Consider the following 72089-nt stretch of genomic DNA (forward strand, 5'->3'; position numbering starts at 1 on the left):
GTTGCAGCTGATGAAATCTGAGCAGCTGAGGTGAAGTTCTTTATATTATGAGAGAGAGAGAGAGAGGGAGAGAAAGGTTGCTTGGGCAAGGAGTGTGAGATTAGGGAGGACTTTAGGAAAAATGAGTTCTCTTCTATACATTTTTGCTTATTGTTTTTACAAATAGCTTTCATTCACGGTTCTGTATTTTGTACAAATTAAGAAAGTTTATTTTAAAATTATTTTAAAGCATTTGAAAAGAGTATCTGGAGACTTTCCGCCCTCAATACCAGATCAAAGAGGGGAGGCATGAGCATGGAACAGAAGAGTAAACAAGACAGGTTAGAGGCTGTTGAAGGACTGTGTAACAGAGAAATGCATTAGTCTGTGCCTGGGGCCAGGGTCCTGGGAGGGGCAGGCTGGTAGATAATACTGGATAGTAATGCCTGCAAATCACTTATAGTTGCAGTTGCTAAATAATTATTTTATGAACCACATATAGTTTGTTATAGAGTACACACCAGGGTTGATTGATTCCTTTATGTTTTATAATTTCTCACGAGAGGAGGAAACTTTAATTCGTTAGTGAAGGGAGGAAGATACACACCCTTGGTCCTTAAGTTACCAGTAGCCGCTGCCTATAAAAAGACCAGTAACCAATATGCCTTGCTGCAGGGCTTCCCCATGCTTTTCTTGTCACAGCATACAGAGAAAATGACAGGATTTGTATGGCTCACTGGAGGAAACTGGAAGGGATTTAAGAGTGTCTATAAATACCTTTGGGGGCAAAAAGTATTACATTTTCTTGACATTTTGTAATTACAAACACACAGAGCATTAGAGAAGATACTAAATGTTGAAAATTTTATCACACTGGCAAGTAAAATCTTTTCAAATATCCAGTGAAAAACTGAGTTAACTTTCGTGTATAAACTAATTACCTTTGAAGAACTCATCATGTCTTTCACTGACAAATGCAACCAATGTTGGCATTTCTGAGGAGAAAATAATTTTTAATCCAATAGAACTTTTTCATATATTTCAAACTAGAACTCAGAATGTATGCATTGCTAGAGCATCCAACGTGCAACAAGCTTAAATGTCACTGAGAACACAAATGTCAAAAACTTATATAAGTATCCCATAGATGTAAAGACAGAGATTGAGGCTGCCACTCACATCTAAACCTAAGAGTCCCTGCAAAATTTCTTTGTCCCTGCAGGCTGTGTGCCACTGTCTTTGGGGATCTGAGGCCTAAACTCAGCTACAATATGTTAGGGTGCCCCAACTAACACAATCTGAACCTGAGTCCTGAATAGATGTCCATGTACAGCAGGGGTCCCCAACCCCCGGGGCCATGGACCGATACTGGTCTGCAGCCTGTTAGGAACCAGGCCGCACAGTAGGAGGTGAGGGGCAGATGAGCAATCGAAGCTTCATCTGCTGCTTCCTGTCACTCGCATTACTGCCCGAATCGTCCCCCACATCTGTGGAAACACTGTCTTCCACGAAACTGGTCCCCTGGTGCCAAAAAGTTTGGGGACCGCTGATGTACAGACCACTCCTTAGCCATTGAGAGAGACTTCATTTTTTAACTTTTTTTAATTGAAGTATAGTTGATTTATAATGTTAATTTCTGCTGTACAGCAGAGTAATTCAATTATATATATATATATAAAATACATTGTTTTTTATTAAAAAAAACTTTTCCATTATGGTTTATTGTAGGATACTGAATATAGTTCCCTGGGCTTGGGTCCAACAGTAGGACCTTGTTGTTTATCCATTCTGTAAATGATAGCTTACATCTGCTAACCCTAGCCCCCCACTCTATCCCTCCCCCAACCTCCTCCTCCTTGGCAACCAGAAGTCTGTTCTCTATGTCCATGAATCTGTTTCTGTGTTTTAGATAGGTTCACTTGTGCCATATTTTAGATTCCATATATAAGTGATATCATATGGTATTTGTCTTTCTCTTCTGAGTTATTCAGGTAGGATGATCATCTCTAGTTGCATCTATGTTGCTGCAAATGGCCTTATTTTCTTTGTTATGGCTGAGTAGTATTCCATTGTATATATGTACCGCATCTTCTTTAGCCATTCCTCTGTCGATGGACATTTCAGTTGCTTCCATGTTTTGGCTATCGTGAATAGTGCTGCAATGAACGTTGGGGTGCATGCATCCTTTCCAAGTGTGGTTTTCTCCAGATATATGCCCAGGAGTGGGATTGCTGGGTCGTATGGTAGTTCTAGTTTTAGTTTCTTAAGGAGCCTCCATACTGTTCTCCATAGTGGCTGCACCAATTTACATCCCCACCAACAGTATAGGAGTTTTCCCTTTTCTCCACACCCTCTCCAGCATTTGTTATTCACAGAATTTTTAATGATGACCATTCTGACTGGTGTGAGGTGATACCTCATTGTAGTTTTGATTTGCATTTCTCTAATAATTAGTGATGTTGAGCATCTTTTCATGTGCCTACTGGCCATCTGTATGTCTTCCTTGGAGAAATGTCTATTAAGATCTTCTGTCCATTTTTCGATTGGGCTGTTTGTATTTTTGCTGCTGAGTTGAGAAAGACTATTCAGATTATCAGGTAGCTGAAGGTATCACTTGGCCTTTCTTGCAACCCAGTGTTTGGGGGTCCTTATCTATGAATCATTTCAATGTCGCTTATAGCAAGAGGCTACTGAACCAGGATGCCAGGCACCCCAGGCCCCATCTGGATCTTCCAGGACTGAGGGGATATCTTGCTGTAAATCTGCAACTCAGATTTACAGCAAGAGGCCACGTACAGGAAAATTCTATTTTACAGAACAGTCACTGAACCAGGAAGCTGCCTCTCTACATGCACACTAGACTTTAGACCATATAGGCCCAGTCATACCCCAACAGAAGTGTAAGCTCTTTGATACACTCATTCCCAGCAGGCCACAGGGAAATGGGAAAGAAGTGGAAGCAAGGAGAAAGAATAAACGACTGGCTTCCCATGAGGATTACTGAATTTTTCTCATTAGCATATATTTTTGGCTAATATTTACAATATGGCATGTTCTGGCCTCTTTCTGGGGAAAAAAAAAATACAGAAATGCTCCAAATCCTTTCCTTCCTACCCTGTGGAAATGAAAAAAAATAAATTCAGACAGCACAAGTTCACTGCCAGCCTTAGGTGATAAAATTAAATTTACAGTGACAGAGAAGCAGGCATATCAATTACAGTAATGAGGAAAGAAAGATTACTATTAATTTTGATTAAAACACCTTAATATTTCTTTCTGAAACACTGATAGCTAATGTTCCTCAGGAAACCAGTTTGAATATTTAAAAATACTATCGCAACCATGTTATCAGAGTGTAACTCGTCCAATGTTGAGTTGGAATTTGGGTCGCTCTGATTTTCCGTCTTTGCTTTGTCTGCAGTTTGTGCTCATTGCTAAACTCCTGTTTCATAGTTATGGAATATATTTATTTAAATATTTCTCTTCACATGGGCCCAAAGCATATCCAGAGGTGTCACAGAAAATTAATCTATCAAAATCAAAAGAGTATGTTTCTGTATATATATACATGCAGCACACTATTTTTGAATCACAATCTATATTTTTCCAGCGTTTTTCCACAATGTGTATTTTTCTCTGAAAAAGAGAATTTGAAAAGAATTGCCAAATCTGTCTTGGAACTTCCACTTTAAAATTCAAAACAGATTCCCAAATGTCTACTGGGATATATCTCTAGTATGACTAAGAATGTGCACCTGTGATTACCTAAACTAGCCAAAGAATGGCACCATTGCTTCACATAAATGTAGTCACAGATATTTTTTATTTGGTTATAGAATTTTATCATAAATCCCATGGCTCAGTGTAGAATTCTATCTGTCCTACAGGCCCACTTTTTGCCTTTAGATAACATTTTACAGCAAAAACCTGATGCATTGCTTCTGTCACACTTTGGCCACTAAAGGAACTTAAAACAGCACAATGGGTGAATAATAAGGAGACAAAGGGAATCCTCTGCCCTTTTGGCTCAGTCCATGCATATGGTCATAATTTTCCAACTTTATGACAATAAGGGGAATGCATTTATCACTCCTCTGCTCCTTCTTAAGTTGATCCTCCATTGTTAAGTTTAGCAGTTCGCCATATGTCTTACAGAATTATTAAATAATGTGAGATGGCCACTTGAGTTTTACAAGGAAATAATGAATGAATGGTGGAGAAAGAGTGGCAGGTTTGAAGGGCAGGTTCAGAGAAGCATTAACCCAATTGGATGATTATCTTAACAGTTTCTGAGAGTTAAATAGAAAGCTAAAGATAGCCTGACAAGTCTCAGGCTAATCTGTTCTGTCATGTTCTGTTGCAGACAGGATAGGCCCACAGCAGCCCTGGAGTAATTACAATAACAAATCTTATCTTTTTTCTTCCTTATAATTGTAGACCACACCTAATAGTCCTTTACCTGATTTATCTATAATTGCTCCATACAATTTGGATGGTTCCTAAGACTGAGTTTTCAGACAACTAATTAAATGACACGGTGATTTCACTTGTATTCAGTATTGCCCACTTTTCAAAATCAGGCAAGGAACACAACAGTCCAATTTTTAAAAATACGCAAAAATACTGGACAGTTTACAAAGGAAGATAATAGAGTGTTCCATGTCATGACTCATCAGCAAATTGCAAATTAAAATCACAATGAGATACCACTATATAATCACCAGAAAATCTAAACGTTAAAAGACAGAAAATGTCAAATGTTGGTGAGCTTGTAGAGCCACCAGAATATTCATACATTGTTGATGAGAATGTAATACCATGCAACTACCTTGGGAAAAGATCTGGCAGTTCCTATATAAAACTAAACAAAATGCCTACCTCGCAATCCAGCAATTCTACTCTTAGGTATTTACCTAAGAAAAATGAAAACGTGTACACCAGAAAGACTTGCACAAGAATATTCGCGAAAAGCCTAAACTGAAAAACTAGATCAAGTTTTCATCAAGAGAAGAATGGATAAATAAACTGTGATATTTTCATACACTGGGATATTACTCAGAAATAAGGAGGAACATATCACTACAACCCCATGGATAAATCTCAAAAACATAATGCTAAGTAAAAGAAATCTTATACAAATGAGTGGTTACTATGTGATTTGTTTGAATGACTATGAAGACTAAAATGGCTAAAAGTAATCCATGATGTAAAAACTGGAACAGTGATTGTCTCTGTGAGCAGGGGGGCTAGGAGATGAGGATTATGTTGGATTTGGCATAGTAATATTCTATACTTTGAAAGAGGTTTTAGTTACGTGGATGTAGATACACATCAAACATCATCAAATGACGCACAAGATTTGTGCATTTCACCTTACATAAAATTTACCTTAACAAAAAAGAGTCAATAAATATTGAACCCTGGTTGATGATATTCATACTGTTTTGAGGTGAAGGGCACTGATATCTGCAGTTAACTTTAAAATGTATCAGATAAATAAGATAGGTTAGTGGATAGAGAGATTAGTGGATAGAGAGGTGAAAAGTAAAGCATGCAAAATTATAGAAACTAGATGCTGACTGTATGGGTATTTACTGTTGTAAAAGTTTCAAACTTTATGTTTGGAAATTGCCATAAGAAAATATTAGGAAAAAGAAATCAGGCATCGCTGATTTTTCCTTCTTCTTTTGTACTGAAAACCTAAAGTTGAAATGAAAAAAAAGCAAGAGAAATACTGGATACAGCTCTCTAGTTTAAATAAGGCTTCGATGTTCTGCTTGCTATTCTGTTTAAACCCGCATCTCCATGATTATTTAACGTGGAAATGAATGACTTCCTTACCCAGAAGGACTCTGTTCTCATAGTAAAGAGCAAGCATGGAAAGCAATGAAGCAAGTGCATTGGCCAGGGGATGCACGATGAGCCAGGCATATGAGAGGCCTGCTCACAGACCTCGCCTGTGCCAGCAAGCAAACAGCAGAAGTTCTTCCTCTACATAAGAGGCAAGAAGACACAGTGATTAACTACAAGGCTTTGAAGTCAGGGGCATCTAAGTTTGAATTTGGGCTCTCCCTACCATTACCTTTCTTTCCCTATCAACATTAGGTTCAGAAAGGTTCACTTTCTGAGTTTTGGTTTCATCATTTACACAATGGACAAATTATTGGCATGTACTCTTGAGGGTCTTTCTGAGGAATAATGAAGTACTGTGGGTATTAAAAATTATCGTCACACACACAGACGCTCACACACAAATGGAGAAGAGAGAACAGAGATGAAGAAATTAAGTTTGACGGAATTTAGAGAAAAGTAAAGTTTCTGGAGCAAAGGGTGTAATGATAAAATAAGAAGCTAGAAACAAACTATCAAACTACCCAACTCCTGGTTTTCCTTTATTGCTTTTTTGTTTTCTTTTTTTGTACTACATGGGTTGCAGAAGTCTTTTTTTTTTTTTTCCCTTCGACATTAAAGCAGTGACAGCAATGATTATTCCTAAGCACCGGTCTGCATAAAAAGCCACACTATGGAATATTTTACTTTCCCTGTAAATCTCCTCACAACCTTCTCATAAATAAATGGGGCTAGAGTCAAGGAAGCTGGGCTAAATCCCTCCCTTACTGTTTGGACTATTCCCAAATCATTCATCATGGACACCGGAGGATGGGGGCTTCTCTGTGGCATATATCTTAGGGAGGTCTGGCAGGGTTAAAAGAAAGAGACAAAGGAGGCTATGCTCAAATATCCAGGGCATTTTTGCCAATCTAATGCTCAAAAAAAAATGCATGCACAGCATACTTTTGTCAGTAAATCCTCTAGGTGCTTACACTGAAGGTGGTGAAAATTGCTTAGGTGGTTCAAAATTGTCTCTGGAGCTTTTTGCAGTCCAGTGTTCTGACACGTGAAGATGATCTCTAGATCCTAAACTCAGTGACCTCCGAGAATTGCCAGTAGTTTTCTATTGGATTAGAACGGACTCTTTCAATCTGAGTGGTATCTATTTCGATTCTACCATTATTTCTGAACAAGGAGGATGATCTTGTGCAGGGGAACTGGGCCAGTTTTAGGGCAAAAATATCCTGGTCCCAGGGAAACTATGCATGTTGTGTAAGAGTCGCAAAATCCACAATAGATTGCTCTGTACAACTGCTCTTAAGTCTGCCTAGGATTCCATGTCCTATTTTAAATCTTTGAAATGAAACTTTATGCCATAGGGTTCTCAATGAGAGAAAAGGGTAAAGGAAAGATACAAAGTAAGGCTGAAGCAAGACAGCACATCTGTTATGGTGTGAATGGCTCTTACAAAATCTCTTCCTTTCACTCAGAAAGTCTTATTGTTAACTGTTTTATTTGGGGGTATAAAATTATTTATGGGGTTTAGAGCAGAAGGCCACCATGTTTTATCTTTTTCTGGCTTCTATGCTTGAGAACAATTGCCAAATTGTGGTTGTGTCAGGAAGACTTTAAGTGAAAAGCATTTCATAATTTCTTTACTTAAACATGATCAAAGGCGCCCTTCGAGCATTTGAATGAGCATTTTCCTAGTTATGTGGCACTGTCTGTATTTTAACATAGCCATTGGCTCAATGAACCTGTTGTTGGTTCCATAGTTCCTTCTGCTATGAACAACCAAAATTTTCCACTCTTTGAAACTTAGTGTTTTACTATATACAGATGAAACACACCTGTTTCTGATATACAACCACTTTCAATTCTTGTTAACTGTGAAAAATTCATGAAATGGATAAAAATCTGTATTCCCCTTTCTGGTGCAAAATATAATTTGGAGCTTCACACTGTCGATTGAAAGACAGCGAGCACCTACTATGTGCACGGAAGGCACTATGAAATTCAACAAATCTGAAAACGTTCATTGAGCACCTACTTTGGGGCAGGCTCTCATGCACCGTCTGAAAGGTGGGCTATGAAAACAAAAAAAGAAAACCGGAAACAACACCAATAACAAGCAGAGAAGGAAGGGGGTGGGTTGACGTTTAAACAGGATGACCAGAGAACTTAGTACTGGGGGAAATAAGCTTATAATGGGAAAATATGAAGAAAGATGGATAAAAAAATGAGGGTGCCAAAAAATATAGGTTGTTGGGGAAGATCTTTCCCAACAGAGGGAGCCACAAAGGCCTTGAGGTGGAGGAACACTGAACACTTGAAGAAAAGGCCAGTGATGCTGTAACTGAACACCTGGGGCGGGAAGAAGCACAGGATGAGTTCATAGAGGTAACAGGGAGCCAAACTATATAGGGCCTTGTAAGCCACTGCAAAGACTTTGGTTTTTACCATGAGCGAGATGGGAGCCTTTGGAGGGGTTGAATAAGAGAAGACATTATCTAAGTTTAAATAATACCTAAATCAGGATGGTTGCTCTCTTGAACAGACACACACACACACACACACACACACACACACACACACACACACACACACACACACACACACACACACACGGTAGGATGTGAGTGTAGAGACAAGAGAAACCAGTTAGCAAGCCACTGAGTATCCCGCATGAGAGATAATTATGGCTTGGATCAGGGTCATAGACATGAAATGATGAGAAGTAGTCAGATTCTGAATATATTTTGAAAATAGAACCAGCAGGATTTGTTGAAAGATTGTATGCATGAATTAAGAGAAAGAGATGAATCGATGGTTCTAAAATGCTGGTTGCCATTTACTAAGGAGGGGAAGGTAAAGCAAGTTTTGGTGGGGCGGGGGTTGGGGGGAATTACGATTTCTGTTTTGGACACATTTCATGTGAGATGCCAAGTGAGGAGGCAGGTGAAGATGATTCGGCACACAGGTGGAGATAAATCTGGAGTTGAGGGAGAGATCCAGGCTTGATAATATATTTGGGAGTCATCAGCATTTAGATGGTATTTAAAGCTGTAAAATTCTATAAGGTCATCTTGGGAGTGAGTGGATATTGATCGAGTTAAAAAACCAAGCTTTACTACATCGTGAAGAGTCCAGACTGAGGAACTAAAACCAAAAGAGGGAGAGAAGGAGGGAGGGAAAGAGTGAGAGGCCAAGAAGAAATGGCCAGTGAGGGAGGAGGAGAACTGAGAAAGCATGACGTCCCAGAAGCCCAGTGAACAAAAATAGAAAAGAGTGAGGATTATACTTTTTGATATACAGAAACAATTCTTTACCTTATAAGGAAGATAGATATAACGATATAAAAATATTCCAGATTTAGTACAGTGAGTGGTAAGTGCTACAAAAGATCTGTATTCCAACTGCTACAGTCACACACAGAAGGGACTTCCTGACCCTCAGCTCATGGGAGGCCGGCATGAAGGAGGTGGCATTTAAACCCAATGTTGAGAGATGTGTGGAAATGTGACGGGTAGAAGGGGAGGAAGAGAGGACAGTTATATCAGAGGGAACATCTTAAAAAGAAGCTCAGAGAAGGGAAAGAACAAGGTATATTTAAGGAACAGGGAGTAGTTCAAGCTGGCCTGGGTGCAGAGGATGTATGGCCTACTTTCTGCACACCTCTAAGGCAGGTGATGTTCAGATTTTGCTATGTGGTTTTTGTTTTTGTTTTTTATTACCTCTCCAAAAGCAATGGGTATAAGAGGTCTTAACACAACCTTGAAACGTTTTCAATCCTTTCCCCCAGTCTAACTAACTGTTAACCTACCAAATCTTACATTTTCATTTGTAAATATGGTAACAGTCATGGAAAACATCTGTATCTGTTTATCATCTGTGGAGTTCTTGTTCTGTGTAAACTCTGGTGGGAGGAAAAAAAGAGTAACAAATATGCAAAAATATTTATTGTACTACGAGTCCCTACTGTGTTTCAATTCTGAAGTTGGGAGGAAGAAGTTGTTAGAGAGAGAAATAGGAAAAAGATAAGGCTCACTCTTTGAACAGTTACATAAATTTATGAGGACAGTCCGCCTTAATGGTTGGAAAATAGAAAATCCGTTCTATAGATTTGGAGTTTGGCCCAGCATAATCTGACCTCTGCTCCAGTTCCATGGAGACGAGAAAGTTGTGTTGCCTGCAACCATATACAGAATTCCTTAAAAATAACAGTCGTTATCTCTGGGGTCTGATCAACTCATGGCACTGAAGAGAGAAAGAGATAGAAAGAAACATGAGGAGGAATCACATGAGATTTTATTGTCAGTAACAGACAGGAAATATATTAATAGATTCCACCCCTCAAGAAAATGAACATGGTAAATTTTCTTACAGATATTTTAATGTGAATTTTAATTTTAGGGCCAGTTGCACAAGTTTTTTCCCCATCTTTGTATTGCCAATGGCACAGTGGGATGAACAGAGAACCTATTATCCAGTTCAAACTCAGACACCAATTTAAGCCCCCAGTCTCTTTGCTCCTCATGGGTCTCATTTGCAAAATTGAGGGAGAGGACACTGGTATATAATCAAGTGGGAAAGACTTTGGAGTCATACAGATTTAGTAGCTATATGATGTTGGGCAAGCTCCTGACTGTCTGAATTGCAGTTGTTAAACTGCAAATTAGAGAGAATAACAGCTCTCACACAGTGCTGTGATGAGGATTAAAAGAAATCATGTAGGGAAAACTTCTGGCACATAGTAGACCCTCAATAAATATTCATTTCCTTCCTTCTTTTAACTTGAGCATTTCACTTCCAGTATAACGTCAAGCCCTAATTTGGGGGAAAATTTTTTGAGAGAAATTACAGAGTTTACCACTATTAGTTGTTTTAAATTTTTAAAAATTGGCATCCAGTCTGTCTCAGAAAATAAGACAGCCTCTATCTTTAGGGTAAAAATAAAGAATTTGTAGGGAGCACGTACTACATGGACAGTGAGGAGAAAACTGGTATTCCCCTCAGGAGAAAGTTTAAGATTATTGGGAAAAAAGAGAATGGAAGGAAGGGAGGAAGGAAGTTAGTTGATAAATAGTTTTAAAGCCTATAAATTAAAAATGAACCAAGTAAGAGAAAGAAAGGTATTTGCTCTGCTGCCCTTCCCATTAAGATGGGTTAGGTATTAGGGCTGGCATGACACAGACATCTCTCTTGTTCCTAAAACGGAAAAAAAATCTTTTATGAAAGTGAGTGAGTTTACAGCAGGAATGTCAGCTCAGTGAATGATTCAGTGCTCTAGGTAAGTGGATATATACTTTACTACTTTGACCTTTCTGTATTTTTCATATTTTGCCCGACAACATATTGCAACCATTCCTTTCAGTTAGCAATTAAAGTCTAATTTGCAGCTGCCTTTATAAAACCAGAGCTTCCTTGCAACAAATGAAAATTTTCAAGTCCTCTTGTTTGATCTCTAGTATCATACAGTTCGGTATTTCAGACATATAAAACGCCCAGAGCACGAAAAAAACACAGTAAATAGTCACCGTCCTTTAGCACCATCCGTTACTCAATGTTTCACTTTGTCATACAGTATGAAATATAAATGAAGAAAAAGAGGAAGGGAGACACAGCAGTAATTTATGCCTGTCTAGAAAGTCTGGCACTGCAGCTCCAAGTATAGGGAGCCATTTACAGGAGAAAAACCGTAACCAGAGAATATGGAAGTGTGGAAGGTGAGATCATCCGCCAGCAGCAATCTTTCAAATTCATAGACACTTTCGGATTCATGAGGTGAGAATGAGCAGTGCAGAGAACTGTGAAGTTCATTTGTAGTGTTTGACTTTGTTAACACGCACTCGCAAGCTGTCCTTGTTATGAGATGGTGGTCGAATAGTAAGTGAAAAAAAAAAAATCGGTATGGAAAATATCCCCATTAATTGGAAATAATAATAGTGTTACACATAAAAAAGTTAAAGGACTATATGTAACTTGAAAGTGTTATTTAAAAGGGAAAAAATATGTAAATTTAGCAGAACCTTGTACCAATCATTTAAAAAAAATCTTTACCTGAACTTTTAAATGATTAATTTGAATTAATTTCAATTTATCTGAATGCATTTGTCTTCTATTAAGCATGGTCAAAATTTGTCTCGAAACATTTTTTTTTCAACTAAACATTTTCTTCAAGGCAGAATTAAATCTATCAACAATTTAATACAGTCAAGAAAAGTAATTTATGGAATGAAGCAATGATCCAATGATCCATGCCTTTCTTAAATTTCTCTCACTAAGCCCCACATAGATGTTATTTCAATTTCAGAATCAGAAGAGGGAATGCCCAATATGTCTTAGTAGTTTCTCTAGAAACAGGCAAATCAAAATCTAGTAATCAAATGATGAGAGTCTTTAAGGTGTTTCGGGGTGAGAAAAGGGAGGGGACGTAGCATCAATATGGCTTTGGGGGTCTGAGTGTGTACCAGAAAAATTAAAATACCGTGCATCAATAAAGTGTCACTTATTCTGAAAGACTTGTCTAGCAATTCAGAAATTTTAAAAGTAAACATTTGGGTTAACAAAAATATACAGGTATAATAAACATGATTAAATTAGGCGTAAGATCAGGAAAATCTAAAAGGACACGTAAGGACCTTAGCTGTATAGACCAGAGCTTTTCAAATTTTAAAGTGCGCACAAATCGCTTGGGATCTCATTAAAATACAGATTATGAATCAGTTAGTTTGGGGTGGAACCCAGGATTCTTCATTTTTCACGAGCTCCCAGGCCATGCCAATGCTGCTGGTCTACGGACCACACTTTACGTAGCAAAGCCCCAGATCACAATAAAGGAAGAAGGTTTATCCTAGAAATTGCATCTAGAGAAGTGTGAATATCATATGCTCTTTCAGAGCAACCCCTGTTCCCACTCTGTTATTTTCAATGGAATTTACTCTAGAAAACATAATTGAAAGTAACATATTCAAATAAACACAATGTGATATCCTACTAAGGTAAATATATGAATTACTTAACTCAGTTCTCAAAAGAGCCTGTGAAGTAAAGACTTTTATTATCTTCACTTTATGGAAAAAGAAACGGCCTTGGGGAATTGAACTAATCAAGTCAAAACCACATATGCAGGATTTAGAAACAGTTCTGAATTTGGCAAATCTTACTCCAGAGCCTAAATATTTTTGTCAGTTTTACTACAATTGTCAAGATTGCCCTATTGCATTCTTAGTAATCTTGCAAACAAAGCACTAGACACAGAAGATACAGTAGGGATACAATGGTGTATGAACGTTGGGCTATACCATCTTCATTGACAGCATCTAGAACAGGAGTCACTCAAGAATAACTGCTTGTGACATTAGAGATCTCACATGTGTGGTGAATAGCAGCCTTGATGCAATAACTAATCTGTTTCAAGAACCAGAATGAATGAGAGATGAGGATAAAATACTGGATTAAGCTCCTTACGCTAAAGAGTGGACAAATAGATTCTAGACAAGGACATACTGGAGGTTCCACAGCCCTGAACATATGGGATGACCACTAAAGCTCCACGTCAGAAAAAACAGCCCTAGATTTTAGAATCCCTAAGGGACTTTTTTACTCTATGAAGGGTACACTACTAAATATTTTATGCATTGTGTTATTATTAAAGGGTAAAATCCTTCCCCTAAGGTGTGCTGGCCCCAGGGTCTTTGAACAAGTCTAGACCAGAATTAATTAGGAGCCATCGTTTTCATTACAAGTACGTTATAATTATGTCTGCTTATTTCACACTGTTCAGTATACTCCCTCCTGTTAAACTACAGCACAAGGCCTTTAGCACCTGTTGCTTATTTCTGCCAGACTGAAAATATTCCTTTCTCTTTATTGTTCGTGTGCAAGGCTAAGATGGACTTGCCAAGAGCGGTCATTCTTGAATGCACCTGCCAAGTGTCAGATACTTTAATAGGTGAAATGCTTATAGCATATGCTGTGTTTGCTGCAGCTTCCAACTTCCAGTGCCCAGTATTTCACAAGATATTGAATATATTCACAATATATTTCACAAGATATTGAATATATTCACAATATTGAATACATTCAGGATGACCGATCCATTCCTTGATACATGTGTATGTGACCATATGCCCATGCGTATACCACACACTTATATAACACACCCCCCAGGTTAGCTTTGGCTGAGAATATATCTTATAGTAATTTACTACCTTACATCTTCAACTTTAAAAAGATAAACAAGAAATCCCTTGCACTATACTCACTGATTTGTTGGCAGTTGTTTTCATGGCATCAGTCTGAAAAATAAAAACATAAAATTGAGTTTTGGGCTTCAAGGTAGCACCCTATGTCCTGTTTTGATAAGTTCTTTGCTTTCCTTTTCTGAGGATGCTAATCCTTTTCCCACTCTCCTATTAGGTCTTCAATCCATCCGGATAAGAGTACTGCAAAGCTCCTGTAATTGAGGGATGGGGCCTAGAATAAAGGCATCCATCCTCGATATACTGAGGTACCCAGCAGGGTGAAGACGGAAAGGAATGCATCCCTTTTCCGTGAGTTATTCAACTTTATCCTGCCAGTCTCATCAGATGTTATCAGAGGTGTGGAATGGAAGGAAGGGTAGAGAAGGTTTTCTAGAATGCTGACGTGGGACTAAATGCCAAGAAAGACGGAGTGATGATGGTTCTGCTTTCGTAGCTTTACCACATTCCCAAGGATGAGTGAGGGCTTCCACGTTTTGTTCAGTTTCCGAGGAGCCCATGTGTTTTATGTTTACCTTCCCTGCCCGGCAGAACATTAACTTCCCTTTCCTTGACAGATATCAAAAATCCATGTAAAACTTTCCTGCAATCCGCAGTAAAACTGACGTCTGCAGTAGGAAGCAGTCTTATTTTATGAGCACCCTTCTTCAGGTAACCTCAAGATAGAACAATTTCGACAATTTTCCCTTTTGAAACAGTAGAGCAAAATATTCCTAGACCCCTCTCTCTCCCTCTTTTTCTCCCTCACTTTCTCTCTCTCTTTTGCTTTCACTCTCCCACCCTCTCATATATGAAAACACCATTCAGAGCTCAAGCTGCTTGGTAATTAAAGAAGGAATTGTACATCCTAAGGCCTTTACTATTAGAATATACATGAGTTTAGTTCATGAACAGCAAGCTTTCACGAACCAAGTGGTCAAGAACCTTGTTGACATAGCACCACCAGAATGAAACCAAGGGACCTTTCTCAGAGGAAGAATTTCCCATATAAGTAAGTCTACAAACCTGTACACTGACAATTCATTACACCTTCTGGAAAGGGAGGTATTGCTGTATAGGGCTGTAGTCAAATTGGATTTTTCTCATCCCAAGTTAACTTATGCCTTGGTAACTATACTTCCTGGGATGCGATTCAGTCACAAGTGGGATTTTCTCAGAGGTTCTTGGCACACTTAATTTCTAATTGATGCCACTGATAACATAAAAACAGGATTGGGTTATACTTCAGGACAAAAAAAGATTCTTCAGATGCACTCCGAATGAGCTCATTTCATCCAGCAAAGGAACGGAAGAGCATCTGCAGGTAAGGTGACTACAACTCTACTACCTGTAAGCAATAGTATCACTGGATCGTTACCTAGGAAAACAACCCTAGAAAAAGGTCAAAGCTGGTAGCTTTCAGAGGACTCAGAAAAGCACGCAGGGGATAGAATTCTCTTTCTTTCAGAGCCTAGGCCACACTGATCAAAGAATTCCAAAGAGAATTCTGTGCACAGTCACTGATAAAATTTAAAAGGAGTTTAGAGGCCCCTTTCCAGCCAGAATGATCTGAAAGCCCTGACATGTACCATTATATTGTTTGATGAACATTTCCAGAAGAATGAGATGTCCATTTTGACCTTTGCAGGGTGAGTAACACATGTCGAAAGGAGGACAGAAGGCTTATTTTTATACAGATAGCAGAAAGTTGCTCCCCTTGTTAAGAAAGCGTGGCAGGCTGATTTTGTCTCTTTTTTCCTTTGTAATTTGAAAGTCCTCCCAGATAAACCTTTGCAGTATACAACTTGGTTTTGACATCCTGGCTTTATGCCTCTAACTGTTTATAAGTCATGCAAGGAAGTCATCTATCTTGACCAATATGGCTCAGACATATTTTCCATGTTAATTACACATGTTTGGACTGACATTGCAGTGATACAATTTCATTTGTTTAAAACAACAGAATGGATGGCTCTTTAACTCAACAAATGTAGGTAAAAATTCTTCCCAGAGTAAATGCAACAAGTCTGGAAATTATAAAGGCACAGGCACTAGTGACTGAAACCCCAGAGACTAAGAAGCTGATATTCTGCAAAGATCCCTTATTTAGATTAAAAGCATGTTGGAAAACTACGACATAATTATCAAAAAATTATAATTATAATATATGTGTTAGACACTCCAACAAGATGGGTGTCCTAAAAATAATCACCAGCTGAAAAGGAAGCAGAAGCATTTTTAACTCTAACCCAATGGAACTATTCGAATTTGGGCTGTGTTTTTGAGCAGGACCTCCACATTTTTTTACACTTACCAGAACACCAGCGGTTAACCCCGTAATGGCCAACTGCTAGTTATTACCCTACATTTGGTCCACAGCTGCATGGTTCTGCTCACTTTATTGTCATTTCAGCCCTCAGCCCGTTAGATGCCTGGTGACCGCTTGCATGCAGAGGGGCCTTTGGTTAACTAAATCCCCATCAGGATCACAGCTGTTGTAAAACATTCGGTGACAAAAATATCCATGTGCAACGCATAGTAGATAAATTTGCGAGCCAATTTGAGCAAAACTTGAAAAACAAATGAGGGGACTAGTCGAATTCTCTGGCTTCTGAACTACATTTCCTCTATTTTGGGGGAATATGCTTTGTAACATTCCAGCATTCCCCTCTCAGTGCGACAGATGATTGGGGCTAAATTTCAGAGTGATAGGCCCAGTTAAGCAAAAAATATACTTGTCCACCTTCCTTCACTCAGCCTCAGCAGTTAGAGAATGAATGTCATGTTCAGTTATTCAGACAGATTCCTGACTTTGGCATAATACTAAGGTCAGTATTGGGTATTTATTCACGATGTGCCTCAGCTTAAGACACCAAACCCTTGTTTCAGTTTCTTCCAGCCTGGAGGCCTAGCACAGTGGTTGCATATGTGCAAGTGTGTCTTACCCCAATCGTGCAACAGCCAGTGCTGCCAGGTCCAGTTCATCGCACAGAGGGCCCTGAAAGTGCCCTGTAGGTGATTATGGTTGGTGGTACAATGGTCAACCCCATGTCCGGTTATGACACTGAGAGACTGTGCCGATTCTGCTTCACCTCGCTACCTGCAAATGTTTCGAAACAGGAAGAAGACAAGGAGATAAATGACCTACGCCCCAAAAATAGAATGAAGAGATCCATTTCTCGATTGTATCATTGAATGCCACTCCTTTGTCACTTTTTGTCAAGATCCAAGATCAAGTAACAGATGTGATCTGAGACTCCAGATCACAGATCTAACCAAATTTAAACCCACAAAGGGAGAGTTCATTCTGGTTCTAACTAATCTGAAAGTTGGTTTGTACATGCCTGTGTTGATTGATTGAATTCCTACCCCACACATACTCTGTTCATTCACTAAATTGTTGAGATGTTGCTTAACAGTCAGGGACCTAGACTTTTCTCCTCCATTAACTCATTCAGACATGTCTTAAGCACTCACTATGTGCCAGGTACTGAGGATAAAATATTAATAAGTCACAGTCCTGGCATGCAAGGAATCTAGGGTTCAGAGGCATATAATCTCTCAAATGTAAGAGAGGGAAGCTTCTTTTTTTTTTTTTCTTACCCTTCCATTAATTCTCCAGTCCTCTGCTGCCATAAATTATACAAATTTTTGAGAGGAAAAAGTGCCATTAGTTAGTTTTAGGTGTTTCCCCAACTTGGTGAGGTAGGAGAGAACTCGTGTATATTACCTATGCACTGATGAGTTATTGACTTCTTAGTAATGTTCACTGAGGAAAAAAAGATTTTTTAAATTTTGAAACTAAAAATTATCAGGTAGATATCTGGAGCACAACCAATGTATTATGTGCATGGAGTTAAAAAATATAATTTATACATTCTAGCTTTAAAGAATTTAAGTCAGGGAAAACAAGATTATGACAAATAATTAAAAAACAATTGTGTGTGTATGTCTATATCTATGTAAGATGTGAAAAATTATGTATAGGAGAGCTCTTGGTATAGAATGGTCACAGCAAACTTAATTAGTTTAGATTCTCATAATCTAAATTATGTTGCCACACTTCATGATACTTTACAGAGGCTCCCCTCCATCCATAAGATAAAGCACTGGAAGGGCTGTGTGGAATCCGTAGGTGAGTGCAACTCTGCTACGTGAAGCCTGTAAGCTTATTAAAGATTTGATCAAGACCAGTGAATTCCAAGCCTACCTTTGGTCTGTCTCCCTTTTCTACATATTTTAGCTTTTTCTTCTTGTGTCTCCTCTCTATTGGTTAATTCTGTGCTGTTACTTGAAGGCAGGTCATGGTTCATAAAATAGAGGTTTTTCTTTAAAGTTAAAAAAATAAAAAGAACTTTCTGGATTTGAATGTGAGCTTCTTCCTGACCAAGAAGACCTATAAGATATATCCCTTTACACTAAATATATAAACCTGGGGCCAAGGATTAGCGATTTCTCCTCCTCTAATGTAATAAGAAAGTACAATAGTAAACATTTTCTGAACTTGTTCAAAGTTTTTTAAAAACTATAGAGCAGCTCACTTCTTATATTTCTCATAATAGAGGAGAAATGAAGACATGGCATTCAGTTTAGTCCAAAAATTACGTATTGAGAGTGTGTGTGTGTGTGTGTGTGTGTGTGTGTGTGTGTATCCATGCTAATACCATATATGTATATATGCTATTAGGTGAGATATTGTGAGCACAAAGGAAAATAAGACAGTCCCATACATAAAGTTACTTCTAATCATCAGAGAAGTAGAAGAGGAGCAAAGAGCTTAATCATGATACAGATAGATTAAAAGAAGGAGGAAACGTATCATAAAAATACGTATAAGGGGGCTTCCCTGGTGGCACAGTGGTTGAGAGTCTACCTGCCGATGCAGGGGACACGGGTTTGTGCCCTGGTCCAGGAAGATCCCACATGCCGCGGAGTGGCTGGGCCCGTGAGCCATGGCCGCTGGGCCTGCGCGTCCAGAACCTGTGCTCTGCAACGGGAGAGGCCACAACAGTGAGAGGCCCGCGTACCAAAAAAAAAAAAAGTATAAGGATGAGCACCTGGGCCATACCAGATAGTCTCTCAAGAGGCAGGTAAACTAACTCTTAAGAGAAAAGCAAAATTTAGGAAATCAAAGAAAAAGAAATGACACAGACTCTTACTTCCAAGGAAACAAACAGTTTTTGAAAAGAACGAACAGAGACATACAATATGTTGAATTTTCGGGAAGAGCAAATAACTCAATATAAAATGCAAGAGTTGGAGAGAGAGAAGAGATCGGAAGAGAGGGGGCTTTATATACCAGATTACAGAGTTTGGAATTTATTAGATGAGGAAGATGCATTAAAAAATTTTATGAAAAAGAATACCACGATGAGCTAATAAGGGCCTATGCTAAGCACCATTTGCCGTGAACAAGAAAAATAAACATATTGAATATATTCAGGAAATAAAATTGATACGATTTCACTTGGAAAATGTAGAGGAAAAGCTGGTGTCAAATGTGATTTGCAAGTTTTGCCTTGAGTGACTGAGTGATAGATGTTACTACTTGAAATAAGAAACAGAAAAGGGAAGGGGGAGCAGAGGTGGAGGCCTAAGGCTTAAATAGGAGGTAGGGGAGAAAATATCTGAAACTGCAAAGGAGACAAAACATAAAAATATAAATGAGTGTTTTACTCACCAATTTTCTCTGAAAGCTAGATATATGTTTTCTGACAGATTCTTAAAAGGAAGATTTTCTTTTAATCTTTATTGGAGTATAATTGCTTTACAATGGTTAGTTTCTGCTTTATAACAAAGTGAATCAGTTATACATATACATATATTCTCACATCTCCTCCCTCTTGCATCTCCCTCCCTCCCACCCTCCCTATCCCACCCCTCTAGGTGGTCAGAAAGCACCAAGCTGATCTCCCTGTGCTATGCGGCTGCTTCCCCCTAGCTATCTATTTCATGTTTGGTAGATATGTCCATGCCACTCTCTCGCTTTGTCACAGCTTACCCTTCCCCCTCCCCATATCCTCAAGTCCATTCTCTAGTAGGTCTGTGTCTTTATTCCTGTCTTACCCCTAGGTTCTTCATGACATTTTTTTTCTTAAATTCCATATATATGTGTTAGCACACGGTATTTGTCTTTCTCTTTCTGACTTACTTCACTCCGTATGACAGACTCTAGGTCCATCCACCTCATTACAAATAGCTCAAGATTACACTTAATAAGATTGAATCTGAAAGTCAACCCTTTTAACTGAGAGAAATAATCCATATTCTGAGAATGATAACTAAGAACAGTATTTCCTAAGAGCTCTAACTACAAAATTTTGTAGTTTTAGAAAACATTACATCTCACCGTTACCTGAAACTAGATTTCTTTATGTAACATATAAGTTTTGCATTTCATTTAAAGTGAAAATACTGTGCTATAAATCTTATAAAATAAATATTGGAAACTATATATTTCATGAGATATTATTCAATTTTTAATTAGAAAATTTATAGGCCAGCCATTTATATGAGAGAGAGAGAGAAGGAGAGAGAGAGAAAGGTAATAATATGAGAGAGAGACAGAGAAGTAATACGAGAAAATATCCACACACACAATTTAAGAAAAAAAAAAATGTCATGAAAAACCTAGGGGTAAGACAGGAATAAAGACACAGACCTACTGGAGAACGGACTTGAGCATACGGGGAGGGGGAAGGGTGAGCTGTGACAAAGCGAGAGAGAGGCATGGACATATATACACTACCAAACGTAAAGTAGATAGCTAGTGGGAAGCAGCCGCATAGCACAGGGATATCAGCTCGGTGCTTTGTGACCGCCTGGAGGGGTGGGATAGGGAGGGTGGGAGGGAGGGAGACGCAAGAGGGAAGAGATATGGGAACGTATGTATATGTATAACTGATTCACTTTGTTATAAAGCAGAACTAACACACCATTGTAAAGCAATTATACCCCAATAAAGATGATAAAAAAAATGAAATAATTTGACATCATTGTTTACCTATCAGTTGGCAAAGTTGAAGAAATGGTAAGAAAACAAGCACTTTTAAATACTGTCAGTGGATAAAAAGAATTTCTTATATAGCAGTTTGAAAACATAGATTAAAACCTTTAAATTTTGCACACCGTTTTTATCAAGCATGTTATTTATAAATTATGGGTGTATTCAAGAATTAAGCTGCAAATACACACACACACACACACACACACACACACATATGTAATCCCTGTTTATGTAGTACAAATGAAGTGGTAGTTTTTAATCAGTGTTTTTTAAAGAAAACATCATCCAATATTCAAAAATACTTAAAAAATGAAAATTTTCATATTCCTCAAAAGGACTTTTGAATGGGTATTTTGGTCATACTACACAGAAGTTCCAAAAATCTTCCCCAGTTTATCGTCCCTAAAATCCTCATTACAGTTTGGCAGCCGCTCCCAATGTCTCTGATTCTCTATTACTCTCCAAAACTTTTTTCTACAATTGAGCACTGGCCATTTATTCTCTCTCACCTCTTTTCTCCATCTTTTCAACTCAACATTTTTCTTTTCTTGCATGTGTCTTCCTCACATGGATTAACATAGCCTCTTAGACTTACACATTGCTCTAATTCATCCATTTCCTGGATCAACACAGCAAAACCCCACGCCTGAAATTGCCAAAACAAAGTATCCTTCCTCTTTGGAAGGTAGAAGAGAATGCTTTAGAAGAAGAAAGACAGCTGAAAATATGTATATATGTTAATTTTTGAAAGTATCTGTCATAGAGAATTTATCGTATTTGTCATATTTATAATTGAGAATATTTGAAATTCTAATTATCCAACAACAGATTGGTTACATTAATTATGCTAAATTGATGCAGTAGAATTTGATGACATAGCTTTCAAAAAGTGTGTGTGTGTGTATGTACATATGAAGTACATTTAATGACAATATTCATATACTAAATTTTAAATCTCTAGTTTAAATAAACGTGTGTAGAGTTAATTTCTCCACTTTTTATTACTGGCTTTGTTGATATATCAAAATATATCAGTAGGATAAGAAATTATGTTTTTCTTTTGTCCTATGTTTTCTAAATGTTTCATAATTAAGTTATTTGTAAAGGTGAAAATCTTTACTGCTCTAATATAAATAACATGTTAAACTCAGAGAAATGGAAATGTGTCTAATTTCATCCACACTGAATTTTTTTAAAGTCTCCAATTGACATTCACTTACAATCATGTATGCTAGTAGTTCTAAAAACAGATGTGAGTTATTTTTAGCACAACTTAAAAAATATAGAACAGTTTCCAACTATATTAATTTGCTGCCATAACAAAATGCCACATAAAGGTGACTTAAATAGCATAAATATATTCTCACAGTTCTGCAGGCTGCAAGTCCAAGATCAAGGGGGTGGCAGAGTTGATTTCTCCTGAGGCCTCTCTGCTTGGCTTATAGATGGCTGCCTTCTTGCTGTGTTCTCACATGGCCTTTCCTCTGTGCACGTGTATCCCGATAATCTCCTCCTCTTCTCATAAGGACACTAGTCCTACTGCCAGAAAGTGGATCTCAAAATAATAGAAAGATACAGTTTATACAGTAGCACTACTGTATGTTTTATTATATTTTAATTCTTTGAAAGTGTGTTATCTACAAAATAATAAGAAGTATAATTAATTGAAGATGCCTTTTTTCAGTAATGCTAAAAAACAGAAAGAGGCTGAATGTATTTCCTCCATTTTTAATCTAGCTGTGCCATTACAAGTGTCACATACACAACTGTGCTAACAGATACAGTCATCTACAATGCATAGCTAGAAAGGAAATACTACACTCCAGGGAATGCCTTAAAAAAATTAGGAGAGCTACTCATTAGTTGTTCTTTGTTTTCTACTTTGAATTACATCAAACTGACCCAAACTCCTATTTATTACTAGTCCATTAAAACCAAAGCAAAGTTTAGACAGAGAACATTAATCAATTCATATTTCAATAAGCACAAAGACTACATAGGCCAATAAATCATGCAACCAGCTGTGTCTTTTTTTTACAAGCATTGGTAAATAATCAGTTCGACTGAAATTAATTGCATCTTTTCTTCCCCCAATCCCTCATACACATAGCAGTGTGAAAGTATCTGGAGACAAAGAATAAACTGAGATTCAGTCATAAATAAGATAACCAATTTGTCATACAGACCAAGTAGTACATGGTGAGATCATTGAGTTCTTATGTATATAGCCAAAGCAAAACGGAGTGCTAAGAAATTAGATCACAAATTTTTCCAAGGGACATAGGTAGTTTTTCAGTGTGTAAAAATTCATCCATATATGAGGACTTTTTTCCTTTTGTGGTATCACCATCATAATGATTTTATTTACCCAATTACTTTTCTTAAACTTTCATCAGATAATTTACTCAAATGATTTCTGATTGTAACACTTTGTTGGAATTGTGGTTTTCTAGGATTAGCTATGTGAAATAAGTCATCTCATGACCTGAGGCTTCTACTTCATCTACTACCTACACCAACTTGGCAAAAATCCATGCCCAGAAACCTCCTAAAAAATGAAGTATCTTTCCTCTTTAGAAAGTAGCACATGAGAGTTGATTCAGGATGCTTTTATGTTAAGTATTCAAAACTATACCTTACAGTGTTAACTACAGTCACCATGTTTTACATTAGATCCTCAGACTTTATTTACCTTATAGCCGAAAGCTGTTACCCTTTTACCAACCTCTTCCCATTTCCCCTACACTTCAGCCCTTGGCTACCCCTTTTCAACTCTGTGTGTGTTTTTTTTTCTTTTTTAAACATCCCCATATATGTGATATCTTGCAGTATTTGTCTTTCTCTATGTGGCTATTTCACTTAGCATAAGACCAAAAGGTCCATCCATTTTGTCACAAATAGCATGGTTTCCTTCTTCCTCATGGCTGAATAATATTTCATTATATATTTATATATATATACCACATCTTCTTTATCCATTCATCCATTGACTGACATTTAGATTGTTTCCATATCTTGGCTGCTGTGAATAATGCTGCAGTAAGCATGGGGATGCAGATATCTCTTTGATATCCTGTTTTTATATCCTGTTTTATTTTCTTTGGATATATGAAGTATGAGGATCTAATGTAAAATATGGTGACTACAGTTGATAACACTACATTGTTTAATTGAAATTTGCTCAAGGAGTGGAACTTTAATGTTTTCACCAAAAGAAAAACAAACAAACAAAAGGTAAATACGTGAGGTGACGGATGTGTTAAGTAAATGGAGGGAATCCTTTCACAGTGTATATGTATATCGTATCGTCACGATGTACACTTTAAGTACATTTTACAATTTTATATGTCAACTGTACCTCAATAAAACTGAAATAAAAAAATAAAAAACTACCTTGCAGCTGATTTTTCTTCTTCTTCTGGGGACATAATGAGGACTAATTCTGTCACATCTCATACCGCTGTTTACTTTGGTCAGCCCTAAATCTGAGTCTTCCAAGTCATCTATTAACTCCAGGACTGCTGAGAAGCAACACAGCCTGGTAGTTAGGAATGCAGATCTAAAATCAGGCTCCATGCACTCTAGAGCTCGCGAGCCACAGCTGCTGAAGCCCGAGCGCCTAGAGCCCGTGCTCCGCAACAAGAGAAGCCACTACAGTGAGAAGCCCGCGCACCTCAACGAAGAGTAGCCCCCCCTCGCCGCAACTAGAGAAAGCCCGCGCAGATAGCAACGAAGACCCAGCGCAGCCAAAACTAAATAAAATAAATTTATTAAAAAAATTATACTAAGTGAAAGAAGCCAGACACAAAGGTTGCATATTGTATGATCCTGTTTATATTAATTGCCCAGAATACGCACATCCATAGAGTTCGAAAATAGATTAATGGTTGCCAAGGGATATGGGGAGTTACTGCTTCATGAGTATGGGGTTTCTTTTTGGAATGATGGAAATATTCTGGTACTAGATAGTGTTGATAGTTGCACGACTTTGTGAATATACTAAAAACCACTGAATTGTAAACTTTATGTATACATTTTATGGTATGTGAATTACATCTCAATTTTAACAGTAAAAAAACAAATCAAATCAAATAAAATCAGGTTGCAACTTACTGTGACTTTGGGCAAATCATTTAAATTTCCAGTGCGTTCGGTTCCTCATCTGCCGAAGAGGGAGATACCACCTACCTCACCTGTTAGAAGGGTTAAATGATAATATTGGTTAAGCATTTAAACAATGGTTAGCACATAGCAGCCTCAAACAAAGAAATATAGTATATCCCTTAATCTGACCAAATGCTGCCCTCCCTCCCCAATCTTTTTCCTAGGCCCAGAATAGGTAGGGCCAGCTTCATGGGCATGTTACCTGTGCAGTCACGCAGGACCCCACACTTAGAAGGGCGCACATTTGACATAATGTTTTGTTGCCATCTTGAAATACATAACGATTCTTTTTTTTGTAAATTTATTTATTTTTGGCTGCGTTGGCTCTTCGTTGCTATGCGCGGGCTTTCTCTAGTTGCGGCGAGCGGGGGCGGCTCTTTGTGGTGGTGCACGGGCTTCTCACTGCGGTGACTTCTCTTGTTGTGGAGCACGGTCTCTAGGCACGCGGGCTCAGTAGTTGTGGCTCGTGGGCTCTAGGGCGCAGGCTCAGTAGTTGTGGTGCATGGGCTTAGTTGCTCCGTGGCATGTGGGATCTTCCCGGACCAGGGCTCGAACCCACGTCCCCTGCATTGGCAGGCGGATTCTTAACCACTGCACCACCAGGGAAGTCCCGAAATTCATAATGATTCTTGAACATGATGTCCTGCATGTCCATTTTGCACTGGGCCCTGAAAATTATGTAGCCAATCCTAACAGTATACTATCCTGAGATTTCCTTATCAATTCAGTCTCTTCTCTGAGCATTATCTTTAATTAATGTTTTAATTATCTTTAATTCTTTAATGATTTTCTTACCTTAAGTCCTGATGATACCATCTTCCTTGTCTGATGCAGAGGTTTTGGGTTTTTTTTCTATTATACCCCATATACCACAGGACCAGAAGGTAAGGGGTTGGCTACGTATCACTCCCTCCCATCTGAAGCTTGCACCATCAGACTAAACCACCCACTACCTCTCCTCCTTATTCTCATATTTTGACCCAGTTTGTCCCTCTTGACTCATTCTCTTCTCCATCTCAACTCCATGCCATCATTCTCGGTAACTTCAGAATGCACATGGATGAACCATTTACCCTGCCTGTCAGATCCTTCCCTTCCTCACCTTCAATTACCTGTTCCTCCACCCGCTCCCAACCAGTGATGCTGGTTGCATCAGCAGTAACTCACCATCCCTGAAAACTTAAAATCAGTCACTCCCTTCCCTGGCTGCCAACTGCTGTTCTTTCGGCTTGCATTCCCAAGTACTCATTTTGCCAGAATTCCTCAACTTCAGTGAAACATCTAACCCATTGCCTTCACGTTTCACTCTCTTCCAACTTAATTATGTTTCCTCTTCCCCCTTTAACCTGGCTTTTAGTCCATGTTACCTAACTGAAATAATTCCCTTTTAATTATTTTACCTTGCGTGCCTCCTTTTTTCTCTAGCACGTTCCCCTGAAAAATCCCAAATATTGGCTGAAACCATTTAAAATTTTTTTTTCACGCCAGCATCTGAGAAGCTAAATGTAATTGTAGATAAACAACTAGGAAGAATACAACCACTTGAAATTTATGCTAAAATTTTCATACAGCTATTTAACACTGCCAGGCAATCCTACTGCACTCACATAGTAGTTTCATTTCCCCAAATAAAATCATAAACAGCATTTTTATACTCTCTTCAGTCTTTTCAAACTACTGCCCATTTCTCTGCTCCCCTTCATTGCAAGGCTGCTAGGATGATTTTTTTTAGTACTTATTAATCCTATTTCCTGCCATTCATTATTCAACTTATGACCTTGTAGGTTTTTTCCCATCACTCCCAAGAATCTATTCTTTTGTTACAGTCACTTATGACCATCATCTTGCCAAATCTGCTGTTCTGTCCTCTTCTTACTTGACCTTCACCAGCATTCTATGGTTGACAGTCTCTCTTCCTTTGGTTTCCAGATATTTGACACTTTTCTGTCTTGCCTTTACCTACCTCCTCACTGGTGAGCTCTTCTAAGATTCTTTCCTCTTAATATTTTCCTGACTCAATCCTGGTGTGTGATTTCCTTGGTTGCTCTTATCCAATTCCATGGTGTAAATACCATCTACATAAGGTGAGAAACTACCCCAGTTTGCCAAGGAATAAGAGGATTCCCAGGTCTTAGAACTTTCAGTACTAAAACAGGGAGAGTCCTGGGTAAACTAGGATGACTGTTCACATTTTACCTATGTGCTAATAACTCCCCAAATTATGCCTCTCGTCCACACCTCTCTGATGAGCTTTATTTCCATTTTGGTGTGTAATATACATTTCAAACTCAAATTTGTCCAAGCCAGAAATCTTGATTTGTGCCTTCAATTTTTTCTTCTCCCATTAGCTGCATCTCCATAGATATCATCATAGTGTACCAGTTATTATGTAAAAAAAAAAAAAAAAAGGGGGGAGAGAGAAAAGGAAAGAGAAGGAAAGGAAAGAAGAGAAAAGGGAAGGGAAGGAAACTAGAAATCATCCCTGGCTCCTCATGACTCTTCCTTTTCTATCCTCCAGTCCAGTTACCACCACCTGGTCCACGCCACCACCATCTCCTACTTGCACCACCACAGCAGTCTCCTAACTACTCCCTGTTTAACTCTTGATCCTTTCCAAGCCATTCTGCATGATGAAAGCTGGGACAATTCTAGTTTTAAACTAGAAAATTCTTTTGTACGATATATATAAAGAGTCATTTCTTTTTAAAACATTTCAGTGGCTTACTACCTCTTTGAGAATAGCAACCAAACATCTCTCCAGGTCTTATGACAGTGCTTCTCTATCAACCTGTGGAGAGGATAAGTTTGTTTTAGTTTATGCTTTTGTTTTTTCTCTATTGCACCATGGACTGACATACGGTCCTACTGCATATGACTGGAAGCAATCTGCAACATGAGCTGCACCATCCAACTTCAAACTCACCTGAACTGAGGTGAGTCTGGTGATCAACGGCTGGAACCTCAGCAATGTCAAGCTGCTATAAAGGGTTTAAAATTTAAGTACTTTTCCTGTTTGCTGACTAGAAGTGGTTCAACTCAAACTTTTATTAGCAGTGGTCTATAAGTCTCTGCCTCCCTGACCTTAATCCACACCACCTATCCATGTGCCCCTGACACAGCTGGTGCCCTGGCTTCCTTTCTGCCCTTCAAATGAACTGTCAGGCCTGTGGATTCAGCTTAGAATATTCTTTGTCCAGCTCTCCACAATAAAGCTCACTGTTATTCTTCAGGTCTCAGCTCGGACACTTTCCTCAGACAGGCTATCCCAAAGGCTCCCTCTCTCAGGTGATGGTCTCTAATTACTCTCTGAATCCTAATAGAGTTTATTCCCTTTACAATACATTCTAGAATGTTAACATATTTTTAATTTTTGTGTTTTAAATTTTGAAATTAATTAGGACTAGTATAAGAAGTAAAACCAGCCTTTGCTTGCCAATTCTACACTTTCTGAGGAAACCAGAATTAAGAAATGGATAAGTATCATCTTTTCAGTACAAATACATATAAACACACACCTTTCTTTGTTTTTTTTTAATGGACCCATTCTCTACATATTACTCTGTGAAATAATTTTTCACCTAAGAATATATTTTAGACATTTCTAAAGTCTATAGACCAAGACTACACTATTTTATGGTTTCTCTTGAAGGAGGTATACATAACTCAGGTAGGTAGTTTTACATAAATGAGATTTTTGGTTATGTTTTTAATTGACAAGGCTTGTTTTCTTGGTTTGCCTACTTCTTCTCTGTTCCCTTTCTTCACCTGCATCAATTCACCCTCCCCCATTATGATTCTTGTAAAAACTCTGCCACTTTTTATAGTGTGTGTTGTGTGTTGTTCTAGTTGTTTCTCTGCATCTTGCTTTTCTCACTCAACAACTCACTGTCATAATCGCTCCAAGACAAATGACACAGGTCTTACTCACTGTTGTAATTGCTTTTTAATAGCCCATAGTGTAAATGTATCGTAATTTTTTCTCAGTTGAAGGCCATTCACTCTTTCAGACTCTTGCCTCTACGAAAAAGTACAATAAACATGCTCGTATGTATATTTTTATACAGTGGTGCTTTTACTTCTGAAGAATGGGGTTGCCTCTAAGGCTATGGTTATTTAAAATTTTAGAAGCACTGCTAAATTGTTTTCCAAAATGATGAGAATAATGTATAATTCCAGTAGCAAAGAATATGTAATTCCCTTCATCCCCACCAGTAGTAGGTTTATTGAAATTTTACAATTTTGTCAGTCGTCGATGGTGAAGTGATACTTCCTTGTTATTTTAAGGACAGGAAATTTGAGTTTACTCTTTTGTGAATTCCCTATTCATATCCTTGAAGTATTTTTCTATTGAGTGGTTTGTCTTTCTCTTTACAATTTGTAAGGATTCTTTCTGTATTATAGACGTTAAATGCTCATCATCATCTGGGTTGCAACCTTTTATGTCCTTCCCCCAATTCCATCGTTTGTCTGCTGACTTTATTTATGTTAGTGTAGTGGACACTTGTCACGTTTGTGGCTGTTCCAGGATCTACTGAACACTTTTTCTATATGTGGATGATTTTCCACTTATGAGTTCTGTCTCCCAAGCCAGAAAGTAGAAACTTGCTTTCCCAGGTTCCCTTTCAGCTAGGGTACTAGAACATGCCCCAGCCCCTTCCTATTAGATTCACCTGCACATAACTCTAAGGTGGAAATGATCAAGGCAAGACAGTGAATGTGGTATTGATGTCCTACAGAGACAGCAGTGCTATCTTCTCAAAAGCAGTCCCTCACTATAGTTGTTGCATTTTCCCTTCCAAATTGCTTTTCTGAACATACAGTTAAAATGTATGTTGTTTTCAACCAAGAACCTTAACTGATACTGATATCAATGTGTATACAAAAGTTATAATTTTTATGTCAACTATATCTCTTTATTTTTTCTGGGTTTCTGGTAACATTACGAAGTTTCCCCTTAACCCCTATACTGTATAGGTAGCCTTGGTGATTTTCTTCTGTTTTATTTTTAAATTTTAAGTCAATAGGGAACAATTAAATGCACATGTATACATATATATTTGTATTTTTATGTTTATGTAAATATTTATAAACAATATATACATGTAAATATTATACGGAGAGAGAGAGAAATCAGTGCTGTCCAACAAAACATTTTGCAAAGCTGGAAAGCTTCTATAATCTACACTGCCCAATAAAGTAAACACTAGCCACACTTTAAAACATGAGTAAAACAGCTGAGAAACATAATTTTTAAATTTAAGTTCCATTAAAATGTAAATAACACTTGTGGCTAGTGGCTACAGCACTGAACAGCACATATAGTGAGAGTGGACCCAACTTAGTTTCCCTCTGGATAAATAGCTATTTGTCATCCCCACTTAATAAATAAGTCACTCTTTTCCCACAGAATAGAAATACTAACGTTCCCATATATGAAATTTTCATATACAGACATTTATTTTCTAGATTCTCTATTTTTCATGGATCCATATGGCTAATACCATATTGATTTGACTGTAGTGACTTTATAGTCTGATGAATGATGTGTGAAGCGTATTTCGCAGCTTCTGATTCTCCTATAATCAAACTTTTCTTGGTTGCTTCAGACATATATTCTTCCAAGCGAACTTTTATATCATTGTATCCAATTCTGAAATCAGCCTTGATGAAGCTCTATTTATTATTAGTGCCTCAAATTTATAGGAGAATTTTGAAGAATTGATATTTTTACTGTATTAGTTCTTCCCATCCAAAATCACACTATGTTTTTCCATATTTCAAAGATTGTTTTATGTTCTTTAATATTCTATGAGTAAGATTCACAGATTTTTTTTTAACATAGGTCCTGTGTTTTCTTTTTAAAAGTCATCTGTGAGAATATTATGCTGTTTACTATAAACAGCTATCTTTCCATTTTCATTGCCATTTGCTTATAGACAATATAGACAAAAGTTCTTGGTCTTAACATATTTATCTTGTTTTTATCTTAAATTCTCTTATCCATTATTTTTCATTGATTCTGATTTTAATTAGAATCTTAGGGTTTCTAGACATACAATACTGTCATTAGGAAAAAAACCTTCTATTTTCTAATGTTTTTACTAAATTTTTTTTAACTTACCATTCCAAAGCAATGGCAGCAGTAGACATTTGCATCTCATTTTTCATATTAATTGCAATGAGAATTTTCTAACTTAATGATAATTAGTTTAATTTGAGGTTGATTATTTTGTCATATTTTCTTATTAATTCATAAATTTAAAAAAATATCTTTATTGGAGTATAATTGCTTTACATTGTTGTGTTAGTTGCTGCTGTACAACAAAGTGAATCACCTATGCGTATACATATATCCCCATATCCCCTCCCTCTTGCGTCTCTCTCCTACCCTCCCTATCCCACCCCTCTAGGTGGTCACAAAGCACCGAGCTGACCTCCCTGTGCTCTGCGGCTGCTTCCCACTAGCTATCTGTTTGACATTTGGTAGTGTACATATGTCAGTGCCACCTCTCTCACTTCATCCCAGAGCGTGTTATATATGTGTTAGCATATGGTATTTGTTTTTCTCTTTCTGACTTACTTCACTCTGTGTGACAGACTCTAGGTCCATCCACCTCACTACAAATAACTCAATTTCATTTCTTTTTATGGCTGAGTAATTTTCCATTGTATCTATGTGCCACATCTTCTTTATCCATTCATCTGTTGATGGACACTTACGTTGCTTCCATGTCCTGGCTATTGTAAATAATGCTGCAATGAACACTGTGGTATGTGACTCTTTTTGAATTATGGTTTTCTCTGGGTATATGCCCAGTAGTGGGATTGCTGGGTCATATGGTAGTACTGTTTTTCATTTTTTAAGGAACCTCCATACTGTTCTCCATAGTAGCTGTATCAATTTACATTCCCACCAACAGTGCAGGAGGTTCCCTTTTCTCCACACCCTCTCCAGCATTTGTTGTTTGTAGATTTTCTGATGATGCCAATTCTAACTGGTGTGAAGTGAAACCTCATTGTAGTTTTGATTAATTCATATAATTTTTTCAGAATGTATTGATATTACCATATGATTTTTTTTAATAGATTGATGTACAGCATTTATACTGATAGGTTTCTGGATATTACAACTATCTTTTTTTTTTTACAAAGATCTTTGTGTATTTACATAGGAGTTTGAGCTGCATTTTTGTTTTTTATGATAACTTCATAAGGTTTTATATTAAGAATTTTTTCCAGGGGAGCAGTAGCTTAAGTAACATAGGAATTATCTATTTTTTATAAAGACTTGATACAATCCAGCTGGGAAAATCTGTAGCCTTAGTGGCTTTCATTAATGGCAGATTTTTAACCTTCTCAATCACTTTTTGATTATTGACTTTTTTTTACCTTCTCTTGGGATAATTTTAGAAATTTAAATTATGTTAGAAAAGCATCTATGTCACCTGTGTCTAAGGTTTTCAGATTTGTTGTCATAGAATTGTCTGCAGACATACTTTATTATTTTATTACTATTTTAATCACACCTCTAGATATGTCTCATATCTCATTCCCATTCTTGCATATTTTGCCCCTTTCTAGTCCCTTAATCAGGCTTCTTTTTCTTGCTCTTCAAATCTCACTTGACTTTCAGTATAGTTCAGTAGTTGAAGAAAATGTGACCTCTGAAGTCTGAATAGCTATAATGGTATGCTATTATAAAACATTTGTCACTATGAATAATAAGAAATTCTGTCATTACCTTGAGTCTTCAAATGTAGCTCAATCAGAAGGTCGACTCCCATTCAGTGATCAAAACTCAGTCCCCCGTTGAGGGTCTATCAGGGGAAGAGAGGAGAGATGGGGCACAAACTGTATTTAGTAAGCAGGTGAGGGCAACTGCTTGTTGGCAGCAATCGGGAGAAGAAGGAAGCAAAGAGAACAAGAAAATTCTTGTTTGACTGACATTGTTCTGAGCTGGCGTGGTAATCCCTGAGGCCTGCAGACATAAAGCTGACTCAGAGTGTTTCTTAGGTTCTTCAGAAACCTCCATCTCTAGGGAAGAGGTTGGTTGATTACTCCTTTTGTATCCATTGAGAATCCTTCAGGGTCTGGGCCTCTTCAGCATCTCTCCCTTGAGATCACATCCTCTCCTTCAGAGAGGAGCCTGCAGAATCTGAGATGATCTCATGCAGGTTCTTTCTCACACACGGCCCGTATATGGTGCGGGTCGGATGGCTCAGGTGTCTTTGAGAACTTCTAAACACAAGAGTTAGTCCCTGCTTCCCCCCTCCTTGGCTTATTTACCAGCTGCTGGCTAGTCACTCATTTGTGACCTTTATACTTAACAGCCGAAGTCAGACTCTAGGCTCCGGTGTCTCCCCCAGTCTGCCATGGACTGAACTAGATTCTCAATGTTCTCTTAAAGCCCTCTCTTTAGATCAGAAGTGAAGAACAAAATAAGCCCCACCCTCTGCCTTTATAGTGTGAATTCACAGAACAGCTATTTCTAAATAATTCCTTTACTAAATTATAACAACGGTTCAGACTCAGAAAAATGAATGAACTTAAGCAATTTTAAGCAAAAAAACGATTAACTCACTTAACTGGTGCCTACCAATCCGGGCAAGGCAGCAGAGGAGGCTCCAAGTGGGCCTGGAGGACTGACTCCCAACCACTGCAGAGAGGACCCATCAGGCCTTGGCCACTCCTGCCACAATCAGGAAACTCCACCCGACACTATGTACCAGTTTCTACTGCAGTTCCTGAGGATGCAATGGTGAGCAAAGCAGACAGTAAATTCCTGCAACCATGAACTCTTACTTTTGGGGGGAAAGTGGGGATGGGAGACAGGGAGCAAGCGAGGTAAATATGTAAAATATACATTATGTTAGATGCTAATGATTGCTATGGAGACAGATAAAAGAGGCATTTTGCAATTGCAAGTAGATTTTTACGGTTGAAACATTGTTACTTTTCTTACAAGATTGACACATACAAACATATCTGAACATTTTTTGAATAATCCTTGATATTTTCTGCACGTATTACCTCTTGGGATAACGCCCCAAGTCTCTCAGCCAGTCTCTCTGCCAGTAAATGGGGAGTGAGAATTCAAACTCAGGACTGGCTGTCTCCAAAGCACATGCTCTTTCCACTACCCACTTTTTTTTTTTTTGCGGTGTGTGGGCCTCTCACTGTTGTGGCCTCTCCCGTTGCGGAGCACAGGCTCTGGACACACAGGCTCAGCGGCCATGGCTCACGGGCCCAGCCACTCCGCAGCATGTGGGGTCTTCCCGGACCGGGGCACGAACCCGTGTCCCCTGCATTGGCAGGCGGACTCTCAACCACTGCGCCACCAGGGAAGCCCTACCCACTATTTTTTATAATAAAATATAAATGAGTTTTAGATTTGCCACATCTCAGTTCTTTTATTAATGTGCATATAATTAAGAATTGATATCATTTAGAGAAATCACTGAATCTAAGTAGATTAAAGCAAATGCCTTTGGGTCTTTCTAGTCATAAGGCCATTCCTGGAAAGTTCTGGACACCTGTCTTAATGCCTAGTTATTGCTCAATCTGAAAATGGTGCCTTGAGTTGGACCTTGTTAGATGGTAACCAAGATGGCTGCAGAGTTGGTGAGGTGTGTTTGATGTTATCTGTACATTCTCCCAGAACTGCTCTAGTCCTTCCAGTTTATATATTGAAACGCTCAGGAGTAATCACCATTCTTAACAGACTGGATCTTGTCCAGGCCCAGATTCTTGGGCTTCTCTGAATCTCATATAATGGCCCCGGAATCAAACCCTATTAACTGCTAAGGACCACCCAGGAGTAGCCCTTAAACTGGTTGTAGACATATCGAATTTCCCAGAGCTCCTTCAGGCTAAAGTGGGTCACCCAGACCACACAGAGGCAGGACAGGAGATCTAGTGGAGTTTTGGGTTGGACTCTACTTCCAAAGAATGTGTGATGTCTTCTCCAGCACCGAGAAAACAAGCCAGAAAGGCTAGAGCCTATTCACTCATGGAAACAGCTTGGATGCAGTGTATCGTCCTACCACTTGGCTTCAGTAATGTGCGTTGAGTATCCACTGTCCTCATCTGAGGATCACAGCTTATGAATCCTAAATTGTGAATTCTCCCAAGAATGTTGTAAAAGCCATCTGTCCAATCTAGCCTAACCAATAGATTAAAGAAAGCTTTCACTTTGTTTTCTCTCAATTGTCTCTGTCTGATTCTTGGTAAATTCAGATTATTTTCATCAGTATTTTTCTAGAAAATTATTAACTAGGTAATTATATGTGCATTACAATTTTTAGATGACATGTGTTATATACGTGGAAGAGTCACATCGTTTGTCATTCAGTTTATTTCTGCCCATGAGTTTTGCGAACACCTCAATCAGAAATATCTACAACATGAAGATTATATCAGAGTGAATTCTGTGAACTGACAGTAGTAAATTGGGATTTGCTTTACTTTTTTTAAAGCCTGATTGTGCTGGTACAGTACTTGACCTTACGCCTAGTTGTATGTCTTTGTTTTATATGAGCAAAAGTGGAAAGTGATAAATGAGCATATTGAACCATTCTCTAGCTGAGAATTTTTGACCTTCTGAGTATCTATTACCACTGCCATGTTCTAAGCCTTTCTACTAAATCCCTTGAGCAGTCCAAAATTGATATTGTTATTTAGAAGAAATTTTTCTTGTGTAAAGAGATATTAGCATGGTTACACTACAAGTCACCATATAATCTGATCTAAGCATAGCAATGCCTCTGAAAAACCCAGGATGCTGCTTTTCCTTTAACCATCCATCAACCCGATGACTGAGAATGTAAGACAATTTTATTTATGATATTCCACTTTCTGCCAAAACCAAGAACAAGAGGTCTCATCAGTTTATAAAATATTTAAAATTTCATCTAAGATAGATAAATAGATGTGCAAGTGATAGTTCTATAGAGAAAAGAGAAAATTCTGCTAATTTGTCTATTTCTTGAATAAGAGGGGTGGGGGGCTAACCCAAGAGTCATTTGTCAACCACCATGTGGAATCACTTATGCCGGACCGGGCCATCAATTAAATTGGAAAGCACTGCACTGCACTTTCTAGATTGTAGAAAAAATGCTTATACAAATGAAAAAGAGGGAGCAGCAAGACTGTACCTAGTTGATCCAATCCCCCAAGTTCCTCCAGTTCTATTACCATAGACTGTCTTTCATCACCTCCTGGATTTTCACTACAACTACACTGCAATACCAGCATTCAGTTACATATCCACACCACTGGTTAGCAGACACCCTAAGAAATCTCTCCAGTTTAGTCATTTATGTGTTAGTGAGCAGGGAGCCCCACTTCCCTCATTGCCACAAAACTTACTTCTGCAGGACTGGAGTGATGGCCAAACATTTACAAGCCATTTTCTTTGGCTGACAATTTAGTTTTTAAACCCTTAATGGAGCATCTGCAACTACTGTTGTATTGACATAATTTCAAATGCAGTTGTGTTTCCAGTAATCTATGACAGTTTTAAAAGTTTGAAGAGACCAGGAGCTGGAGACAACAGTAGAGCAGATGTGTTTCACTGGGATTTGTTAATATCTTACTAAGCTATGTTATAGAGACATTTCAGGAGGCAGGCATCAGCTCAAGCAACAACTCATCTTTAAACACACATACTTCCATGTCAAGTGATAAAATGAGAACACACAAGCCACCGAACACCCAGCCCAGTATGCAACTATCATAGATATATATAAGGTGAATGAGTAAAACAGTCTCGTAAGTTACATGAGTTCAAGGAGCTTCTATTCCAGGGGTGGGGGGTGGGGGTGGAAGGGGAGGGAGTGGCAAAATCAGATTGAAACAAAAATAACAAATAAGTAAATTACAATTCTTCCCAGAAGGTGACAAGTGCAATGAAACGATGAACAAGTGGAACACGGTAAGGGAGCTCCAAAGTACAGGGATTGGTGAGGGGTGTCAGGTCACAGAATCTTAGTCAGTATACTGTCTGACAAAGTGATATTTGAACACTTAAAGGATGTAAGGGGATTAGGAATTATTTTAAAATAATAAATTATCAATTAAATATGAAAGTATAAAAAATTAATATGATAAATTGCACAACAATCTGATAAACAGAGCTGAAAACTAAGTAAGTTGTCAGAGAGCCAGAATGACGGTAAAAACAAACTTTCCTCAATTCTCACTGTGCTCCTCCCAACTGCTTCTTTTCCATAACTCCCTTCTTCCTCATTTCCTGCTTCGCTCTTCTTTTCTTTCCCTGACAAATTCACATGCTGCTTCTCCCTTTATAGGTGTACTTTTTAAATTACATGAATAACTAGAAGTGCTTCCAAGAATACATTATTATTTTCCCAGGAAACCAACACACCCACTTACCTTATTCTTGCTAGAAACACCTTTTTTTCTTTACTCAGGTTGTGACCATCGGAATTATAGTAAGCGCTGTCTCATTTAATGATTTTAATTTTGTTCCTAAAACCTTGCCCTAAAGTGAAAGGTCGTAAATTGAAAGCAAAATTCATTAATTTTAAAGGGAAATTACGAGGTATATTATTCCAATCCAAAATACTCAAAAAAATTCTATAGACTGGAATATATATATATCAAGTGAACAATGAAAACAAGTTTATATAAATAAATAGTATGAATAAATACAAACAAGAGTTTGAAAATAAAAGTCTGAACATAAATCGTAATGAAGTTTATTTTACTCACCGAGGAAGGAAGAGACTGAATAAGGGATGGCAGTCACAGTTGGTGCTTATCTTCAGACAGGAATTTGAAAATTGGATCTGCTGGATATATTAGTTTCCTACGGCTGCCATAACAAATGATCACAAGTTGGGTGGCTTGGAACAACAGACATTTATTCTCTCATAGTTCTGAAAGCCAAAGGTCCAAAATCAAGTCCAAAAGCCTTGGCAAGCCTTCTGGAGTCTCCGAGGGAGAATCTGTTCCATGCCTCTCTCTTAGCTTCTGGAGATGGCAGGCAATCCTTGGCATTCCTTGGCCTGTAGATGCATCATTTTAATCTCTGCCTCTGTCTTCACATGGTGTTCTCCCTCTGTGTCCCTGTGTCCAAATGTCCGTGTTCTCATGAAGACATCAGTTGTTTGATGAGCACTCACCCTCCATTATGATCTTATCATGACTTGACTACATCTACAAAACCCTATTTCCAAATAAGCTCCTATTCACAGGTACCAGAGTTCAAGATTTGACCTTATCTTTTTGGGAGACACAGTTCAACCCACTGGAAAAGAATTTCTTTAAGACTGTGATGAAATAAAGGCTAAACCTGAGAGCAGTGGAACACGTGGACACACGTGGAAACATGTACAAAAGAGACTATAGATTCAGAAGATGCAACATCTGTCTTCTCACCTGGCATCCTAACGCAGAGCAAAAATGTTTTGTTTCATCCAGACATGATGCTCGATTTGAATTTGTTGCAAATGATATTCTTATTAGAAATTATTGTGTTAAGTAATTGGCAATTGTGACTTTTCCTGGAAATATATTGTTTATAGTTTTCAGTACATTTTGGGATGAAACCGTTATTTCAAAAAAGTGTTATTTTGAGAAAAGTGAGCTGTTATGGTGAAACTGATCAATTGAACAGTCATAATGTGAAGTAAATCTATATCTTTAGATTCAAGAGCAACTCAACTGTAAGCTAGATTCATCATTTATTTTCATGATAATATACTAAAAGCAGTATTTCCAATGTATGCTACTGAGTAGGCCCTTAAAATTTTTAAATATCCCTATAGTGTATAATTTCTGCATAAAAATGGAGGGAGAGAAAAAAGATTGTTGCCATGTGGATGTTGCAGGTTCATTTTCTGATTAAGTAATTTGAACACCAACTGTTATTGGTTGAATTATGTTCCCTCAAAATATATGTTGAGGTCCTAACTCCTAGTACCTCAGAAGGTTATTTGGAAATAGGGTCTTTGCAGATGTGCTCAAATTAAGGTGAAGTCATTAGGGCCCTAATCCAGTGTGAATGGTGTCTTCATAAAAGAAATGTGGACAGAGTCAGACACTATGTGAAGAGGTTTCACGCACCTTTATCTTCACATAGATAAAGGCAGAACACCATGCATGTACAGATGAAGGCTGAGATCAGGGTGCGGCATCTATAAGCCAAGGAAAACCAAAGATTGCCAGAAAACCACCAGAATCTAGGAGAGGCGTGGCAAGGATTGTCTCTTACAGCCAATCCTGTCAATACCTTGACCTTGGACATAGCCTCCAGATCTGTAAGACAATAAACTTCTGTTGTTTAAGCCACCTAGTATGTGGTATCTTGTTATGGTAGCCCCAGAAATGAATACATCTCCTACTGTCAGAAAATTTTATGCCTCTTGGTGTGAAGGAGGCTAAAATTGATATGACATAAAAATTTAAAGTTATTTATTATATGCCATGGACCTTCAAAGTTTGGTCTTGAACAATGGAAACCTCAAATACTGAATGCCAGGGGTCTATCCTATACTGGAGCTTCCCAGTACAACTGTGTCCCTACCTCTCTGGGAGAGTATGGTTTAATTATTGCTCCAATGAGAGATGAAACTCAGGTTCCTATAACAAGGGTGGTCAGTGGATGAAGCTGCATCTCTTCTCTTTCACTTTGGGTGACTTAACTCCAAAGAGGAGTCTGAGATGGCACTGAAATGTAACATATATGTAGCAGTAACTCCTCACTACCAGCATAACCTCCACGTTTTTACTCCTTCCTTTGTGAGAGAGGATAGCGGAAGGCAAGTACCCAGCTAAAAATATATTTCTCAGCCTCACCTGCTCAAAGGATGCTCAGTAAGATGCACGCACATCTTATAGGCAAGATGTGATAAACAGCTGGATGAGACCTCTGGAAAAGTTTACTAAGCTGACAAGGGCCCCTTCTTTTCTTCTTCCTCAAAAACTGGTTGTAAGGTGTTGAGGTCCAGCAGTCACTTGGGGACCATGAGTGGAAGGCTAAGAAATTCATCCCAGAATCCCTGACACTCTTGTGCTATTGAACAGCTATCAGTAACTGCCTATCTCTATACTTTTTATTGATTGACAAATATACATAGATATTTAAATCACACAAGTCAGCAGCCTGTCACTGGTAGCCAAATGCAATTCTTAACTGATATAAAAATCTATTCTTGCAGTAGACACTCCCTTGGTTTCCAAGTTTCCAGTTAGCTTGATCTGAACTTGTCACACTTTACAATGCAGATTAATACACTAACATTCTTCATTTTTTGTCACTGAAATAAACATTTGACCATGAGAACATTACTGCACATTTCAAGGAACATACTTCTAATGAAACCATAATAAATATGTTTACTCTGAGGATTATTCTTGTTTTATCAGGTGACTACTTCAGAGATAAAGAAAATTCCCCCTCAAAAAAACCTTTAAATTACTTAATTTTTTTTAAATTAATCAGAACAAGTAATCAAGCCACAAAATGGGTAAGACCTAACTATCTGGTGTGAGTTTCACAGAGTTTTCAATTTTGTGGGCAGCCAAAAAGAGATGAATGTGGCAATGGTTATTCACTGATTCACTGAGACCTCTCCAAATAGCTTCACTAGCAGAGGAGTGGAAATTAAAAAGGAAGAATATGAGGGATTCTTTGGGGATATTAACCACCTTTTTGGAACCCAAGTAATGTCTAGAGCATAATTCTAAGAGTACTGGTAGGTGTAACATGGAAAACACTTTAAAAAATATACCACAGAACCACTCACCTGGGTACCTACCAGGTAAGTTTGTTTTATTCATGTCTTATGGATAAGAGATAAATGGAAGCCATTCTTTGCTTTTAATAATTCCTCTTTCCTTTCTCCATTCAAAGAAAAAATTTTAAAAATAGAGGAAAAAGAAGGCGATCACCTGAATTCCTTAAAAATTGAGGTTACAGCATTGCCTAAGATTAAGCTTATGTAATCTTCAATATTATAAAGTTAAAAGCATGTGGTCAAAATGTTGTTATTGTTGTTCTTTTTTAAAGAAAGTGAGGTTTTAAGAGATTTCCCCATGCTTTCCTAGTTAAAAGAGCTTATTAAAAACCTATGCTTTTTTCTGCAGTTTCCCCCTTAAAATTGTATTATTTCACTTAAGAAGTCTTAGCTCAATTCAGTTACTTGGCGTTGTTTCTTTGAAGGTGTCATCGTCCATGTGAAAAAAACAAGTTGCCCATGATGACCAAGTACCTGAGGTGCTTCAGATGGTTTGCCTTTTCTTTTTTTCCTTTTTTTTTTTTTGCGGTACGTGGGCCTCTCCCTGTTGTGGCCTCTCCCGTTGCGGAGCACAGGCTCCGGACGCACAGGCCCAGCAGCCAAGGCTCACGGGCCCAGCCGCTCCGCGGCATGTGGGACCCTCCCGGACCGGGGCACAAACCTGCGCCCCCTGCATCGGCAGGCGGACTCTCAACCACTGCGCCACCAGGGAAGCCCTGCTTTTTCTTCTTGGCTACAACATCTAGGCTCAGCAAAACTGTCTTAGTCAAGGGCACAGGTAAAAATATTTTTAATTGATCACCATTCCAGAACAGTCAGCCAATAAAGCCTTTTTAGGATAGCTCTTCCCGGGCTTATAATAAGCTCTTCCCAGGCTTAGGATAGCTCTTCCCGGGCTCACTCATTGACAATCTTAAGCAACAGCAGACTTCACTTAAAAAACACACTGTAGTTCTTAGCCAAAGGAACAAAAGTCACAAGTGGTTCCAGCATTCTCGTCTTTCTTTCCTCCTAGTTGCAGATTTTCACTTTAGGACTTCTGATTCTGCTAATATTGTAAGTGCTTCTTCTTCCCTTCCAATCACCATTCTGTCATCTTTTTATTTTCATAGCCATTATCCTTCCAAATCCTGTTTCTGAATGACATCATTCTCGAGTTTTTGACATCTACCTAGATACTTGAGTGTAACACCTCAAACGTGTTTGGCATCTTGGAGTATAATGAGATTTCATGTTCATTATCTTATTCCTGAGGAGGCAGGTCAGGTAGGGAGAATCATAAATACAAGTTCTGACACTGAGGATCAGAACAGCTACTTATAACTCAGCCAGTATCACATATATGCTAAGTGACAGAGCCAAGACTTAGCATCCAGTCTTCAACTTCCTCGTCCAGCTCTTCATTCACTCTGCGGTGCTTCTACACTCACTTTTGAAATGGGTACTTTTGCCCCATCAACTAGGAAGGTGACTGAAGTGACTCATGGGAGATAGAATTCTCTCCCAGTCAGACATGTCTCCAAATCGAATTATTAACATTGCTGAAGGTTTAAGAAGCTACTAAGGTACAGAAAAATGTTATTTTGAAACAAACCATTTACATTATGTTACTCTCGACAGTTAGGTCATTTACCAAAACTATAATATTCAATGCCATTCATGCAAATCTAACACAAAGCCATTCTTAAAAGCTGAACAAATGACAAATGTTTCCAGAGGTATCCTTGGCCTGAAATATGTGGTTACCTTCGGGAATTTTATGAATCCTGGTACAGGATGTCATAACAATGTCTGCTTGGGTCAGAGAGCTTCTGCTCCGAGATTTACAGGACATTTGGCTTGTATTCTTTGTTCCTCTATCTCATCAGTTATTTCTAAGGAGACCTGTATTGCCACAGTCTTGAAAAATGGTCTTCAGGGTTAGGGAAGGATGAAGATTGGTGGCAAAAATCCAGTTTTTCTCCTCTGTTCTTCCAATTCCCACTTAATTTTAGCTCTGTCTGTAGCCATGAGAATCAGCCTAGCGTAAACACAAAAATAAGGTTGAATAAGCACACCCAGAGCCTAAATAAATTAAACCAAACTTTGTAGGTGAGGGTATGAGTAGCTGGAAGCTTAAAAATCATGTATACCTGTATTTTGTCTTGATTATTTTTGTTTTTTCTTAGCCATCTTTGTTGGAGAGATATTCTGAGTTTATTTATTAGAGAAAAAAATGTTAAAACTTCTCTCACATTAGGAAGTAATTTGCCGGGACTTCCTTGGAGGTCCAACGGGACTTCTAATGCAGGGGGTGGGGAGTTCGATCCCTGACTGGGGAACTAAGATCCCACATACCGTGTGGTGTGGCCAAATAAATAAATAAATGCCATTTAAAAAATAAATAAAATGGTTAAGATGGTAATTTAAAAAAAAAGGAAGTAATTTGCTGAGTCAATGATCCATTCAATAAGTACTTACTGAGAGCTTATTTTGAGAGACACTGTGGTAAGTACTGGGGACAGAATATGAACCAGACAAGTATGGTCTTGCCTTGATGAAACTTACCATTGATGGAAATGTACAAAAGTACAAATAAAAATTAAACATAATAAGGGCTGCAACAGTGAGAATATAGAATTCTATGAGAAAATTTAGAACAAAACATTCCTGTGGGTATAGCTAAGATTAAATACAATCCACTGTATATCTGGTTTAACTCAATTCAAACTTCCTCCTACTCTTAAGAAATTATATAGAAATAAAAATAAATACGGGTGATATTATTATAAGGATAACCTTGAGCTTGCTGTAACATAGAGAAAAATGTAGATCATTCTTAAATTTGAATCCATTAATAATTTTTGTATTCTATTAATTGCAATGTAGTGTCTTCTAATACTATGTGACATCCTCTTTCTAAATATGAAGAGATTATTTTGAACATTAGTTTAGAGTAAAATAAAAAGACATGCTCTTTTATGCTAATAATTATTTTGTAACAGTAGGACTCCATCTTCCTTGATTTGTGTCTCGAAGTGGCTGCACTTATGGGTGTAATTCCATGTGAAAATAAAGCCACCAAAATCCATTAATATGGTAGGAGATGGGCAGCTACAGCTAATGTTCATCTGTACTTTTAATGAAGAAATTATAAATTATTTATTACTTTTAATAAAGAAATTATATTATTCTACAAGATGGTTACTGCTTTAGTGCGGTCATACAAATATATCACATTTTCAAATTGCTCACCCAAATTCACTGCTAAGAAGGTATGCCTGATAACCTGATACCGATTTGAATAAAAGAATAATAATGAACTGGAGCACATTACAAGTTACTTTTCTTAACTCAGCAAATTTACATAGTGTTTCTACGAGAAATAACCAAGAAACCTTGGCAAGATTCTACACTGACTTTACAATGTCATTCCAGGGAAAGAACCTGCTGTGGTAGAACCGCTATGTCTCCACTGCAAAAATCTTAGCGCTGAGTTGATGATTTGACAAACAATACCAGCGCCACCCAAACTGAATGAACATGAACATTTATTTCTATTTATGAATATGTACTGCTATCATACTGTTTAGGAAATATTTTCCACAAGAACTTTATTCCTATCATCAGGACAGCCTAACTAGGACATATGATAATAGATGCTCCAAGATTAGCCAGCTGTAATTTGAACATTTATCATAACTTGAAATACCTTTAAATTTTGATAGTAAGGATCCAGTCTATTGAATTTTAGTCTTGAGTCAGGCCAGAGCTATTTTGGTACTAATTTAATAAAGAAATACCTTGTTGAAGATTTACTTCTTCCTTGTCTTTTTAACAGGATACATATCCACTTGATCAGTGATGCAAATCTAACTACAGGAGATCCATGGAACTGACAGGAATCATGGTACTCCAATCCATAGAATCTGAGTAAATGTTTGCCAGACTCAGATTTACATCAGTCTAAAATAAATACCTTCTAGTTTCTCTATCTAGTCATGTTTCCTAAAGGGCTACCAAGTCTGACAGCTGCTATAGCTATAGCTATAGGCAATCCTATTTTAGAGCTGATAGTACAAAAGAAAACAAAAAACAAAAACCCACCACACACACACACACACAATTTTTTTAATGTTCACATTTCCCAAGAGAGTAGCTGTCAGCTATCCAGGGAATGTGTCTATGTGGGCCAAACCACAGAGAAATATTCTTATCTAGTGTATATTTATTTTACCATTTGCCATATTATAAATATAATCCAAATTTCCCTTTCTTCATGAAATGTTAATACATGTGTTCTAATCTGAAGCTGGAAATCTGTGTCATACCAGTGCTCTTAAAAGAATAGCAAAATAAAAAATTTCATATTATATCCAGATATTTTTACTTAATACATTAAAAAATCTAAATTTATAAAACTAGCCTCAAATAATAATTAAATTATGCATAATATTAAAAAATAGAAGTGTCCTTAGTCTTTAAATACATTTCAAAAAGAAAGAAAATATTCTTATTCATGAATTAAGTAATATACTTTCTGTGAATGTTTTCATTGAGTATATGGTATATAGTACATGCTTGAAAAAGATGTTTGAATTTATTGAAAGAACAGATTAAGTATCTAATCGTATACATATATCTAATCACATTAGCATAATGTTAACTGTGGTATTCTAAACATTCATATATCCAGTCCAATATAAAACCCTTTTTCACTAATTCACTTAAAAACTGCACTTTCAAAACAATAAAAAATAATCATACTTACTTTTAAAAGTTTCTTGCTGTCTTCTCTTTTAAAAAAATAAGTTTCTAATTAAAATTTGACTTTTTAATAATTTGTAGCTTAAGGAATTTGAGCACACATATTTGCTTTCCTTTCCAGTGGCACCCCACTTAAAATGATAGTAAAACAAAAACAACAATAAAGAATACACTTATAACAGTGAAAGAAATAGAAGGACAACAAAAAGTAGATGAGGAGAACTAATTTTCTGGCAGTTGGGCAGCCTAGATACTCTAACATAACTTGCCCTGAAAATAACTAAAAATGCTGGATACAATGTACACAGCATCAGTTGAATTTCTGGGTATGCTATAAAGAGGTGAGGATTATTTAGGCAAAAACTTGGTTTTACCTTGAAGATATTTGTCAAACCCAGGTAATCTTGAGCTATAGTTTCCAAAATTTCACAAATCATGGGAAACATGAAGTAAACCCTAGAGCCAAGCCAATATGGAACTCTTACAGATGATTTTTCTACGTAAGCCAGAGAGGACAAGGTGCCATATTCTTGATTTGAATATAAGTGAATGTTATCTCCTACAATCCCCTACTTTCCCACCCTCACCCTACCCCTCCAGCTTCCACCACCACCTACACCTTTTCTGCTAATGATAAAAAGAAAAATTTCCTGAATTGAAATTTGGTGCTGGCAGAGGAAAAAAAAATTAACTCACTTAAGAATTCATAAATAAGAATAGTTTATCAGTGAATTTTACAAATCAATGCTATACTAGCTGGAATGCCTAAAGAATTTTAGGTCATGAGCTTATTCTGAAGTGGTCCAAGATCAGTAGTAAGTACAGGCACTGGCAGAAACAACTTCTTTTCTGAGGGACACCAGTCTTAGACCAAGGCCTTAAGGAAATACAGGCTAAACTTCAAAGAAACATGAACTCACACTCAAAAATCACCAGACATATAGGAAATCAAGCACCATGAAGGAAAGCCAGCAGAATTAACAAATAGCAGAATCAGACAAAAATAGGAACAAAGAACAAGGGCAACAATGAGAGAATAATAATGAACATAGCAGATATTAATCCAACTACATCAATAATCACTTTGAATGCCTAAATGCACCAATCAAAAGATAAGACGTTGGGCTTCCCTAATGGCACAGTGGTTAAGAATCCGCCTGCCAGTGCAGGGGACATGGGTTCGAACCCCGGTCCGCGAAGATCCCACATGCTGCAGAGCAACTAAGCACATGAGCCGCAACTACTGAGCCTGTGCTCCAGAGCCCGCGAGCCACAGCTCCTGAAGCCTGGGTGCCTGGAGCCCGTGCTCTGCAACAAGAGAAGCCACCGCAATGAGAAGCCCGTGCACTGCAACGAAGAGTAGCCCCCGCTCACCACAACTAGAAAAAGCCTGCGCACAGCAACAAAGACCTAACGCAGCCAAAAATAAATAAATAAGATAAATAATAATAAAAAATTTTTTTAAAGTACATGTTTAAAAAAAAGATAGACGTTGTCAGAGTGGATCTAAAAACAAGATCCAATTATATGCTGTCTACAAGAAAACCACTTTTAATATAAACACAATTATAGATTAAAAGTAAATAGACAGAGAAAAGTATACCACACTAACACTAATCAAAAGAAAGCAAGAGTAGCTATATTAATTTCAGACAGAGCAGAACTCAGCAACATCATCGATCAGCTGGGTATAATTAACATCTAAAGATTACTTCATCCAACAACAAAATACACATTCTTCTCAAGTTCATATGGAACATTCACCAAGATAGACGATATTCTGGGCCATAAAATACACCTTAACAAATTTAAAAGGATAGAAATCATTCAATGTCTGCTCTTAGACTACAGTGGGATTAAACTAGAAATCAATGACAGAAAGACATCTGGGAAAGATACTGTATTTGAGAAAAGCCCAAAATACATGGAGATGACACAACACACTTCTAAATAACACGTGGGTTAAAGAAGATATCTCAAGAGAAATTTTAAAATATTTCAAACAAAATGAAAATTAAAATCCAAATTCTCAAACTGTGTCGGGGGCTTCCCTGGTGGCGCAGTGGTTGTGAGTCTGCCTGCCGATGCAGGGGACACGGGTTCGTGCCCCGTTCTGGGAAGATCCCACATGCCACGGAGTGGCTGGGCCCATGAGCCATGGCCGCTGAGCCTGCGCGTCCGGAGCCTGTGCTCCGCAACGGAAGACGCCACAACAGTGAGAGGCCCGTGTGCCACAAAAAAAAAAAAAAAAAAAAAATGTGTTGGGATGCAGAAAAAGTAGTGCTTGGGGGAATATTTATAGCATCAAATACATATATTAGAAAAGAAGAAAGATTTAAAAATCAATCATATAAGTTTCCAATTCAGGAGACTAGAAAAAAAAAGAGCAAATTACATCCAAAGTAAGCAGAAGACAAGAAACAATAAGAATTAGAGCAGAAATCAATAAAATTGAAAATAAGAAATTAACAGAGTATATCAATGAAACCAAAATTTATTTCTTTAAAAAGATTAATAAAATTGATAAGCCTCTATCCAGACTAAGACTAAAAGAGAGACGACACATATTATTATCAAAAATGAAAGAGGGAACATCACTCTGGATTGCATAGACATTAACAGGATAATAAAGGAATACTACGGACAACCCTATTCCCACAAATTAGAAAACTTAGATAAAATGAACCAATTCATTGAAAGACACAATTTACCAAAATTCACACAGGGAGAAATAGACTATCTGAATAGATTTATATCTATTAAAGAAAATGAATCAATAATTAATAACCCTCAGAAACAGAAAGCACCTGGCCCAGATGGGTTCACTGGTAAATTCTACTAAACACTTAAGGAAGAAATTATACCAATTCTCTACTATCTCTTTCAGAGGATAAAAGCTCAGGAAATACTTGCTTCCTAACTCATTTTATGAGGCTAGCATTACCTTAATTTCAAAACAAGACAAAGACATCATAAGAAAAGAAAACTAAAGACCAATATTTCTCATGAACATAGATGCAAAAATCCTCAACAAAATATTACCTATTTGGATCTAACAATGCATAAAAAGAATTATACACCACAACCAAGTGGGATTTATCCCAGGTATGTGAGGCTGGTTCAACATTTGAAAATCAATTAATATAATCCATCACATCAACAGATCAAAATAGAAAAATCACATGATCATATCAATAGTTGCATAAAAAGAATTTCACGGAATTTAACACCCCTTTATGATAAAAACTGTCAGTAAGCTAGGAATATAGGGAGTGAACATCTTCAACTTAATAAATAATCTACCAAAAAACCTACAGCTAATATCACACTTAATGGTGAGAAACTCCCAGCATTCCTACTAACATCAGGCAAGGATGTCCCCTCTCAGTCCTCCTTTTCAACACTGTACTGGAATGTCTAACTAATGCATAAGACAAGGGAAAAAAAAGATATAGAGATTGAGAAGGAAGAAATAAATGTCTGTTTGCAGATGACATGATCATCTACGCAGAAAATCGGAAAGAACTGACCAAAAACTCCTGGAACTAATAAGCAATTATAGCAAAGTTACAGCTTACAAGGTTAATATACAAGTCAGTCATTTTCATATGCCAGCAATGAACAAGTGGAATCTGAAATTAAAAACATAACATCATTTACATTAGCACCCAAGGATGAAATATTTGGGTACAAATCTAACTGAAGATGTACAAGATCTATGTGAGGAAAACTATAACACTCTGATGAATGGAATCAAAGAGTAACTAAATAAGTGGAGAGATATTCCATATTCATGGATATTCCATATTCATGGAAGACTCAATATTATCAACATGTCAGTTCTTCCCAACTTGATCTATAGATTTAATGCAATCCCAATCAAAACCCCAGCAAGTTATTTTGTGGATATCAACAAACTGATTCTAAAATTTATACGGAGAGGCAAAAGACCCAGAATAGCCCACATAGTATTGAAGACGAAGAACAAAGTTGGAGGACTGACACTACTCAATTTCAAGAGTTACTATAAAGCTACACTATTCAATACAGTGGAGTATCAGTGAGAGAATAAACAGATCAATGAAACAGACTGGAGAACCCATTAATAAACCAACACAGATGTGATCTTTGACAAGAAGCAAAGGCTGTACAAGGAGAAAAGATAATCTCTTCAACAAATGGTGCCAGAACAACTGGACTTCTAGGTGTGCAAAGAAAAAAAAAAATCTAAACACAGACCTTACACCTTTTACAAAAATTAACTGAAAATGGGTCACATACCTAGATATAAATCACAAAACTATGAAAATCCTAGAAGATAACATGGGAGAAAACCCGGATGACCTTGGGCTGGCGATGACTTCAGATACAACATGAAAGGCACAATCCATGAAAGAAAGAATTGATAAGCTGGGCTTCATTAAAATTAAAAACTTCTGCTACGTGAAAACAATGTTAAGAGAGTTAGAAGACAAACCACAGACTGGTAGAAAATATTTGTAAAAGACACAGCTGATAAAGGTCTGTTATACAAAATATACAAATAACATTTTAAAACTCAACAATGAGAAAATAAATGACCTGACTAAAATATGGGCCAAAGATCTGAACAGACACCTCACCAAAGAAGGCACACAAATGTAAAATAAGCATATAAAAAGATTCTGCACATCATGTGCCATCAGGGAAATGAAAATTAAAACAATAATGAGATACCACTGCATACCTATGAGAATGGCTAGAATGGTCAGTGTTCAAAGCTGAAACACTGACAACACCAAACGCTGGTAAGGATGTGGAGCGACAGGGACTCTAGAACATTGTCGGTAGGAATGCAAGATGGTGCAGCCACTTTGGAAGACAATTTGGCAGGTTCCTACAAAACTAAACATATTCGTACCATATGATCCGCCAGTTACGCTTCTTGGTATTTACTCCCCAAAGCTGAAAACTTATATCCACACGAACACCTGCACACATACGTGCACAGCAGCTTATTCATAATTTCTAAGACTTGGAAGCAACCAAGATGACCTTCAGTAGGTGAATGGGTACATTCAAGCAATGGATTGTTACTCAGTACTAAATAGAAATGAGCTATCAAGCCACGAAAAGACTTAAAGGAACCCTAAAAACATATTACTAAGTGAAAGAAGCCCATCTGAAAAGGCTACATACGGTGTCATTTCAATTATATTGCATTCTGGAAAAGGCAAAAATTATGGAAATATAAAAGGATCAGTGGTTGCCATGAGTTGAGGGAGGCGGAAGGATGAATAAACAGCACAAAGGATTTTTAGGGCACTGAAAATATTCTGTGTGATAACATAATGATATATGTCATTACACATTTGTCCAAACCCATAGAATGTACAAAACCAAGAGGCAACCATGATGTAAACTATAGACTTTGGGTCATTATGGTATGTTAATATAGATTCATCAATTGTAACAACTGTACTAGTCTGGTGGAGGATGATGTTCATAATGAGGGAGGCTGTACATGTGTGGGGCCAAGAGTATATGGGAAATCTCTATAGCTTCCCCTCAGTTTTGCTGTGAACCTAAAATATTCTTATAAAAAATTTTTTTTAAACATTAGCCTTAGGGAAATAAATGTTTTAGATTAAAAATAAAAACAAGTAGCAGAACACAAAATTAGAACTTACAAGTAGCTGCCTCTTTGGAGCAGAACTGTGGGTAGAAAGACATGTGGATTAGAGAACTGCTGTTTTTCATTATAAGCCCTCCTGTACTAGGTGATCTTTTTCCTATTAAAATGAACCACTTGCATCTGCATCGATAGATGGATAAATAAATAACACAAAACTAATACAAAAGGACTCTTGCACAGAGCTCTTATCATTCATGTGACTAGTGGCTGCCCAGCCTTCTCTTACGTCCTCCACTTGACACTATTTTTACTTCTTTGTCAATATATGCTATCCCATATCATGAGGTACAATGATATCTCTCCTCCTTTGCAGGAAGAGAGTCTAAATAAATCCCAGAGCTGAACTGCAGGAAGTTTCTTCAACAGCTTATAAAATATTTTGTAATCACCCCTACACGGGAGCTGAGATGCACGTCAGTCATGGAGGAGGAAGAGAAAGAGGCAACTGAGAATCGCTGGGATCATTCAAGCTGATCATTCAAGCTAATTTATAGCCAGAGCACAACTGGAATTTAGAGATCTGCCCGGGCTCCACAGATGGCAGCTCAGCCCTCTGAACAGCAGTGCCCCTTAACTGGAACACACCTGAAGAGAGATGACAGTCCTCCACGTCTAAGGTTCACTCAGTGAACCTAGCAGTGACCCAGGACCAGCTAGCCTGACTCACCTCTGAGTCAGTCCCATTCTGTCTGTCCCTAGTTAACCTTGTATCAAGTTCTTTTGGTGGTGCTTTTGTTTGTTTGTGTTTTTTTTTTTTAATTAATTTATTTATTTATGGCTGTGCTGGGTCTTCGTTTCTGTGCGAGGGCTTTCCCCAGCTGCGGCAAGCGGGGGCCACTCTTCATCGTGGTGCGCGGGCTTCTCACTACCGCTGCCTCTCTTGTTCTCTGCGGAGCACAGGCTCCAGACGCACAGGCTCAGCAATTGTGGCCCACGGGCCCAGTTGCTCCGCGGCATGTGGGATCCTCCAGGAACAGGGCTCGAACCCGTGTCCCCTGCACTAGCAGGCAGACTCTCAACCACTGCGCCACCAGGGAAGCCCTGTTTGTGTTTTTAAACAGGCTTCACAACTAAAGATAATTTTGGTGAACAACATTTTCCCCCTCTCTTCATGTAGGATCAGGAATGACAAGCTATAAACGTATCCCTTAGTAAGGTAGCTGATGCCTTATTGGGTGGTTTGCCACCTATGCAATATCAAAAGGACACAGTTCCCTAGACGTTGTCAAGAGAGCATAAACTCATCAAGGGACCAAATGTATTCTCTTCCTCCTACAATTAAAAGAAGAAAAGACCAAAGTTCTAGTCTTGTCTTCCTATTGCTAGTTGTAATTCACTCGTCCCTCCAATTTGCTTTCCAAGAGCCTCCTCCCAATATATAACAACCCCAGAACATGGAAACCCCAAATCACACCTTTCTAAAACTATCCCATGTTGACAAACAAACAGTACAGTAGAGAACTGTATTAAAGGGATGATTAATATCCCAGTTTTGATTTTTCTATATTTTGTTTAGTAACTCACCACATTTTCCCATGTCCTGTCTTTACTATGTATTTTCTAAAGCTTTACTTTACCAGAACTGAATGAATCTTGCATCTCATATCATCTTCAAAGCTATGCAAAGAGAGAAGAGAGAATAATTTCACAGACTGGGTTTCCCAAAAAGAACAGATCAGTAAGAAATCATTGCCAATCTCATGATGAAATATATTTATAGGTTTGGAGTACTTAATGTACAATATAATCACCGAGATGACAAAATAACCACAAACACATCAGAATCCGTGTTTCACCTCACTGGACCTGCAGATGCTTTCCATTCTCACGCAAAGAGCAGAGTTTTCACAGAGCAGTTTACCTAAATCTGAATCGTAAATAGGGAAAAAATTATGTAACCAAAATATGTATTTACCCCAAATCTCTCAGGCATTTTAACGTGCCTATATGTATGGAGCGTGGGGTGCCCTTGCACATATGTGCAGATGAAGTTAAGATACCCACATACATGGCACGGACACTGGTTTTCGTGCTGTTCCTCCAACACACCACATGTCCTGCAGGCTTGGGGCTCTTCATTTACTGTTCCTCCACCTGCCACGCTCTCCCGCAGTTAGCAACACGGTTCACTCCAGCCACAACTTTACGCTTTGCTCAAATGTCACTTTCTTTGTGAGGTGTCCCCAGATTACCGAGTTTGAAATCACAGGTCCTCCATCCCAGCAACTCTGAACACTTCTTCCGTGTTTTATTTTCCTCCAAAACACTTAATACCTTCTATTGTATCTATAATATACTTTTTGTTCTCTAACATCAATCAATATGCCTTGCACACTGAGACGCTCAAAAAGCATTTTTTTGAATGCTTGAATGAGTTTGAAGATGATGCAAATGATGTCAGCTTAGTATCCTGATAAACTTTTTAATGTGTCAGTTTTCCACTATAAACATGCATTTCCTTTTACATCTCAGTAAAACTATATATTCTTTCCAATGCCCAAATGTTGTTTTGATTTTTTTTTTGCTCAAGAGATTTCTTAGCTTCCCCCATTTTCAATTGCTGTATCTCACTGGCCTTCTAGTCTGTCTTCATCCAGTGTTTATTTGACATTTCCTAGTTTATTGAGGACTACCTCAACAAAGAGGGGTTTTCCAAGCGAAAAAAATCCCACAAAGAAAAAAAATCAACCCTGCTACAGGAAAGAAGAGAAATTGCTGCAGGAGGTCATGTAAACAAAGTGAAAAATATCTGGGAATTATAGGCAAGTGGTCCACCCAGAAGGAGAGAGAAATTGGACTGCCCAAGGAACCCCTTGCTCCCATTCCTCAGATGAGATGTCTCTGGCAGGGGTCCCATCTACCCCCTCTCAATGGGCAATAATTTTCCAGGAGAGCCGTTCGGACACGTGGCTACTTTCCAGTCACTTGAGAAGTTCTCCAGCAACTGTGTCCTAAGATGTCTACAGCGTAGGTATGATTTCAGAAGATGAATCTGCCTGAATGATTTGTTGCCTGGACTTGGCTGGGACTTTTTCCATCTACTCTAATTTTTTTCAGTCTACATTTTTATGAGTATTGAATAATAAGAGTATTTTAGTTTAGATGTCTCTAGTAGCTGAGATCAAGTCTTAGACAAAAGACTTCTAAGACTGAAATATATAGAGAGAAGAGTTCAGGATGACATCATGGTGTATGCACACCAGAAGTGACCACAAATAACCTACAATAACCTTTAAAATTAGTTTTTTCCTGACTTCATAAAACAATATTTTATTTGGCAGGCATATATGGCAAGCTCTTTCAAAAGCTCTGTTTGTTTTCTGTATCCAGGAAGACACAACCAGTGTTTTCACATAGGTTTCCTTCTATGCTGTGGTTTTGCCATTTTCTGCTTCTTTATGAGTAGCTGCTGCAGAATAGTTTTCTTTGAGACATTAAGAGTAACAAGGAAAAAAAAAAGAGTAACAAGGATATGAATGAAAAACCATCCGTATAACAATACAGGGTGGGTTTCTGCTTCCACATGCAATACTGACCAAATCCAAAGGACAGAAGTTGAATATATCAACAGTGATACGGTTGCTTTACTCTGAGGTTATATAATAACATGCAGCTGGATAAAAATATATTATAGTACATTGAAAGGAATCAGTCCATGTGTCCTTTGATGTGTTAATTAAACCCAAGGTTAGAAAGAGAATGTTGTATCGTAACCTAGTTTAAAAAAAAAAAGTTATAAAATTATCCAAGCCAAACTGAGGTATAACAGAGAACAGGAAAATAATTTCAAAGTTATCTCATAGGTATGCCAATTGTTCTACTTAAGAAAAAAAAAAGTTCCTATTACAAAATAAGTGATATTTTTTCTAAATATTTTAATATATTATAAAATCCACTGAATCTGATTAATTTCATATTACTCAGGTTTTCAAATTAATTCACATCACAGTTTTTCAAACTTCTACTATTCCCTAGAAGGCAAAGATGATTATGTATAAATCCTTTCAAATATAATAAAAGCAAAATTTAAATTTCCCAAATAAACAGCACTTCTAGAATAAGTCACTATATTTCATTTTCTTCTTTTGGTTCCTATTAATCTTTTACTGTCACACAGGCAAAAGAGGAAGGTTCCAATAATTAACCTTGTGCTGTTGACCTAACCAGAATTAACTGGCTATGCAACAATTTAGTTGTCCATATAAAAACAGGAAGAGAGATTTCCCCAAGTAACCCTTATTCACCATGAGAAAAACAGCTGGTGCTCTCTCTTTCCATATAAGCCTGTGAAGCATGGATGAAAGGATGTATATTTCTGATATCCTCTCTTGTAAATGGGTGGTTTTTTCAGTGGAAGTATGCCAACATTCAGTTCCTGAGAAGCAGGGGCCCCAAAAACTCTGGTCAAAATATTTAGAATTATATCTTTATAAGAGGAGATCTGTGAAAATGAACCAAGTTTCCTCACCAGTGTTACATGAATGATCACTGCAAAATAATAGTGGAAACCTATACCTTTTCCTCCTACGAAAGGAGGGAAAGATTAATTAAAAAACATTGCCCTCCAACAACAAAAATCAAAGTTTTAGTACCAGACTTCTTTGTGTCCTGTTTTCCAGTAGTTCTGCTACATTTCCCACAGTACACTCTGGGATTTTTTATTTTTTATTTTCGCTACGCATGCTCACACATCTGTTGCACATGTGTGATCAACCGACTAGATTTTTGAGCCAAATGTCCTGTTAAATGGACAGAGTGGGCAGAGCGTTCCTTTGAGAGTTAGATTCTGCCTCTGGTGGATTGCCTCCAAATGCAATGGTGTAATAAAGAAAAGAAATCTGCTCATTTGAATTGCATTGAAATGAACTGTGTCCTCTCCTAAAATACCATATGGTAATGATCCCTGGAGGTATGGCACATAACACCTAGGTCTGGCAGACTCCAGTGGAAGGCTGTAAACGTCCCTGAGTAGTCAGACTGGGAAAGGCAAGATAGTTGACAAGAAGCATGCGGGGTGAAACAAGAATCCTATCTGATGTCCCTCAACCAACTTGAAAGAAAGGAGATTGAACAAAGAAATCCTAGCAAGCTGTCCTGGAGAAATCCTTCTCCCACTAAAAAGCAGTTCTTGGATCTCACCTCCAGTAAAGTGAAACCGTATGGAAAGAAAGCTGTTTCACCTGAGCAGTAGCCAGAGTTGCTTTGCAACAAATTATCTCAGTAAGACTCAAGCGTATGTCTGCAAAGCAAAAGGCCGTCTTCATAATCAAACCTCCACCAGAGCTAAGAGCAGATGGATCAAGTAACCAGAGGCGCTGAGAGTCCTGCCTCTACTGTGCCTAGCACTCTCAGTGAACATGATCCTACAGCGGGTAGTGGCTGGTTACCTACACGCCATTCTGTGAATCCTCTCAAGGGAGCCCCCCCCACAACACCAGTCCTTTTTAGGGGGGAGAAATTCAGGTAACTCTGGTGGTGAGGTACTGATATGTCTGTATGCCAGACAATAGAAAAGAATAGCCTATTTTATCCTCTATAGCAATAGGGTACTGCTATAGAAATTCAAGTACAGGGTTTAACCACAATAAAACCCCAATAGCCATTGGTAGTTGTAAAATTTTCAGCTATGTCATCAGTTCAATTCTGGCCTTTCATTTTTCTTGAAAACAAATTTTCCACTAATTTAGTCCCTAATCAAATATGTTTCTAGAAATAATACAGGAAATTACCTCAAGACATGAAGTTATTCCTGCCTGAATTTTTTTCTATTCTAATAATTTGATCATACTGGTGTATGTCTGCTAATGGGGTGAAAGAATTCCTAAAACTTTAGTTTCTTTTCAATCATCACTTTTTCTTTTTCCAGAAGCTTTGACAACTGATGTCCATCCATATACCCAAATTTAAATAATGGATTCATTATACTTGTTCTTAACTTTCCTGAAAATTTATTTTTCATGTCAAATGTGACTTTGTGTTTTGATTTCTACAATTCCCTTGTGATAATTTTGAGGAAGCTCAGTTATGATTAATTATAAAACACAGATATTGAGGGCTTCCCTGGTGGCGCAGTGGTTGGGAGTCCACCTGCCGATGCAGGGGACACGGGTTTGGCCCCAGTCCGGGAAGATCCCACATGCCGCGGAGCGGCTGGGCCCGTGAGCCATGGCCGCTGAGCCTGCGCGTCCGGAGCCTGTGCTCCGCAACGGGAGAGGCCACAACAGTGAGAGGCCCACATACAGCAAAAAAAAAAAAAACAAAAAAAAAAACACAGATATTGAGTAATGGGATAATACTAGCTAGAACATATTGGGCAGTTTTATCTTAAATAAGTTAGTAGGAAATTAGTTAATAGTCACTCATTTAATCTTAAACAGAATCCAGCAAGATAGGTATTATTATTCTCCCTGTATTTTACAGATGAGGAAACTGAGGCTTGTCAGGATTCTGTAACATGCCTTCAGGTAAAAGCTGACAATTTGGCTGAGGTGTAGCCCTATCTTGTGTTTCCAGAGCAGCGTTCTGAAATGACTATTATACCATCATGTTAGAAGGGGTTTTGGTTTTGTTTTCGAAATTCAGACTCTAGAACTGGCATTTCAGACATGTCTTCTCTACGTTCTAAGATCATCAAAGGGGAAAATTCGATTTACCTCCATAATCTCATGGTATTTTTAGAAACCATCATGTAACTATTTTTCCTCCCTCAAATGTGAATCTTTTCCATGACTAAAGTATTAATCCATTGTGTCTAAATTCTGCCTCTAATAACATTATCTGAAAAGCTTAACTTTCTCTTCAATCTTTTCTTTCGTAGAAAAAAACCACGTTTCTTTAATTACCACAAAAGTCATCCTTTTCCCCTACTTTCTAAAGCAAGGTACTTTGCCAAAAGTAGAAAGTAAAAATACACGAATAGATTTGATTTTAAGATATTTTGAAAGAACTACGTGTGTTTAATTGAAGTCCTCCTGTCTATAAGGTTTTCCTCTCCTTGTGTCAATTCTACTTGAGGACCTCTATGAATACCGGGATCACAAAAAATGGCTCTTGGAAATTGTGCAGCAGGCAGCTGACGTTTCCAGTGATATCCATATTTCAGAATAATCCTCCTAATGGCAACACAGATGTTTCTTTTTTTCATTAACTGTAGTATCTTCCAATTTAATACTGAAACACCAAATAAATGTCAGCTCTTCTTTGTTGTTGATAAAGACATTGGATTCTGAAGCAGTACTCACATTCATATATTACAACCCTGTTTATTGTTTCAACAGAGGAGTTCTGAGTGCAAAGTGTGTGGGAAGAATATTTATCTTGTTTTTACAGATCAGAAAGCTGATGCATAGAGATTAAATTATATTTACGAGGTCAATGAAAATATCAACAGAACTGTAATGAGCCTAACCTGCATTCCACAAAAGTCTAAAAATAAAGTGGATTTTCGAGTCAAATGTAACTAGCATTTTGAAACATATTATAAAATTAAACAATTCATATGTTCATGCCTTTCATTTCAGCCTTAATTTAGGCTATCAGCATTTTATTAGATTCACAGGAAATTCCCAGCACAGTTTGCCAATTGATCTAAAAGCATAAAGTCCAAAGGAGTCATATACATATATATATATATATAAATTTTTTTTTTAGTTTAGAGGATGTACTTCTATAAAATGCATAGTATCATCTGTGCCCAGTAAATGTAAAAGTACTACATTTGCTTTTAGGTGGGGACAAGGCTGCAGAAATACAAGTTCTCACACTTCTTAGCTCAATTCTAAAAGCAACTTTCTAAAGCAATAACTTTCTAAAAGCAACTTTCTAAGAGCAATAACTTTCATTATTAAAATAATAATGCTCCTAATTGTCCTGGATGTAAATTTGGGTGCAGCTATATTTCTTTTTGGATGTTTGGTATCTTTCTTGTAATCCAATTTATGACGATTCCCACAGGGAAGTAATTTGTTCTTGTGGACACACATCAATAATTGGTTCTTGTGGACACACATCAATAATCTCTATCTCTTGCTGATTTTAAGTAAAATTGTTAGCTAGGTTTTAGTGAAAACAAATAGCAGTCTCCACCTATTAGCATAACCAAGAATTTGAGAAATAAGCTCCTAATCAGATATATAAGCGTGGTCTGATAATATTCTTGAAAATTATTCCTGAAATTTCACATTTGAAATAAAATTAAGAAATTAACCAGGGTGGGGGGGGAGGAAGGAAGAGAGAGGGAGGGAGAGAAAAAGGGAGAGGGAGGGAGGGAGGGAGGGAGGGAGAGGGGGAGGGAGAGAGAGAGAGAGAGAGAGAGAGAGAGAGAGAGAGAGAGAGAGAGAAGCAAAGAAGCCCAAAATAAGGATTTTGCAGACGAACCTCAGACAGGTGCCTCAGAGACTTTTTAGTCCAACTGCTGTTTCTCCAGATAGCATACAATGTGCTGTGTATGAAAACACTCATATATAAACAGGAATTGGAGCTCGGCAACACTTCTACTTACTTTCTCTTCCTCTCCCCTCCCTTCCCAATGTCCTTTTACTTCCTAATCTGCCAAATCAAATGCTAAATCAGGAGCAATAGCCTACAATTAGCCTTTTCAATTAAAATGTAGAGTTCAAAGTTGACTCCAGAGTGAGTAATTGCTTTTGAAAACCACAACCAGCAGGCAGCTGCCAGATTATTACAACAGTTTACTTAACCTCAAAACATCTGATCAATTTTATTATCTCAGCAGAAGAGAGATATCCTGGAGAGTAGGGCCTAAAATATACTACTCATCCTAGATGTCTGAGAGAAAATAAAAATTCCTCAACACCATAATATATCCTTTTGCCATCACCTTGCTGAGAAAACAAACTCAGATCACATGTTCTTCATTCGAAAGTCAACAGAAACTAAGAAAGTGAAGGCGAAAGCATCATGATATCAGCTGGGGCAAAAGTGTGGGGAAGGGGGCCAGGAACAGACAATTTACAAAATTACAAGGTTTAAAAACATTCAAACATCCGGCTCACGCTGTTTGGGGTTCTTAATCGTCCAGAAAGGAGACAAAGAGAGGGCTGCCAACCTCACCAAAACAAGGAAGATCACATGTCAAGAATCCTGACTTGGCTGTCTCCACACTGCCAACCTTACTCTTCTGAACTCTTCTCTGAGGCCCCAGGGATGAAGAGGATTGAAATCCCTGTGTGATACGAATGGCCTGGGCAGCCCTCAGAGCTCCTGCTTCCACCCAGCAAGGCCAGGGCACAGAATACATACAACCTTCCGGGCCTCCACCCCTGGGGATTTTCCAGCCCCTTCTTCCTGATCCCTCTATGCCCATCTTGCCAGGCCTTCCCCACAGACCTTTGGATTTCATGTCCTCACCGCTTCTGCAAGCCCACTGGCACCTACCACACTGAACAGGTGGTCTTGATCACTTCACCTTCCCCAGCAGCTTTGTTGTGACGACTGACTGGTTATTATGTGTAAAGTGCTTAGAACCGGCCTGGCACACAGCAAGGGCTATGTAGGTTTTAGCCTTTTGTTTTTATAATTCACTCCGGATGCAGTCTTGACTTTTCTTTGGCTCTGGACCTGGCCTGTTGGGCAGTTCTACCCACTCTCAGGCCCAGCTCCTGGAACATCTCCTCAGATAGTCTGGACGGAGGGTTCAAACAGCTAGTTACCTGGGCTGTTTTGGTGTCCTTACTTAGGAGTCATGTTATAAGAAAGCTTTGATACAATCATCTCTCTCTCATCTTCCTAGCAATTTAACCACCTTTAACAGTGACCCCTAATTATAGTTATTTCCAAAATATACCATCATTTCCAGCCACAGAGGGGTACCTAGATACCACTAATTCCCATCACTACATTTGAGGAATATTAGTATTGCATCTTTTCTGCCCATTCTAGGAACTGTCAACTTGAAAGAAAAACAACATTCAGAGAACAAGTCAATTTAGGAAATGTTCATGGGAAATAAACCACTCATTTCTACAAAAAGGCTCTTCAGTGTCTGAAAAATCATGAAAGCACTGTCTAAATACTTATTCTTTCTTTGAGTTTTGTTTTCTGATGATTGTCTTTTATGTCTATTCCCCAATCCCATTTCACTTTTCCTTCTAGAACCATGCTAACATATTTGACAGCCTTGAACTCCTAGGAATTCTTGTGTAATAATGTTTTGTGTATGTTCTAATATAAAGTGCATTGATTTATAACCTAATAATCTATAAAGGTTATTGATTTGTAAAAATTTTGATTCATTCTGTTTATTACTTTTAATCATTCAACCCACTGTTCTTACAGTATCTTCATGTTATTTTGTGTACATCTAGTTTACTGCTTTTAATTACTGCAGAGTACTCTAGAGTGTGTGCCCAAGTCATTTTTACCTAACCATTCAATTCTTGCCATTAATTAACAACAAAAATATTAACATCCAATACTTAATCTCACATTTGATCAACATGATCTAAAGTCACAGTGATTCTGCTAATTCATTTTTTTCCCTCCAATCTTAAGAGTTTTCCACCTGAATTAGAGACAAATGATCTCTCTTTCACTTTCTAGTAAAGATACAGTCAGAGAAACTAGCATTTTTTCTTTTGAAATCTGATTGTTGGCAACCAACATGTTTTGTTGATAAAAGTAAATATCTTTCACAGACACAGAGTAATATAAAACACAGACATCTTAAAAGCCTTGTGGAAATACGCCATGAATAAAAAGTAAATAGTTAGCCAGCCACGCTTTCAGCATCTATTGCGTTTTAACCACAAAAACGTAGGAAATGCACAAGATCCCAAAGATGATATTCAAATTCCTGCACTGCAGCACTATTTGATATAATGCAATAGGGGAAACAATTTAAATGTCTATCAATAGGAAACTAGAGTCTAAATAAACTATGGGATTTTATACAACTATAAATAAAATGAAGTAATTCTGTAAGTACTGAAACAGGAACATCTTAAAAATACATTGTTAGTGAAAAAAGCAGTCCACAGAAGAGTATTTTTTCACACGATTCCATTTTTGTTTAAAAAAAGGCAAAAGAAATATCCATGTATAAAAATGTGTGTGTGTATATATATATATATATATATATATATATATATATATATATACATACACACACACACACATACATACATACAGGATTGCATGTGCTACAAAGTATCTGGAAAGATTCAAACTGCACCACAGGGATAGCGAAACCTGAAAAGGAAAAAAAATTTACCTTTTCATTTCTGTCCTTCAGTATCACTATTTACATATTTTTTGGTTGTTTACAAGTATGTATTAATTTCATACTAAATTTTTCTAAATATAGATAAAACAAAAATATAACAAATAAGCCTGGCTTTTGAGGAAGGTTGGATACTGGTTTTATTCACATAGGGAGTAATGGAGGAGCTGAGCCGGTGACAGCATCATTCAGGCAAGCAGAAGCAGATGGAAGAAAGAAACCAATGAGCATAACAAGAAGTTACCCCTACCCCAAATCACTTATTAGAAGGCAATGCACAATCAAAGTAACTTACTGTTTCCACATTGACACATCACTTGCCAAGCTGTAGGTTTTGGGGTTTTTTTTAATTGCAATGGAAAAGAAAAAGAAAATTCTCAATTTAAATAGAAGCAACAATTTTCAGTGAACTAGAGAAGTTAGGGAAGTTTATTTTGTGGCCAGTGATGCTGACAGTAAGGTAAGGAAAAAAAAGATCTGTTAGAAATGTACTTCAAATACTTAAGATGCTAAGAGGTTAAAATATATTTGAAATAATATATATGTGCTTCTTTCTGCTTGATGAAGATTATGTAAATTCTAGCTTAAAACACATTTTACCAATAAAAGGCTAATACCTCAATTTTTCATAAATATTTTCCTTTTGAACTTTTGATGTTTTAATGGTCAGTGCTTCAAAATAAATTATAATATTTTAAAACTTTTTTCTCCAAATATTCAAATATAAAAAGTCCAATCCAAAACAGAACTTGGAGACTTAATGTCAAAATTATGGGAAAAAAATAAGAAAATTTTAATGGAAAAAATAGAGTTAAATGCAGAACCACCCACAATAGAAAGAGAATGAATGTGCTTTTATCTCTGAAAAATACCCATTTTTAATTTTCCTAAGACAGACTGGCAGGTTCTTTTAAAAATTTATGAATGAAACATTTGATTTTGACACTATGTAATCAAACCAGTTGTCCAGTGGAATAGTTTATCTTAAATGTCTGGGAAAGCTATAACATACAGGGAAATTATGGAATTATATCCACAGCAAATAAAACAATAGTAACAACAGACCTAAAAAAATTGGGTGAAACATACTCCATGTAGAACCAAGATGTTTTACACTGATAACCACGAATAAGTGATCTGGATTCTATTTCCACCAGTCATTTAAAATTCTGAGTTCTTTACATATACAAATAATATTAATGTTACATACCATATGCTACACTAATTTTTTAGAAGAAAATTTTCTTCGCTTATCAAAATATTCCATAAGATTTTAATGAGAAAAACATTTTTAAAAGTATGAAATAAATTCTAGGTATTTGCACTTGAATCTTGCTTTCTTGCTGGCTTACCAGAAGTAAGGCAACAACTGAAAGGAAATATTTATGATGTTATACTCCCTCTAGTGGGCAGTTTTTTAAAAGGGACAGTTCAGCAACCTCCCTACGCACACCAGGGCATTCTGAGTTTTAGGATTCTGATCCCCAGAGGGAAGGGTCTTTGCAGATTACTTAGTCAAGCGTCCCTGTGATACAGGAAACTCAAAGGCAGCCAGATCATGTTTGATCTAAGCTTCACTCCCTCAAGAAAGCTACTGTTTCTATCTTGGGATAACTATTGTTAGCAAGTTATGTTTATACCAAAGCAAATTCCATTCTTTGTATCATGCACTTTTGGACCTCTTGAAGAAACTGGGAAAAGTTTATTCCCTTTTCCATTTTGCCCACCCTAAAGTAAATTTATAAAATATCTCATCCTAAGAGTAGCCACTGAAAAAGTGAAAAACAGTAGCATTAAGAAGCTATTTTAAAAATATATTGTCTCAGGCGGGGGTAACAAAATAAGAATGCCCTATTAATAATCCATGAAATTACAAATATACAACATTGCTTTATTTGCCATTATATAATACCTACCATTGCCCATCATACACAAAACTGAGTGTTGTACCAAATAACAAAGAGTTTATGGAGACAAATATGCCCAATGTTTGTTAATTTTAATTTAAAAAAAATGATCCTTTCACTTTGTATGAAACTACTTAATTAATTTCTATGAGGTGGAAGAACTAGTGCAACTGATTATTTTTTGCCAGTCTACACTAGTAGAGGAGCCCTGTGTGAAGCCTAAAAGACATCAAGGGTCTTACTGCCCAAAGGGTGAAGCAAAAACATCTGAACACTTAGTCTCAGTAAAGGCACAAGGTATACCTACCTTACATACCCTCAAATTCATCTCCCCGATTTAGAAGGCTTCATACTGAAATTCCCACCATTGCGTTAACACCCCTTGAGCAGAAAATCCTCCTGCCCTTTGCTCCTTTGCGCTAGCACAGAATGTACAACTCAGTAGATGCTTAAGCCATGCTCACTACTGATGAAGCCCCAGGTTTAATGCTTGGGTTCACCAATACTTACAAATTCTCATTTATACCATTTGACAGATTAACTTGCCTTTCTGATTATCTGCTGCTGATAGAGGTGTTTTGGTGGTAAGAAGGAGTGAGGAAAGGTGTGGAGATCAATGAGACTTAGGACAGGCCTTATACTGTGTCATGGTGAGGGAAACCTTGGAGACAGGGCACTATCGATGTAGGATGGAAGAGACATATTTAAAGAAAGAGACAGGAACATGCAAGACACATACTTATCTAGTCCAGATCCATTAACCCACAGAAAAGGAAGTGCAGCCCTTTTCAGAAGCAAAGCGCCACCTACCCCAGAGGAGAATTACAGGACTTTTTCTACTATAATAATTTTAATTGTATCTACCACCTTAGGTCTTGGGGTGGGGGGAAGCATGGCTTTGTAAAATCAATACACAATTGGGTGAGGGGGCAGGTGGGAGGCAGAGGAGAGGTATGGGGATATGGACAACTGGAGAGCAGTGGATTTCTTTGTAGATTAGAGTAATGGTGATGTACAAACAATGATGTTTGTACAAGTGAACAACAATATAGGCACATCAAGCAACCTAAGGCAACATTTCTCACAGCCTGCCCTTCAATGTCACCTGCAGCACATGTGTACAGTTTTTACAAAACACAATTTCCACGACGCAACCCAAGGCCTACCCAATCTGAATGTCTAGGGATGCTGCGTAATACGCAACATAATTAACAATATCTCCACATGATTTTCAGTATAAATATGAAAGTGTAAGAATCAACATCAGGGACTAAAAAAACTTCACAGGTCCTTATAAAGGAGTGGGGTGGGGGAAGGTAGGCTCTAAAATTCAACCCTTTTAAGTCCCTTAGAAATTGCCTTTTGAAGGGCAACGTGACATCTCCTGATTCAATTTCCCTTCTGGGAAAGGTATTTGGTTTCTTTGAATAAGCACTAAATTACATAGTTGTCTAACATTTAGAAGCCATATTGAAAAATATCTGTCTTTAAATTCTAGGACCACCTTGAGCTTGGAGAAATTATACTCTGAGAATCCCAGAGCAAAACTGAGACGAGGAAACCACAGCTTTATATCCTACTTTTGGCTAAACCAGAGAAAGTGCCAATAAATTGAAAAGCTGGATTTATTCACTCACCCATATATTGAGCAGGTACTATATATAAAGTGTTATGTTTAATGACATGAATACCAAGATGATGAGTGAAATTAGTCTGACTCTAACTAATGAGAGTTTGTTAAACTTCCAGAAAATAGCATCATGAAAATTTATAAACTTAATGTGAAAATGTTTTCAGTAGATACTTTATTTTCAGGTTGATACTTTATAATGTATTAAGAATTCTAGTTAAGTGTAGGTATCAGTGCCTGTCGATGATACCCTACAGACCACAACAGGTTCTTACTGTGCCATAATCTCATGGAGAAGTTTATGCAGCATCACTCTCAGTGGGCTGTGAAATAGTTCAGCAGTTTTGTGGTCCAAAAGCAACAGGAAAAAGAAAAAAATCTTCTATGGGGCAGAGATTATAGGAATCTTGGGAAAAATAAAAGTAAGGTTTTTTGTTTGTTTTTTGCTGCCTTCTCCCTTTTGTTAGCTCTTTCAACCATAGGTTTCCTATTTGCAGCTCCACACTGTAGGAGCACAGTTCTTCAACCATGACCTTCTCTCTCTGCTATGGAGGGGTAGGAGTGGGTTAAAACAATGAGTCTCAAGACAGGGGAAAGAAAAGGAGAAGAAAGCAGGAAGAAACTTGCATTGTTCCAAAAATTATGTTTTAGTACAATTTTTATCTTGAAAACATATGCTTTTTCATAACAAAAATGTCAGAGAACAAACTTCAAAGGAAACTTCTTTGCCAGTATACTAGTTTTTCATTGTTGTTGTAATAAATTACCACACACTTGGTGGCTTAAAACAACACAAACTTATTATCTTGCAGTTTTATAGGATGGAATTCTAACACAGAGCTCCCTGGTCTAAAATCAAGGTGTCAGCAGGGCTGCATTTCTAGAGGCAGATCTGTTTCCTTGTCTTTTCCAGCTTCTAAAGGATACCCACATGCCTTGGTTTGTGGCCCCTTCTTCTGTTCAAAGCCAGCAATGTTGCATTACTCTGATCACTCTTCCATAGTCACACCTCCAAGGCTCCTCCTGGCCTCTGTCTCCACTTTTAAGGACCACTGTCACTATTGGACCCACCCATTTAATCCAGGGTAATCTATTTAAGGTCAGTTGATAAGCAGTCTTAGTTTCATCTTCAATCCTAATCCCCCTCTGCCATGTAATGTAATGTTTACAGGTTATGGAGATTAGGATATGAACATCTTTGGGGGGCCATTATTCTGCCCAACTACAGCTGGTAGGGATAGTCAAAACATGGTCACTAATTAACCATAGAAGAGGCGCCCCTTTAAAGGGAGATACAAAATGCAAATCAAAAACGTGTTGGAGCACGAAATATATAAGTTCATTAGATGTGGACCGGGTTAGGAAGGCTGGGCAACACTGGCTTAGTAGTAATATTCGCTGCTCAGGAGGTGGTCTGATTGGGTGGAGAAGGCAAACACATTTATGTCGGTGCCTAGATTTTAGCCTAACAACTAAAATACTCTCAAAGTGAAAATAAATAACTTCAGATATTTCTCAGTCCAGGAGTTGGTATTTGAAGGAAAATGAAACCTCTAAAATTTGTCAGCCAGCAGTTAGGAAAGATAGTCCTTTCCCTTAAATATGATACTATTGGAAGTACACCTATGCCACCAGTGGGGCGTTGTGCAAAATTACAGAGAAAGCAATTTTATACCTTTTGTTTGGGTTGTTTCTTTCACTTTTCTGATGCTTATTGACCCATCTTTCTTCATTTTCTCCTTCGACCAGAATATGAATTTCTCAGGCATCACAGATGAATGCCAGTGGTCCTAAATGTCCGTGCCTACAGAAGCCAGGCAATAAAGAAAAGGAGGCAGCGTGTGACATGTTAAGGAGTAGTGGGGCTTATGGAAAGTTAGAGTGTGCATCACATCTAAAAAGGGTACTTACTCCTCAGGTTGAGATCACTTGATTTGCGAGAAAAAGACCCCTCATTGCTAGCTAGCTGCATTTTTATAATGAAATTTTCCAATTTTCAGACAGAGGCAATTGTTTCATATTTTAGTAGAAACATGAAAAAACATATCTGTGGGTTAAATCCAGCTGCAGAGCTCCCAGTGTGTAAACTCTGGCTAATTTTCTAGTCTTCATAAAGCTATATGCTACAAAATGTCGCTCACCATAAAGGGTAAACATAATACTGCGCTCGTTTGCTTGCGAGAGGGAAAGAACTTACTCGTGTACTGAGTACAGGGTTGGACTATCCTGCTTTCAAATATGACTTGAGTTAATATTTTCAAACATTTTTCCATTTTATTTTTATAATTTTATATGAATCATAAAGGCCTTTAAATAAACTTCCTTTAGTACCAAAGCATAAATTAAGTCCTTTCGAAAACCAATTTTGATGTGGGACACGGGTGGTAGGAAATATTTGGTTTCTGATTATCACACTAAGATCATTCTGGTCATTGCTGAGAGCCTGAATAGCACGAGACGTTTATAATAATCAAATGCTGAATGCCATGTTTTAAACGTCAAAGTCGGTAAAATAAATTAACAAGCGTATTTCACTACTTTTGTGACAGAGGAAAGCCTGCAAAACACACACTCACACACATATGTAATACATATATATACATGTTTGCATATAGAGACATGTGTACAAATTTGTTTCCCTGCTGAATTGATCTCACTGCATGTGCTCAAGTCTAAACAAGAGAAGCAAATTCTACCACCAGGTGGAGCTTAGCTTCCATTAAAGCAGCAGATAAGTGAAAAAGATTTCAAGAGCTTGTTTGAATTCTTTGTATACCTTAGGAAAACACTGAAGTCAAGGGTAAACTAGAGTAGAACCTGACTGCAAATAGTGGGCTGGACTAACATGATGGGCCATAACCACAGACAAATGGTGGATTTACTTGCGGGAGAAGTAGGTATGGAGTTACTGAAGAGTGTGGGTCAGGAATGCAGAATGAGAACATTGTTTATGCGGCTTATGAAGGAAAAGAAGATTTGGGAGGCCCGTTCAGTGTTAAGCTTGCCTAAATTCTTTGACACCTGTTACCAACATTTAATAGTCTAGATTCAAAGGAAATAGAGATGTGTAAAACATGCTATCGACTCTTAACGTGCCTAGTGGTAAGGCACTGTAAGTTCTATAATAGCGTGAAAGTATGACATAAGCATAGATGAAGAAGAAATAAATGTGTGTAAAAATATAATAACAGAGCACATCAGGCAGCAACAGCATGTTCACAGGCATAAGGCAAAAGAGCACAGCATGGTCAGGAAATGGTAAGTGGTTTGCTGGCATATGTGGCATATGAGGCGTGACTGGCGTATACGGATGAGGTCATAAACTAAAGTGATGGCAGGAGAAATAAGGAAGTCTCGATGTGATGGATAGTTCAAAGATAGGCAGTTGCATAGGGAACAAGGTTAAGAAAAAGGGTCCAAAACTCTAAAAGAGGAAGAGCAGCAAGCCCTGGTAACATGAACTTGGAGAACAAGTCAAACTAGGGGAGAAAGTATAACCTCAGTTTTTGATTAAGTTTAACTAAATAGAAATAGTAAGATATCCAAGTGTAAAAATGTTGTTTAGGTTTTGTGCGGCTGCGCAGGAGTGCCGGCACGGGTGACGTATCCTGCGGCGGTGTGGGTTTGAGGGGGTGGCTCGCGGGGGTGAGACGTTTAGGTGCGTGGCCTCCCCACTCTCGCTGGGTGACAACACAGACCTTGGAGCCAGATTTGCTGGGTTTGTACCCCCGCCCCAACATTTATGCGCTCTATGGCTTTGGGCAACTCAGGTAGCATGAATCTCATCAGCACAGAGAGAAAGCTTCACTGAAAACTCACTGCAGGACGGTGGGGGAAGCCGGATTCCACAACAGCAGCAGCAGGGTTCGTGGCAAGAATCACGGCTTGCAGGCTGCCCCAGGCGGTCTCGTCTTCCTGCAGCTTGCAGACCCTCAGGCTTAGGAGCTGTTTCAAACACACAACCTTGAGAGAGTAAGGTGTTCTTCAGACTCTGTACCAAATCTGTGACTGAACCCAGTGAAGACCTCTATATAAACGTTTAAGATTCTGGCAGCACATGCAGAGACCTACTCTTTTAGCCACCAGCTGCTAGAGACAGCCTCGTAGACAAATTGCAACCAAATCAGCCTGTTCCAGCTGAACAGCAATTGTAGACCCTCATAATCTGACTTCATAATGGAGACTGCCACATTCACTGCCATGTGGCTGACAAGGTCTTGGTGCTCCGGCTGGGTGTCAGGCCTGAGCATCGGGGGTGGGCGAGCCGAGTTCAGGACATTGGTCCACCAGAATCCTCCTGGCCCCACGTAATATCAATCAGCAAGAGCTCTCCCAGAGATCTCCATCTCAACGCTAAGACCCAGCTCCACTCAATGACCAGAAGCGCCAGTGCTGGACACCCCACACCAAACAACAAGCAAGAGAGGAACACAAACCCACCCATTAGCAGAGAGGCTGCCTAACCTCATACTAAGTTCAAAGACACCACAAAACACACCACCGGACGCGATCCTGCCCACCAGAAGGACAAGATCCAGCCTCATCCACCAGAACACAGGCACCAGTCCCCTCCAACAGGAAGCGTACACAACCCGCTAAACCAACCTTACCCAGTGGGGGCAGACACCAAACACAACAGGAACTATGAACCCGCAGCCTGCGAAAAGGAGACCCCAAACACAGTAAGTTACGCAAAATGAGAAGACAGAAAAACACACAGCAGATGAAGGAGCAAGGTAAAAACCCACCAGACCAAACAAATGAAGAGGAAATAGGCAGTCCACCTGAAAAAGAATTCAGAGTAATGATAGTAAAGATGATCCAAAATCTTGGAAATAGAATAGACAAAATGCAAGAAACGTTTTAACAGGGACCTAGAAGAACTAAAGAGCAAATAAACAATGATAAACACCACAATAAATGAAATTAAAAACTCTCTAGAAGGAATCAATAGCAGAATAACTGAGGCAGAAGAACAGATAAGTGACCTGGAAGATAAAATAGTGGAAATAACTACCACAGAGCAGAATAAAGAAAAAAGAATTAAAAGAATTGAGGACAGTCTCAGAGACCTCTGGGACAACAATAAACACACCAACATTCAAATTTATAGGGGTCTGAGAAGAAGAGAAAAAAACGGACTGAGAAAATATTTGAAGAGATTATACTTGAAAATTTCCCTCATATGGGAAAGGAAATAGTCAATCAAGTTCAGGAAGTGCAGAGAGTCTCATACAAGATAAATCCAAGGAGAAACATGCCAAGACACATATTAATCAAACTATCAAAAATTAAATACAAAGAAAAAATATTAAAAGCAGCAAGAGAAAAGCAGCAAATAACATACAAGGGAATCCCCATAAGGTTAACAGCTGATCTTTCAGCAGAAACTGCAAGCCAGAAGGGAGTGGCAGGACATACTTAAAGTGATGAAAGGGAAAAATCTACAAGCAAGATTACTCTACCCAGCAAGGATCTCATTCAGATTCGACGGAGAAGTTAAAACCTTTACAGACAAGCAAAAGCTAAGAGAATTCAGCACCACCAAACCAGCTTTACAACAAATGCTAAAGGACTTCTCTAGGCAGGATACACAAGAGAAGGAAAAGACCTACAATAACAAACCCAAAACAATTAAGAAAATGGGAATAGGAAAATACATATCGATAACTACCTTAAAGGTAAATGGATAAAATGCTCCAACCAAAAGACATAGACTGGCTGAAAGTATACAAAAACAAGACCCATATATAGGCTGTCTACAAGAGACCGAGTTCAGACCCAGGGACACATACAGACTGAAAGTGAAGGGATGGAAAAAGATATTCCATGCAAATGGAAATCAAAAGAAAGCTGAGTAGCAATTCTCATATCAGACAAAATAGACTTTAAAATAAAGACTATTACA

General features: G+C 37.9%; 2 long non-coding RNA genes across 3 annotated transcripts; both read right to left on the reverse strand.

The window, feature by feature from the left end:
• Nucleotides 1–10103: 10103 nt before the first annotated feature.
• On the reverse strand, nucleotides 10104–18979 carry LOC113618436 (uncharacterized). The gene is made up of 4 exons (XR_003432013.1): nucleotides 18928–18979; nucleotides 17000–17154; nucleotides 14079–14111; nucleotides 10104–13221 (listed from the first exon to the last, which is right to left on the reverse strand). It is a non-coding gene; the product is annotated as an uncharacterized LOC113618436 (long non-coding RNA).
• A 3513-nt stretch (nucleotides 18980–22492) lies between these two features.
• Nucleotides 22493–41547, reverse strand: LOC113618437 (uncharacterized). Of its 2 annotated transcripts, XR_003432015.1 has the most exons (8): nucleotides 37957–41547; nucleotides 37618–37726; nucleotides 33806–33968; nucleotides 33170–33258; nucleotides 32966–33041; nucleotides 27953–28012; nucleotides 25174–25253; nucleotides 22493–22615 (listed from the first exon to the last, which is right to left on the reverse strand). It is a non-coding gene; the product is annotated as an uncharacterized LOC113618437 (long non-coding RNA). The 2 variants fall into 2 exon arrangements; XR_003432014.1 differs by lacking the exon at nucleotides 27953–28012.
• Nucleotides 41548–72089: the final 30542 nt, after the last annotated feature.

This window comes from Aethalodelphis obliquidens, unplaced genomic scaffold (assembly GCF_003676395.1).
Source record: "Aethalodelphis obliquidens isolate GAN/ISIS:26980383/991018 unplaced genomic scaffold, ASM367639v1 scaffold5, whole genome shotgun sequence".
NCBI classification, from domain to species: Eukaryota; Metazoa; Chordata; class Mammalia; order Artiodactyla; family Delphinidae; genus Aethalodelphis; species Aethalodelphis obliquidens.